The 52,889-nt window shown below is 34.3% G+C and overlaps 1 protein-coding gene across 1 annotated transcript; it reads left to right on the plus strand.

Annotated features, from left to right (window-relative positions):
• The first annotated feature begins 8,671 nt into the window (after positions 1-8,671).
• Positions 8,672-37,099, plus strand: LOC114075117. The gene is made up of 3 exons (XM_027913399.1): positions 8,672-8,826; positions 9,058-9,211; positions 35,409-37,099. Exon 3 carries the CDS (start codon positions 35,410-35,412, stop codon positions 36,844-36,846), a length of 1,437 nt encoding a protein of 478 aa, XP_027769200.1. The 5' UTR covers positions 8,672-8,826; positions 9,058-9,211; position 35,409; the 3' UTR covers positions 36,847-37,099.
• Positions 37,100-52,889: the final 15,790 nt, after the last annotated feature.

Below are 52,889 nucleotides of genomic sequence, written 5' to 3' on the forward strand. Positions count from 1 at the left end.
ATATATACGCCACAAACAATATTAAACTATGCGATTTTCTAACCTCCTTAGTAAAACCACCACAAAAAAATTTATATTGTATGAATTACAATAAAACGTCACAAAATGAATTATTTGTGGGATTTATAAAAACTTCCACAAATCATCCGCCACAAATTGAGCTTTATTTGTAGCCTGCTAATCCCATTATCCATGAGAGTCCTTCTAGTCCCATTATCCAAGAGGTGTCTGTTAATCCCATTGTCCAGGAGGGGCTGCTAATCTCATTATCAAGGAGGGTCATGCTAGTCCCATTATCTAGGAGGGTCATGCTAGTACCATTATCCAAGAGCGTCCAACTAGTCTCATTATCCAGGAGGGTCCAGGTAATCCCATTGTCCAAGAGGGTCCTGCTAATCCCAATATCTAGGAGGGTCCTACTAATCCCATTATCAAGGAAAAACCTGTTAATACCACTGTTCAGGAGGGTCCAGCTAGCCTCATTATCTAGAAGGCTATCCCATTATCTCATAGGTTCCGGCTAATCGCATTGTACATGAGGGTCATGCTAATTCCATTATCCAACAGGGTCCTGCTAGTCCCGTTATCAAGGAGGGACTTGCTAGTCCCATTTGTAAGACCCCCAAAATGAGTTAGGGTGTCTAGAGCCTCACATTTGCATATAAGCTTGTCAACATGTTAATTAAGTGTTTAAAAGAATTTATGATTGATTTGAGGTCATTCTTAAGTCAATCGTCCAAGAACGCATAAGATGTTCAAAAGTTAGCCCTTGAGACGTGCATGTGTGACTTGAGTGTGCCTAGTATGTTTGGATGTGTTGCGAGTGGTTGTTTTGGGTGAAACAGGTACAGAAGGTCCTTGACATGTTAGGGTGTGTATTTACGTTAGAACGTCTGATCACGACTCCCCAAAGGCCTCACAAGAATATCTCGAGAAGGACCCAAAGACTTCCAAGACACTGCCTTGGATGTGTCTACCAACTCTTGCACACGACGGTCAGTAGGCTGAACTACACCCGTCGATGGGAGGGCTTCTTTCAAGACTTAGCCTGGTGAACTCTCAAGCCTTTTGACAGGCCTCATACCCAAACAACAGCCAGCAGTACGGTCTGTCGTCAGACCTACTCGGTGTCGATGGGTCCGTTGATGCAACCTTTGTTGAGCTGTCAGGCTCACTGTTAAGTGAAGGGATGAATGGGAAATTCACCCCCACGTCACTAAATTACTATAGGCGGTTTATTTAAATATTTTTGGGTATATTAAGTTTGTTAAAAATATGAAAACCCCATTCTCAATTTCACAATTCAAAATTAGACTTCCCTCTCCCAAGATATCCTCTCTAGAAACCTCCATTGGAGATGAAGTCAAGAACAACTTGGATCTTGGATTCCCATTAATTATTAATTAAGACTTCCTATTTCTCTACTACAATAAGGTACGGTGATCCTTCATCTTTAGATATTCACTCATCTAGAGAGCTCCTTCAAAGCTTTTCAAAGAGAAATTGTGATCAAATTGTCTATTTTCCAATCTAGCCATGGGTTCTTTCTCGAAACTTTTACAGAAGCATGATTATGATATTTGATGATTATCTACTATTTTTCATGTTTCATTAAATCCAATTTCATGATGAACCCATGCCCCTTTCAAACTCTCGATTTAGCCTATGTGTTGGTTACTATTGTGTTGATGTTAGGAGAATTGTATTGTGATCCGGTTATGTTGAATTGATTGTTAGCTACTGACTATCATGTACATTGATTATGAATTAGATGTAATGGATCTAACTTGGATCAAGGCTTGAATATTAGGTAGTATTGACTTATGTTCTTCTATTTTATATAGATTGCTAATATAGTTTCAATGTGATCTCGATTCTATGGCTAATTGAAGTAGGATTTTGTTAGTTTATGATCTCTATAGCTACTACCTTATATTCATATTATTTATGAATTGTGTGTATTTATCATTAATGATGAAGCATGGGAGATTGGTAAGTGATCTATACCTCTTTACTCTGTATCGAATTGGTGATGTATTGTACATGTTAGTATCATGATATTGTTATAGTTTATGCATGTTCTCGTCCATGTTAATGTATATTTAGCTACTGCCCTATATGTGAATTGTTGATGAAAGAGATCAATGATGATCAAAGGTTGAGAAATTGGTAAGATTGCTTATCTTTACTTCCTTATAGTATGGTTAGTAGAATTGGCCTTTTATGACATTGTGTATTATGGTCCACTTATGGTGGAGATGTTTACTTTATTGCCATTATATATGTGATGTGATCATGTCCTTGAAGGCAATTGTATTATGAATGTGTGGTGGTGATGATCACCCAATGAGAAGTTTCATGCCTAGTTTCCTTTCAAGTTTCTCGCCTAGGTTGTATTACCAATATTATGAGTATGTGGATGTCGTTGTTAGGTATGGTCTATATGCAGACAATGATTAAGTATAAATTATAAATTACCCCTTACCTACATACCCCCTACATGAATGTGTGATTAGCTATGGTTAGGAGTCTTGAATTCAAGTCTTGAAGTTATATTGTCTCTTATGATATTCTGTGTTGTGTGGTCTATTCTTGAATGTGCATTGTGGTCCTAAGAGGGTGGCAACCTCAATGTGTTGTTGATAGCCATTAGGTGATCATGTTTACTAATGTACACACACTCACACTCCATGCATGCTGACAAGTATTATAAGTTCGTGGTGTCTAATGAAAGGGTAATCTCATATGCACTTGTGTCTACTACTATGCATGTAATGTATATGTCCATGAAGAATGATTATGTATCCCTTAACTAGGATGACTTGATAGGTGTACTAGTATGGGCAAGGGTATGGGACCTTGTCTATGCATTGCACATGTGTGCCTTGATAGGATAGTCCATAGGTTTAGTTTTCTATGTACATGAATATGATTCCATGATTATGTTAATGTATAAACATGTGTGGTCTTAATGTGTTATGTGAAAAACATTCTCACATATATGTATAAACATACATATGTATGATGATCTAGTCAATGGAGGGGCGTTTGGAAGGTGTTCCCAAAAGTACCCTAAACTAGATGGTGCTTTACATATGCTATGTCCATGTAAAAGGGTTTCTCACACGATTTAGGTTGATGAACTCTCATCTATGACCTATGATCTAAGCATATGAGGAGTCAATCTTCTAAATCCTAATTTTCTAGAGTAATGTTAATAAAGGATTTTCAATAAAGGGAACTTAGCTTAGCAGCGAGTGAACATAGATGAGGGGTGCCCCTTCCAAATGTGGGAAGGCTTGTTCACCATAGTCCTCACGAGGTGGATAACTACAATGACTCAATAGGATAAAGAGGGTTTTCATAAGTGGATAACTACAATGCCCCATTTGACATAAAGAGGGTTTCCACATATACCTCCAAGTTCCATAAACTATGGTTGCCCCATAGGATCAAGCAAGTGATATCACTTAGTATGCTAGCATGTTGTAATGTTCTACCTTATCTACGTAGAGTACCTTCCATTGTTTAAGGCTCTACAATACGAAATTCCATATTTAGCAACCATGGTCGTAGTGTCGGTTAAGGAAATAGTTTCCCTAAAGTAAAATGGACAATGGAACTAAAGTAAGGACACTAACTAGGATAACCTAATGGATGTTGCTTAGTGTAGGTGGGGGTATGGAACTTTACTAATGCATTGCACAATTAGCTCTTGAAGGAAGTTCTCCGAAGGTGTTCTAATGTATATGACTATGTTTATATTCCTTATGCATGACAATGCAGTGTAGTCTACGTGTTGTGATGAAATGCATGGTATGAGTCTATATGATGTTTTCTTATCCTATATGCATAATGTTGGTCTTAATGACTATATGATGAAGGTATTCCTGGGAATGAATGAATTTGTCTAAGCTTGTCTTGTTGATGCATGAAGTGAATGGTTAACGCTTGTGGTCTCATGATAGGTTTACTAAGTATTTGTAAGGTTATGGGGCTCCACATGTACATTGCACTAATAGACTTAGATTGGGATTGTGAGTAAGGTCTAATGATGTTCTATGTGAAGTTAAGTTACCATGTGTGCAATGTGACTATGGCTCACTGTAATAGTGTTAGGTTTCTTGACTTGAATGTTTCTTATGGTGTGCTATACTTCTATGATGGTATGTGTTTGGCTTATGTAGATTGTACGTATAAATACCTTGTGGCCTTAAGGTGATGCATTGCACCAAGTATCACTAGAGGGTTACTTGGGAGGTTAATGACTTAAAGAAAAGAAGTTCACTGTAAAGGATAGGAGTACACTGTAAACAGATTATGCTTACTGTAAAGGTGTTACTAAAATGCATTAAATGCAATGTATGGTTTTATGTAATGTTGTGACCATCAAATATATCTAAATTTAGTGTGTAAATTGTATAATTCTTAATTGTATCAAGTTTTATGAAATTTTCACAAAAAGGTATAGTGCATGGTTTCAAAGCAAAATGTCCCTTTTAAATGCATGTTTTTGCATGGTTGTCATACTTATTGCATTCTTGTACTAACACCATTCTTCTCTACCTTTTTACACAAAGTGTAGGTTATGGATGCTTAAAGGATGTCTTTAATCCTGAGGAGCTTGATATGGAATTCCCAAGCTCAAGGAAAAGGATCCTTAAGTCAAAGGATTTCCTAAGTATATCTTACTGAAAAGTTTAGTTATAAATGTACTTATGATTTATGTTGTAAGGGTCGTGTCCCTAATGTACTCTAATTATGTTGAGTCTAGGATGACAAAAAGAGACTAGAGTCTTTAACTATGTATTGTGATATTTTGTATATAATGAAAAGGATATTCTAGCATATGATATGCTAAGAAAGTTTAAAATTTTCTAATACATTTACCTATAAAATTACCATGAATGATAGCTATGGGCTTGTACAAGACTTCCAAGAGGTCAAGTACACCATATTACTTCTAGGGGATGCTTCCCGGTCGTGACACCATTATCAAGGAGGGTCTTGCTTATCCCATTATCTAGGAGGGTCCTGCTTATCTCATTATCTTGAAGGGTCCTACTAGTCCCATTATCAGGGAGGGTCCTGCTAATGAAATTATTCAGGAGGGTCCTGCTAATCCCATTATGCAGGAGAGTATTACTAGTCCCATTAAGAAAAAGTCCTGCTAGTCCCGTTATCTAGGAGGGTCCTGCTAGTCCCATTATCCAGAAGTGTCCTGCGAATCCCATTATCCATAAGGGACTTTATAGTCCCATTATACAAGAGGGTGTCACTAATCCTATTATCCAGGAGGCTCCTGCTAGTCACATTATCCAGGAGGCTCCTACTAGTCCCCTTATCAAAGAGGGTCTTTCTAATTCCATTATCCAGGAGGGTCCTGCTAATCCCATATCTAGGAGGGTCCTGCTAATCCCATATCTAGGAGGGTCCTGCTAATCTTATTATGAGGAGGGTTCTGCTAGTCTATGTCCCATTATGAGCAGGTTCTTGATAATCACATTATCAAGGAGGGTCCTGCTTGTCCTATTATCCAGGAGGATCCTATTAATCCCATTATCTAGGAAGGTCCTGCGACGCTTATTCTCATTGTTCAGCAGGGTCCTGCTTCCCATTGTCTTGGAGGGGCCTGCTATTCTAATTCCCATTGGTTAGGAGGATTCTTCTACACTAATTCAGATATTTCAAGAATATATTACTAAAAAGAATGATTTAAAATCACCACAACATTTTTATTTTTAGCCGTGTTTATATTAGATAATATTTCTATGTCTTGTTAGCATTAATAACAAATACCTATACTAAAAGAAAAATGCAAACGAAAATGTAATTAGGGTGTTTGTTCCCTATAAAAGAATGATGACAGAGTGTTTATTTCCTAGAAACTGTAGTGACTTTTTTTAATTTTTTTTTAACAAATAAATATATGCCCCAGTTTATTAATTGAGGAACTTTAAAACTCTTTTAAAAATTTAATTTTATTTGATTATTTTGAAAAACTGATCCATATTTGATCATTTGAGGATATAAGATTTTACTTTGTGAGACTGTTCCCACTATAGGACTGCTTACATGTCTTGTATAACAAGAATCGAGTGAAACGTAGTTTACAAAAATCAACAATTACTTTTCTTTTTCTTGAGTTTTTTTGGAAAGTAATTGGTTCATGGATGATAATGTTTTGACTTTAGTTTGTACAAACAATTAGTATGATGCATCTGAGTCACCTTCAACTACTTTCAAACAAATTTGAGATCAACTTTGAGTAATCATTATAATTTCAAACGCTATCTCAAACATACTTAAATATTTACTAAGTGAGTTCATCTTGCCTAAGTTAAGAAATAAATTTATTCATATCCTTATGTTTCAAGTGTTCTTACAACAAATAAAGTTATTTCTTGCACTATAGAATAGTTTAGATCGTACGATATTCTTGAAAGTCACACACGCTTAGAAAGATGTTCAATGCATGAGATCGAGATACCATATGCTTGACCATCATGTAAGAATCCACTAATGTGAGAACACGAAAAATTAGATCAAATAGAACTTGTCATTGGCTTGTAATGTTGGCTTAAAGAAAGGTAGAATATTATTTGGAATAAAGTGTTTATTTCCTCTTTAAAGATTGCACAATGCTCTCAATATTATCATTTTCACATATGACGTTTTTTTTAGTTCATCCTTATTTATTTTCTTCTTCTTTTTTCTCATTTCCTCTCCTTTTTGTTAGAGATTTTTTCAGGCTTGAAATGGCAGTTCTATGGGTAACATGTTGTTTGGTAGGCTTGAAAGGAACAATCAGATTAGAGAAAGCCTATAATCTTTTCTCAACTTAAATGTTGCTTAACATTTTGCCTCAAACAACATTCGGGCAAATTCTAGATCAACACAGTCATGTCATTGAATTATATATAAAATCTCACCACAAAATGCACATGAAGCATGAGTTCGAATTTGTTTTAGCCTTAAATTCATGAAAAATAAATTCTCAAGTATTACATAAAGATATCAAGAGATACCAAAAGAAGTCTATAGGTCACAACAAAATTGGTATGTCGTGCCAAATAGTTGAACACTTAATTATTATTTTTTTATGAACACTTCTAAATATGTTGGTACCGAACAAGTTAAATTATTTTCTAAATTAAAAAAATTTCTTTTTACCCCAGTTTGTGTGACATGGACTTTTTGTATTTTTTCCTTGGTTGGACCGAACCTCAAAATAAGATTACTTACGTATCTTGTCAAAGAAAAAATCACATTAAAGGTAGTTCAAAAAGATTATGAACACTACATTATATTTGATAAGAAATATCTTTTTAATATGCATCACCGAACCCGAGTACAATTGCCTATGTGACGACCCAAGTTGAGAATCAGGTGAGCATCGTTTGTTCATTTTTTTTGAAAAAAAAATTCTACTTCTGAGACTATTTTTCTTTAGGTCATTTTATTGTAAAAATGCAAAATTCAAATTACTTCAGATTTTAAAAAGAATTCATAGATCTATTAAAATTTTTAGGAAGATTTTTTTCAGTTTACTAATTTATCCTAAAGTAAGTCAATATTCAAATAATATTTATGTAGCAAATAGCACATAGACTCAAACAGTGTGTTGAGTTGCATTAAATTAAATGTTCATGATACAAATAAAGTGTATCCTACTAAGGATAATAATTATATGAGGCTTACTCAACTAGGTTTTAAAGTCCTTATGAATTTTGTGTCTAGAGTGGTTGTAAAACTAGCAGACAACTCGAGTTAGAGAGTAGAAAAGTATCGATAGCAGTACTTTCTGGCTTTGTGAATAGGTGATCCCTATCTTAATTATTTTTGACTAAAAATTCTTAACCATGGATCGAAGATCCAATGGCTATCTTGACAGAAGTGAGGTGCACTGTGCCCGAGAGAAAACAGTTTACATGTTGTACAAATAATATCAAAGCATTAAATAAATTAAAAATTAGCACATTAAGCCAACAAATCATATCCAAAAAAAATAATAATGTCATATACAAGTCAACATTTACAAGCTGAAAATCTAGTTATCCTCAACAGAGTCACCATCTGTCGCACCCCTATTTTTCCCTCAAAAGAAAAAGACTTTTTCCAATTAAAGTAACATTTTGGAAAAAGGATTATTATATATTCAGAGTCGCCACCTAGATTTAAGTTTGGTGTTCCAAGTCATCTTATTTAAATTCTTAATCAAAAGGAAGTTAGACTCTTTATTTTATGATCGGTGAAAATAAAAGTCTGAGAAAGGAATTTTGATGACCGAGATAAAGGTATTAGGCACCATTTGAATCACTTGGTTCTAGCACGATCGCGTTATTGACTTATATATGACTTGACTTAATTTTTTGGATACATTATGTTTATAAGCCTAACAATTTATTCATATCCGGCTTTTCTGATTTATTTTGTACCTATTTGAAAATATTTTATTTTATTAATCTATATCCATTCATAAAAAAATATGTATAAGCATATAAATTTGTTCAAACAAAAAAAACTAAAGTTAAAAGAAATGGAACGTCCCTAATTTTTCATATATTTATATTTTTATTGTGTTTAAAAAAAATTAAAGGTTGTCCCAGGGCCATCTTATTAAAAATCAAAAAGGTCTAAATTGAGAAAATCTCAATACGGAACCAGCAAAACAAATAGAAAAGAACAACAAAGTTTCAAGAAAGAACAAATATTGGTCCTTTATGAAAGTTGACCATACACCTCTGATGACCAAAGTTGGTGGAGCCAAAATAACTGCGATCTTCCTAAGATGACCTTTATCCAGACACATTGGAGTCACTCCAAGTAAGTGTTCTAGTCTTCATCTTCTTTTGCATCAAGTTTTGATAGATTTCACCTTAGACACCAAAAATTCTCATTGATGCTATGACATCACAACCATAGACGTCTTTTGACCTTGAGGCAACTGAAAACCAAGGATATGTCCCTTTACTTTTTCATGACCACCTATGTACGATAAAACATCGACCTGAATCTGTTGGAACTAAACTTTTTTTGATTTACTTTATTCAACAGGTTTAGCTTCAATTGGAACTTATACCACTGTTAGAACGAACGGTCCATCTCAAAGTTTGTCCAATGAAACAAATTAGGTGACACTACTACAACTAACCCGAGCCTCGATCAAAAAGATCTAATCTTTAAGAAACTGAGTAGAGGTATTTCACAGGTACGGTTGGTCTTTTTTTAACAACTGAAATTAGAAGAGTTTGTTAATTATTGAATCTTAGATCAGATATGTAGGATTTTGATGCCTCCTTATTCTCATATTTGGAATTTGTTGTTTATCCAACTTATGATGTGCTTGCCTTTTGTTGATATGTTTTGACAAGATGTAAAAATCAATTGTACCAGCAAAATCAAAAGCTAGGTTAGTGAAAAAATCTGCTAATAGATTCCCTTTTCTAAAGACATGTTCGGTCTTAATATCTCTTGCTCTCTTTAGATTCATAATATTTTTAACCTCCATATTAATGCACAAAGGGATCACCCATATCCCATCTAGTACATTTTTCATAATCAAGGAATCTGTTAACACCACTAGAGGAAGTAGATGATTGGATAGACAATATTGTAAACCTGCTTTGATACCTTTAGCCTCTGCGATTAAGTTACTCCCATCCTTTATCTTAGAAGCTTCTGCATATACCATATCACCATTTCCATTTCATATACAAAATGTTATAGAACTTGGTCCAGGATTTCCCCGAGAAGCTCCATCAGATTTGCATTTAAATGTACCAAATATAGGCTTTCTCTAGTATACTACCTTGCACATAATCCTAGGTGAATAACCATTCATACAGTCGATAAAATCTATCCATTGTTTGGGTATATTCTTCAGTTAAGGGTTCCTACTTCTAGTCATTAGGAAAATGTTCTTGTTTATCTCATGCATTACCTTAGCACTAGACAAACTACCTCCATGGGCTATGATATTCCTTCTTTTCCAGATTTGCCATAGAATAAAGGATGGAACAACTTTAATGATTTGATGAAGCTTGCTAATACATTGGAACTTCCAGCACATATTTAGTGTAAATCTCATTCTCAATGCCTGCTGCTGACGCAAAACATTGCCAAATATTTTTAGCAAATGGGAAGCTAAAGAACATACGTTCTATAGTTTCCTGAAATGGACCATCACAACATTTGCATTTAGATACCAATGTTATTTATACCCATTCTTGCCAACACCACATCTATCAGAATTTTCTTCTTCCAAACCCTCCATAGGAAGAAAGATATCTTGAAAGGGACTTCTTTAACCCATATATCATGATAATGTCCATGTTTGTCTTCTCTTTGTCTAAGAATCTCTCAAGCTATTTTAATAGAAACAATTCTAGTATTGCTTAGCATCCACAAGGCTTTGTCCCATTCATCTGTATCCTCTATGAATGAAATCTCCTTTTCGATCTAATTTACAATCTCAATAGGGAAAATCTGCTTAATTTTATCAAAATCCCATTCTCCATGATTCATCAATTTCTTCAAATCCATCATTGGTCTGTCGAATCCAGTAGTGAGTGGTAGAACATAATGTAGGGCACCTATTTTGGTCCAATTATGATACCAAATATTAGAGTGTCCACATTTAGGTTCCCACCATATTTCCTGATCTATGTATTCTCTATCTTCTACCATCTTTTTCCGTAGTTCAGAACCCCCTTTCCATTCGACCACCTGTGGGATACATCTTTTGCCATATTTATTCCACATGTAATTAGCCCAGAGTGATTTTCTAGTCCTGAAATTCCACCAGAGTTTAGCAAAAAATTCCTTGGATACATAAAAAAGATATCTAAAACCCAAACCTCCTTCTAACTTAGGTAAACGCATCTTAGTCCTAGAAACCCAATGTTTTTGTCTACCACCTTCTTTGTTGTTCCAGAAGAATCTGGTAAATAGCTTATGAAAATCATGTATAACACAAGTAGGGGGATTGACAGCTGAAAGCAGATATATAGGCATGCTCTGCAATACATTAGCTATTAGGACACTTTACCCACCAAATGAGAGCAATTTACCCTTCCATATATGCAACTTGTTCGTCACCTTTTTGATGATTTCATTGTAGTAATTCTTTCTCTTTCTAGCATGAAATATAGACAACCTAAATATGTTAGAGGGAACTGTCCTGTTGATAATCATGTACTGAGTTCCACCTTTTGACTAATCTCCTCAGACACTTTGTTGAATAAGTAGTAAGCACACTTATCTCTGTTCATTATTTGCCCCGATTAATACTCATATTCACCAAGAATATTCATGGTCATGTCTAAAAAGACTTTATCAGTAGATATAGACATAATTGTGTCATCAGCAAAAGCTGATGATTTAAATTTGAAATCCATTTTGACATTCCAAATCCCTTAAAATACTTATTATCAATTAATTTATTAAAAACCCTAAAGAGTACTTCTGTTGAAATGATAAATAGGGTTGGAGATAAAGGATCAGTCTGTTTGACGCATCAGGTACAGTGAAAGAAACTGTGTGCATGTCCATTTATAAGCACCGAGTACCAATTGTTTCCCAACAATCTCCAAGCTTTATCCACAAAATTGTTATCAAACCCCATCTTTTTAACACATTAGTGAGGAATATCCAAGAAACCTTGTCATAAGCCATAGCCATGTCTAATTTAGTCACTACATTAGCATGTTTTCCTCTTTTTCTAATGTCAATGATTATCTCCTAAGCCAACAACACATTCTCTATGAAGAAAATTTTCAAGTTTGTCATGCATCACTCTAGATATCACCTTATTTAGAAAATTTCTAAGGCTGATAGGTGTCATATCTGAGAATGTTTGCACTTGTTCTTTCTAAGGCAGCAACATCAAGTTGGTCTAAGTAATGGATTTAGGAAGAGTTTGGCCCCCATAAAACGAAGTAACCACATTAAGAATATCATCTCTAACTATATCCTAACATTTTTGATAAAAACATCTTGTGAACCCGTCCGGACCACACGAGTTATCCCCATTTAACTCAAACACGACCCTTTTCACTTCATCTGCAATAGGCATAGAATTTAACAAATTATTATCCTCTTGAGAAATAAGCATTGAAATATGTTGCAAAAGAGTCAGATCCTCTAATGTAACTTCCTCTGTGAATTGTGTCTGAAAGAAAGAAATAGCTTCATTTGCAATCAAATCACTTTCTTCAAGAAGTTCTCCATCCTCCTTATGGATTTTATTTATGGTCAGTCTTTTCCTTCTCTCTTTTACAACATTGTGAAAAAATCTGGCATTCTCATTACCCTTGTAAACCAATTTATACCTGCTTTTTGTCTCCAAAGCTCCTCTTCATAGTATAAGTACTACTTTAGTTTAGCCTGTACTATTTGTAGTATTACCCTATTTCCTGCTGTTGGAAATTCTTCAAAGAGATCTTCCTTAATTCTCATAATATCTTCCCTTATTAGCAATTGTTTTAAAATATCTCCAAAACATTCTTTTCTCCAAATAGATTGAGCAGTTTTAACTCTTTTAATCTTGTGTTTCAGACTTATAAAGATATCTAAATTCTAATTCCTAACAATTATTTTAGGTAGAAAATATATAGGTAACTTATTGTTAGGTCTTAGAATTTTTGGAGGATTGAGATTTTTTTGGACATAATTTTTGGCTTGTATTTTTAAATTAGATTTAAAATATGCCATAAAAATTTATGGGGTTTAGGACTAATTTTAGACAACGATTCATATATTGATTTATTTGCATGATACACTTTTTATATTTTTTTCATATTCTGTTTCTCTCTCTTAAATAAAATTATAATTAATTTTTTGTCACATTTTCTTTTTTAAATTTTCCCTTCTTTTTTTTTTTTCTGTAATACGATTTTCCTTTCTTTATCCCTTTTTTAAAAAATCTTTTTTATTATTATTTTTTGTATGTCTATTTCTTTTTTTATTATTAATTTTTTAATTTTCGTTTCATTTCTTTTTGTTTGTTTTTTGAACTCAAGTTTTCTCTCTTTCTTTTTCTAACAATTATATGTTATTATTTTAGTTAGCAACCAAAAGATCAAGACAACAGACATATTATAGCGTAAAATTAACTTAATATCTTCTTAAACACGATCAAACGAATAACTCATTTAAATTAGTAAGACACGAACATAAAAACTGTAATAATTAATTAAGGAAAAAGAGTGAGAAATGGACTCCTAAGCATGTAAGAAATACTCGCATGTCATATACCATATTCGGTATATTTTAGTACACAATATTAATAATATTAACAGTTTAAACACATATGAAATTTGAACAACTTCAATATATTGGAATGAATTCTTGCACAATCATGACATAAACCTAATAAAAAAATAAAATAAAATTAAGTGTTACCTCTTGTGAAAATAATTTCACGAGAAGATGGATTTAGAAACCACGAACTTGAAACCGTGAACAAAATCTCCAAGACCGCCTTCATTTTTTGTGGTGCATCTATTTCTGGTGAATTTAATGAGTATATTGCTGTGATTTTTTGTGTTTGTGTAGACACGTAAATTTTGACAAAACTTAAAAAAAATTACACCATTTTTAGAGCTTAAATATTTTATAAATCTAAACTAAATATTTTGACTTTTATCTTATTTTTAAAGTTATTTTTAAAGAGATTTAAAAACAACAAAAATTATTTTTAGGTAAAGTTTTCTTTTTAATTATTTTAAAAGAAATCAAAATTTATGACAAATATGTATTCTTTTAATTTAGATTTATTAAATAAGCTAGTGTTTCTTAATTATATTTCTAGACATGCTATTTGACTTTTTCTTATATATTATTATTTCAAACTAATTAGTTAACATTATTATAATTTTTAATTTATTAACAACAAACAGAAAATAATAATTCAAAGAAATTAACCTACCCATTACCCCACCCCCACTTCACCATTTCTCTCCACTCACCTCACTTTCTCACACTCCCACACACACTCAGTAACGTATACTACTCCAAAACACTACAAACATACAGGCAGCACACACACACGAGGGAGAGGAAGAAGAACATCAGCCAAACAAAAAGCAAAAAAAATTAGAAAAAGAAAAAGGAAAAAACACAAACGCACACATGCGGAAGCATACAAAAAAAGGTTTCATTTTTCTTACTTCCAACATTACAATAACACATACATATATTTCCCAATAATACACATACACGATCAACAACACCATTGACACAAAAATAAAAGATTCGTTGTTGTTCTAGTCGAAGCTCGGTTAAAGATTTCGCGTCGTTCAATTTTTTCTTATCTCTTTAATTTAATCATGAAGTTTGATGTAATTTTATGATTCTTTCTTATATATATAATTTTGTTTCATTCATAATTTGATCGAAATAAATTTAATTTGGAATTCAATATATTTGTTGTTATTTATTATTGTACAATTTAGATGATTTGAATTAGTTCCTACTTAATGTCACATAAAATTTCATTGAATATGAAAAATTAATTAATGATTTAAAGTTAGTACATTGAGTTTTTAAAAAAATGTTAGTTGTGATTTCTTAAACTGAAAAGATCATAACATTTTTCTTATCTTGATTTAGATAATAGTGATATAATAGATATAGTTAGGCTAAAAATAAATAAAAAACAAAATAAATTATTTTTATTTTATGTTATCACACAAAAATGAAATTTGTTTTGACAATTTGTTATTGTTTTGTTATAGTAAAAAATGTATGCTTAATTTGGACATTAACTTTAAGAGTAATAAATATATAAAATATTAACACATAAAATAAAAGATATAGAAATAATGCCACAATTATATATTGTAGCCTCAATATTTAGATTTGTTATACATTATTTAGTTTTATGTGTGAAGGAAAAATATTTGTTTAATGATTAGATGAGTTCCAAACATATTAATAAATATTTGTTTCGATTAAGAATGCAGTTACGCAACTTTTTTGAGACATTGAAATTAAGGATGCTGTAACGCACCTTGTTTAGAAATATATAAATAACTTTTATTAACTTAAAGTAGCATTTATAGACAACGATTAGGTGAAATGCGAAGAATACAATTATATCTCTAAAGTTTAAACGTCAAGATCGAGAATGCAGTTATGCATCTGGTGTAAGACTAATAAAAATTCAACAATAAAAATATGAGTGAAACTGTAGAATATATAAAATATATCCAAAAATAAAAATAGTTAAAAGAAGTACAAGTTAATGAAAGCGACAGCGCTAGAACAATGGGACTTGAGGGATGCCTAATATCTTCACTCGGTCAACAGAATTCCTTACTTGAAGTTTTGGTTCGCAGGACAAATAAAAGAGTAATTTCCTTTTGTTTAAGGATCGAAATAAAAGGTGACTAGGAACACTACAACTCAATTCCAAGTGGCAACTTCGAAAAGTAAAAATAATCCCTAAATCAATAAGGTCACTTAAATTGGACTAACGAGAATGTGAGCTTTCATATATTGACTTTTACTTGATTTTATTATTTAATTTTATTTGTTAAATGGTTTTGATGATCGAATGTATTATTTGTTGATTTTTTATTGCTTTATATATTTATATTGTCGAACTTCATTATTTTATTTTTCTCTGACACACACCTTATGAGTCTTTGACTACACTTACACACGTTCACAGGAATGCAATTATGCATCCTATTTTCCCTTGAGATAAAATTGGAGTGTATTAACACCTAGTGAAGGATTTTTAGTAACACATGTTAGGTGGGATTGGATCAACAATGAAGTTAGAAAAGTGCGGCTACCGATAAGTTGCCCCTCCTTGGCTCGAGTTGTCCACTCGAGTAAGCCAGTCTAGATACTTATCTTCTTCATGTTTGAATCTAATAGTTGGGACATAGACATGATTATTCTTCAAGGACTCCCCTTATTTGTAATATTTGTCTTTGACTTAGTGGGACTCAACACAGCTAGAGAGGAAAGACATAATAAAATTATTTTAGAATCTCTTAATCTCGTAAAAAGAAGAATTCCTAAAAAAATATAATAAATTATATCTAGATAAAATCACAAGAAATATAAAATAAAACAAAATTCATTTCGAAATTTTACACCATTTTAAACAAAAAAAATATTATTACATTTTCAATAAATTATAAGTTTTTAAAAAAATCAACTGATCGATCTGAATGAACTACGCATACCTAATTTTCACCCCAATGAGATACGTAGGTACCCTCTTTGGGTTCGGTGATCTTTAAAAAAAATATTTTTAAACATTAAAAAAAAAAGTAAGAAAGCTTTCTAAAGAAAAATAAAGAATTTCATTTAAAAGAATTAAACAAAAAAACACAAAAAAAACCTAGTTATTAAGTTTTAAAAAAAATGCAAAGATCTTATTCATGCTCCCAAAGCATGTTATATATTTGATCAATGCATTATCAAATCATTTTTATGAAAAAATAATAAATAAATTAATAATTAAGAAATGTCTAACACTAGTAAACTTTATTATTTATGCACATAGTTAAATTAAGGTGGTTGATTTGTAGTTAAACTAGCATCTCATCCCTACAATACAAGGTCAAAAGGGAAAAAGAAAATAGTTCAGAAAGACGGAAATGATTCGGACAATGATGAGATCTGGAACTAGATGACCTCCCAAGAAAGAGAGTTAGGGTCTAAATATGTATTATGAATATATATATGAAGTTAAGTTTCTAGCATATGATGTGCTATGAAAAGTTTAAAATTTTTCGCTAAATTTACTATGTTAATGCGATGAATGATAACTATGGGGTTGTATAAGACCTACGAGAGGTCAAGTAAGCCATGCATTTTCTAGGGGGTGCTTCCCGGATGTGACAATAGGTGTACTCAAAGGGCGCACCGTAGAAATTCCAGCTACGTTGGATGCATCAGCATAGGGGCCAAATCTGGGGGGATAAATCGGATCATTTGTTGATAATTGGATAGGAGGTGACATATTTGTATTTAGATAGTTACGAATTGAAGACGGTGGAGCTTGTCCCCTCATCCAAGCTTCGCACATCTCTTCCATTTGTTGTTTTAATACTCTTACCTCTTCTGTTGACTCTTTTTCTTGGGAGGTCATCTAGTTTCGGACCTCATCATTGTCTGAGTAATTTCCGTCTTTCTGAACTATTTTTTTCCCCTTTGACCTTGTATTGTAGGGATGAGATGCCAGTTTAACCACAAACCAACCAACTTAATTTAACTATGTGCATGAATAATAATGTTTACTAGCGTTAGACATTTCTTAATTATTAATTTATTATTATTTTTTTCATAAAATAATTTTATAATGCAGTGATCAAATCTATAACATGCTTTGAGAGCATGAATAAGATCATTGCTTTTTTTTCTTTCTAAAACTTAATAACTATGTTTTTTCCTTTCCTTGAGCTTGCGAATCATCTATAAAACTCTTCACCATTCAAAACATCCTTTAAGCATCCATAACTTACACTTTGTTTAAAAAGTAGAGAAGAATGAGATTAGTACAAGAATGCACCAAGTATGACAACTATGCAAAAACATGAATTTAAAAGGGACATTTTCTTGAAATCATACTTCATACCTTTTTGAGTAAATCTTCATAAATCCCTTATTCAATAGCAGTTACATCATTCACATACTTGATAAAAACATATTCAAAGGCCAAACATTTCATAAATCACCTATAGAATTTATTGCTTTTTTAAGGCACATTATAGTAAGCTCTTTTCCCTTAACAGTGAACCATCTTCTCTTTTGTTCATTAACTTCCCAAGTAACCCTTTGGTGATACTTAGTGCAATGCATCACCTTAAGGCCACAAGTAAACATACACATAACCTACCTAAGCCAACACATATCATCATATAAGTAAAATCTATCAAAGATACATTTAGGTCTAGACTACATTGGCTTTACAGTAAGCTACTTCAAAATGTATATATTTTTACTTCTTTTCACATCTATCATTATAAGACCTTGTTCATGACCCCAATATTTGTCTACTAGTGCGATGAACATATGGAGCCCCATAACACAATACATTCTTAGTAAACCCTTCATGAGACCACAAACCTTAACATTCAATTCATACATCAACAAGTAAGTGAAGGCAACTTCATTCATGTCAATACAAGACCTTCATCATATAGTCATTTAGACCAACATAGTACATATAAGGATAAGATCACATCATATAGATTCATACAATGCACATCATCATAACAAGTAACCCGATACTACAAAGTCATGCAAATGGACATAAACATGATTATACATCTTAGGTCACCTTCCTAGGATTTCCTAAGGAGCTACTTGTGCAATGTCTATATGGGTTCATTACTTCCACCTATACTAAGTAATCTCCCTTAAGTCCTCATAGTTAGGATCATATTCATTTAATTCCATTGTCCATTTTACTTTAGGGAAACTATAGCCTTAACCGACACTAAGACCATGGGTGCTAAAGATGAAATTTGGTGTTGTAGAGACTTAACCAATGGAAGGTGTCCTTACCTAGCCAAGGTAGAACATTAACACATGCTAGCGTACTACGTGATATCACATTGCTAGATCCTATGTGGCAAGCATAGTTATGGAACTTAAAGGTACATGTGAAAACTCTCTTTATGCCAAGATGGGGCATCATGGTTATTAACTTATGGAAACCCTATTTATGCCTATTGAGACATTGTGGTTATCCACCCCATGAGATTTATGGTGACCTACTTTCCCACATTGGGAAGGGACACACACTCATATTCAAGTTCATCGGTGCTAAGCTAAGTTCCCTTTATTGAAAAGCCTTCATTAACATTTATTTATAAAACATAGGCTTAGAAGATTCATCCCCTCATATTCTTAGCGCATAGGTCATAGATGAAAGTTTATCAACCTAAATCATATGAGAATATCCTTTCACATGGACATAGCATATGTATTAGCGCTATCTAGTTTAGGATACACTTGAGAACACCTTTCAAGGCTCCTCTACTGACTAGATCATCATTCATGTGTGTGTGTGTGTATGAATATATGTGAGCAAACCGTTCACATAAAATTTTAAGTTACACATGTTCATACATCATATTCATACATATAGAAACCACTATCCTATCAAGGTACACATGTGCAATGCATAGGCAAAGTCCCATACCCTTGCCCATACTAGTACACCTATCAAGTAATCCTAGCTAAGGAAACACATATCTTACTTCCATAAACATCATCTTTACATGCATAGTAGTAGACACTAGTGAATATGAGAATTACCTTTCATTTAAAGACCCTGACCTATACTACTTGTAACATGCATGTAAAGTGAGAGTGTGTGTACATTGATCAACATAATCACATAATGGATATCAACAACACATTGAGCATCCACCAACCTAGAACATAATACTCTATCAAGCATAAACCACACAACACACAATAGCATAGGAGATAAGTCAACTTCATATTAGAGTTAAGACTCCTAACTTGTGCTTTTCATGCGTTCACATAGGGTACCTAGTTAAGGGATTATTAACCATTTTAACTCATTAATGGCATAATCTAAACTTTACCCTGAAATAAATATACACATGCTTATACAATAGTCATGCAACCTAAATCACAACTAGAATAGGAAAGTAGACATAAGTTTCACATAGTGTAATCATCATAACCACACACTCATATACTTATCAACTTGCCTTCAAGGCCAGGTCAACACATATATATAATAAAAATAAAGTAAACTCCGCCACCATAAGTTGATCATACCACACAATGTCATTCAAGGCTTCATCAACATTACTATAAAGAAGTAGAGAAGTAGAAAAGTAAGGCAATTCTTACCAATCCTTTAGTCTTTGGTCATTATTGACCATCACTACTCTTTCATCAATAATTCAAGTATAGGACAGTATGTAAAACATAATAATGATATACAAAGTCATGCATAAGCGACTACAAGGCCATGCTACAAACTAGTAGAACATATCATTTACATGCTAGAATGTAGAAAGACATAGACCATAAACTAATTTCACTTACATGGAGTATAGATCATATTTCATCAATAATATCAATCGAAGTTAGTATATAATAATACACTTAGTCATAACGAAATCATGCTTAAAACACTTCAAGATCGAGCTTCCAAAGGCATTATGCTTATTAATTCACTAGAATATAGAGGAATTAGCCAACACTATTGATTCTCTAAGGCCTTGATTATCAATCATATTTTGACAGTGATGTACATGTTAGGCAGTAGCTAATTAGATCATTACTCAAAGAAATCATGCTTCACTTAATCTAAAAATATGGATCACATCACATACATAGTATTATAAATCGATAGATTAGAAGAACTAAATCAATTCATGCCAATCATTATTTACTTTGATCATACGATATTAATATCCATAATCAAATCATTATTTAACCTAATAGTATCTACAAGCAACCTAACATAATCCAAGGTCTTACAACAATCGACATACAACCAACCTTATAGTGAATACATAGATCATATACTAGTCATGTTGAATTCTTCATACGTTGATCCTCATGGATCCTTCATCATCAATTCACCATTAATTCACGTAAATTACAGTAGATATAGACAATTCAACGTAAGAAAATCACAATTCTACCATTAATAAGCCATGATCCAAAAACCCATGCAAGGACTAAATCGATTTAAAAAAGGGCGTGGGTTCATCATGCAACTGGAGTAAAATCACCTTCAAACCAATATATTAACATCAATTCATCATAATTTGACCATTTAAAATGTCTTTAGAAAGAACCCATGGATAGATTGAAGAAGAACAATTTTGATCATAATCTTTCTTTGAAAACATTGATAAGAACTCTCCAAGTGAAAAGTTACTTGGAGATGAAGGATCACCATACCTTTGTCTAGTTTATAATCTCTAAAAATTGATGATTCATCCATGGAAATCCAAGCTCCAAGATGTTCTTGAGCTTCACCAACAATGGTGGTTTCTAGGGAGAATATTTTTGGAGGGAAATGTTCAATTTTGTGGGAAAGGATTTGGAATTGGTTTTTCACGTGTTTGATGACTTATATACACCCAAAAGTATCTAAATAAACCTATTAGAGTCAGATTAGGACGTGGGGTGAATTCTCTGTACACCCCTTAAATAAAACAGTCACAATGCAGTACCTATAGGCCATCATCGACGGACCCATCAACTTGCCATTGGTCAATCGACTAGCCGTCCTTTTGCTTCCTTCGATTGGTCCTTAGCCAAATTTTGGGTTGGTACCTGCCCAAGATAATTTTCCATCTACAATACCTCACCAACAGGCCGTTGGTTGACCAACTGACCGTCGTTTGGTCCATCGATTGACACTACCAAGGCAGTGTCTCGACCATCCTTGGGTCTTTCTTGTGGGGCCTTTTGTGGGTCTCTTTAGAAATCGTACCTGGATATTTCCAACGTAGATATAAATTAAGTTGTAGACTTTCCACATAAGTTTCACCCAAAACAAACACCTTCAACTCGTCCAAATAGTCTAGGCCCCATCAAGACATATACATTGAGCATCTTAAGGGCTATTTTTCAAACACCTTTGACGTTCTTGGTCGTTTGACCTCCAAACTTCTAGAAACTCCATATACCATCTTTAAACATCATTATAACTCATTTTAAGACTTCATAAGATCATGACATACAATATATAAACACGCATGTACAAATGAGACACATAGGTGACTAGTCGTCGAACGATTTGATCTTCCCTTGACGTTCGACTTCCAAATCACCTCAAACTTTACACACTGCGTCTAAACCATATTGTAAGTCATTTTAGGACCGTATAACTTTAATACAAACATTTTAGGATCTAGACACCCTAACTCATTTTGATGTCTTACAATATCCCCCACTTGTGAACATTCATCCTCGAATGACACTTAGGGATCTTAAATCACAAGAAGGACTTCAATGCATCATAGAGCAGTTCATAACATTTATAACATCGTCAAATCATTTTAGAACTCAATGCACGCAAGAAAGCAAAACCATTACTCACTCACTCTTTAATGCATCAAACATGTAGGCTCTTATCATGTTCATACGAGGAACATCCTTCTCCTTGTCATAACATGGTCATTACACTTCAATTCATTAAGAGGTCATTTTGCAACTATTCTTTAAGTCACACTTAGGAAGATTTCAGCAACAATCAAGAAGCAATTTATTCAAAGCACAAAGACTTGAGTTAATATAATCAACAAAGATCTTCATTAGCTAGACCTAGTCCCATGAAGGCCATACTCAACCATACCATGCGTAGTAGTGTCCATGGAGGAATTCTCTTCTCCTTAACACACTTACATGTATCATGAGTTCACACCTTATCAAAGTACAAGGTCAATTCCTTTTAAAATGAGAAATTCTCAATTTTCAATCCAAGACATGAGCATGTTTTCTTCCTAGTGAAGTCAAAATGGTAAGTCACACCAAGTACATCCCAACAATTAGGAAGTAATTTGACAAAATTTCAATTTCTAACATAGTACTCACCTTCACAGTAAGCATCATTTGAGAAGAATAACACAAATCATAGGGACACACAAATCATAAGAATGATAGAAATATTAATTTCTTGCTGTTTATTAACAGGGTAATGACTGCTAATTTTTCTAAGCAGTAAATAAAACATGATTTTTTTAAAATCATTGGGGCATTTTTATACTCAAAGTTTTCTTGGATTTTATAGTTTATTTTAACAGGGTAATGACTGCCAATTTATCTAAGCAGTAAATAAAACATGATTTTTTAAAATCATTAGGGCATTTTTATACTCAAAGTTTTCTTGGATTTTATACATTTTCATTTCATATATGTATAAAATTATATTATTATACTTAAGACCAGTATTTAAATAAACTTTTTCCATTTCGGAAATTGATTTTTTCATATGATGCATTGCTATCTTATGCTTCCATGCTCTTCTTCTTACACTATGTAAATGTGATTGTATAGACTTCATTTTATATGTATGTATTCAATTAGCTTGATATGATTATGCAAAGCATTATGTAAAACATAATATGTTTTAATCCCTACAGGTACTAAGTAATTTCTTTTAATGTTTAATCAAGATAACAACATATAACATGTCTACAAGATTATAAAATTTAATCAAGATAACAACATATAACATGTCTACAAGATTATAAAATATGTAATAAAAGATAGTTTTTTATACCTTACTTCCTCTTGTTGATAAATATTTTTATCAATGCCGCAACATTTCTCATTTCCGGCTATGAATAGTATTTTTCGCCTTTACACCTCGGCTACTTTCGAACTATTCCTCCTTCAGGCTGGAAATCGCAACTTCCATTTTGAACTATTTATTAAGTTTGAAGAAAATAGATATATAAACTGACTTTTATTTCATATATAATAATCTTACTTACATACTATAAGTATATATCTTAATACTACATTAATAGAAACACTTTTCCCTAACGGGAGAAGTTACTTACTCACTCATAATTTTAACTCATAAAATATTCTTAACCTTTCTTACTCTAAGACTCTCTAACACTCCACACTCGACTCTGCCTATACATATGAAACTCCACTCCTTATATAGATATCCGGAGGGGTCTATTTACAATCAACTTTTATTTAAAGGACTTCCTTTAAATATTACATTTTTATCTATTGGCTCTTTCGAGTCAAAAGATTCCTTGCTGATAACTTTGCTTTATGTCACATGTGCTGCTTTCTGTCACTGGCCGACAGGATATGTTTTTTCTTTTATAAAGAAAATCATCTTCTTTTTCTTTATGTCCTTTTCTTCTTTTGTTATCGTAAGTGCTTACGTTTTGTGTATGATTACGTAAGTGCTTACGTTCTTCATATTCTTCATCGATCTTCTCCTTCATCGATCATGGTTGTGTTCTAGCATCTTGCATGCTAATTTCCAAGTCTCCTCTGTTGCTCCTAATCTGTGGAGCTCAATATCCAGGATTCTTTCTTTGAGTATTTCTGATTTTGATCTTCCTTTGGTGATAAGAACCCAATCAGTGTCTTGATCTATCACCCTGAAATCATCTTTGTAAAATCTATTTAGAATAGCATATAAGGCTTTTATCCCTAATGCTCTTCTAGTTTGTATCCATTTCTTGTTAAGATAAGGAAGTTTTTTGTCTACTCCCGTAGCCTTAACATTAAAATCTTTTATTTTTTCAACAGAAATGTAGTTGAGTGTTGGATAGTATGCTTGCGAATCTTGGCACTCCATTGAAATGCTGTAGAATCTGCAATATACTCCTCCATCGCCTTGGCTGAAATCTTTGATTGCTTTGAACAATCTTGTTGGTAGTTGAGATATTTCTTTCAGATCTGGACCTGTATATACTCGATCCAAATATCCGAACTCGAACAATTGAGCTGTAAAGCTCGGTATTCCATGTGGGAATATAGATATTCTAGGAAACAAGCTAGTTGTCCCTAAAACTCCATATGTTTCTCCACTTTGTTCTGGTAGATTGTAAATGTATCTAGTGAAATTTAGATACTCTTCCTCTTTCGGATGTTGTTTTCCCTGCACAGAAGAAAATTTTTTTGCTCCAGATGATACTGGGTTAGTCTTATTTTCTGGTTTCCCAGATATTATTTTTTCAGCCTTGACTGATGATGAGCTTGAAGCTTCATTTGCGCGGCTTTTTTCATCTTTTGAAGATGAAGTTGGCATATCCGTGCATACCCTTGAGATGTTTTTGGCACTAGGTGCTAGTGGGACATCTCCTGCCACTTTGTTGAGATTAATACTCTCTTTCAGATTTGAATTCTGTATTGGACGCGAATCCAAACGTTCGCAGAGAATTAGAAATTCTCTCATATTATCAGCTTGATCTGTGCTGAGTTGGTTTATTTCGAATTGCAACATTCGAGATTGTTCAGATAATTTTGAGAGTTCATCTCTTATCTTGAATAGTTTTTGTCCCTTCTCATCGATGGACTCATCTATCTTTTTCATTTTTTCATATATCCTGGTTACCAGGATCTTTATCTGATTGTCCATATTGGACATTTCTTGATAGGAAATCTGCAAGAAAATTGTCATTTCCTTTTATATATTCAATTGAGAAAGTATAAAACGATAGTAATACTTGCCATCTATGGAGTCTTCTGTATTGAGGTTCAGAAGGCAATCTATTGTTTATTAGACCTGCAACTTGTGTATTATCAGTTCTAATAATAAATTTTTTTGGTAAGAGAAATGTAGAAAATTTTCTAATTCCCTTAACAATCGCTAATAATTCTTTTTCGTTAGTCGAATATCTTGTTTCTGCATCGTTGAATGTACCGCTCGTGTACCTGCAGATTTCATTTAGATCTGTTTGCAAGATTGCTCCCCAATGATAATCTGATGCATCTGTTTGTAGAATTAGATTATCACTTTCATCTGGTAGTCTTAACTTGGGTAATTTTGCACATTCATCTTTTAAGTTTTTTATACACTTAGTGTGTTCTTCCGTCCAACCAAGTCTGTTGGTTTTTCTTATTAACTTTTGAAGTATATTTCTTTTCTTTGCTAAATCTTGTATAAATTCTCCTGCATAATTCAAACATCCCAGAAATCTTTGGATTTCTTGTTTAGTTGTTAGTTTATTAGGGAATTCTATGATCTTTTTAGCAATGTGTGATTGGAGTTCAATTCCATTTTTTGAAATAATCATTCCTAAGAATTCTATTTCGTTTTTATTTATTTCTGCCTTTTTTTGACTTAGAATTATTCCATTTTTTAAACATTTTTCTGATAATTTTTTCAAATGTTTTAAATGATCTTCATATGTCTTTGAACATATTAATATATCATCAATATATACTATTAAATAGTTATCTTCTGAGAAGATTTTATCCATTCTTCTTTGGAATATTTGTGGTGCGTTTTTTAATCCAAAAGGCATTACTAACCACTCGTAATGTCCATTAGGAGTACTAAATGCAGTTAATTTAACTGAATTTTCTTCTAATTTTATTTGCCAAAATCCACTTTTACAGTCAAATTTTGAAAAATATGTTTTTCCTTTTGCAAGGTTAATTAAATTGTTTTTATTCGGAATAAAATATCCATCAAATAAACAATTTTTATTTAATACTTTATAGTTTATTACCATTCGTGCTTTTCCTCTTTTTAATTCAGCGTGATTTCTTACCATAAATGCTGGACTACTATGAGGACTTTTACTCATTCTTATGAGTTTTAAATTGAATACGGAAGAAATACCATTTAATTAAATTGTTCTTATTCCGAATAAAAACAATTTAATTAACCTTGCAAAAGGAAAAACATAATTTTCAAAATTTGACTGTAAAAGTGGATTTTGGCAAATAAAATTAGAAGAAAATTCAGTTAAATTAACTGCATTTAGTACTCCTAATGGACATTACGAGTGGTTAGAAATGCCTTTTGGATTAGAAAACGCACCACAAATATTCCAAAGAAGAATGGATAAAATCTTCTCAGAAGATAACTATTTAATAGTATATATTGATGATATATTAATATGTTCAAAGACATATGAAGATCATTTAAAACATTTGAAAAAATTTTCAGAAAAATGTTTAAAAAATGGAATAATTCTAAGTCAAAAAAAGGCAGAAATAAATAAAAACGAAATAGAATTCTTAGGAATGAATATTTCAAAAAATGGAATTGAACTCCAATCACACATTGCTAAAAAAATCATAGAATTCCCTGATAAACTAACAACAAAACAAGAAATCCAAAGATTTCTGGGATGTTTGAATTATGCAGGAGAATTTATACAAGATTTAGCAAAGAAAAGAAATATACTTCAAAAGTTAATAAGAAAAACTAACAGACTTGGTTGGATGGAAGAACACACTAATTGTATAAAAAACTTAAAAGAAGAATGTGCAAAACTACCCAAGTTAAGACTACCAGATGAAAGTGATAATCTAATTCTACAAACAGATGCATCAGATTATCATTGGGGAGCAATCTTGCAAACAGATTTAAATGAAATCTGCAGGTACACGAGCGGTACATTCAACATGCAGAAACAAGATATTCGACTAACGAAAAAGAATTATTAGCGATTGTTAAGGGAATTAGAAAATTTTCTACATTTCTCTTACAAAAAAATTTATTATTAGAACTGATAATACACAAGTTGCAGGTCTAATAAACAATAGATTGCCTTCTGAACCTCAATACAGAAGACTCCATAGATGGCAAGTATTACTATCGTTTTATACTTTCTCAATTGAATATATAAAAGGAAATGACAATTTTCTTGCAGATTTCCTATCAAAAAATGTCACAATCAGATAAAGATCCTGGTAACCAGGATATATGAAAAAATGAAAAAGATAGATGAGTCCATCGATGAGAAGGGACAAAAACTATTCAAGATAAGAGATGAACTCTCAAAATTATCTGAACAATCTCGAATGTTGCAATTCGAAATAAACCAACTCAGCACAGATCAAGCTGATAATATGAGAGAATTTCTAATTCTCTGCGAACGTTTGGATTCGCGTCCAATACAGAATTCAAATCTGAAAGAGAGTATTAATCTCAACAAAGTGGCAGGAGATGTCCCACTAGCACCTAGTGCCAAAAACATCTCAAGGGTATGCACGGATATGCCAACTTCATCTTCAAAAGATGAAAAAAGCCGCGCAAATGAAGCTTCAAGCTCATCATCAGTCAAGGCTGAAAAAATAATCTCTGGAAAACCAGAAAATAAGACTATCCCAGTATCATCTGGAGCAAAAAAAATTTCTTCTGTGCAGGGAAAACAACATCCGAAAAAGGAAGAGTATCTGAATTTCACTAGATACATTTACAATCTACCAGAACAAAGTGGAGAAACATATGGAGTTTTAGGGACAACTAGCTTGTTTCCTAGAATATCTATATTCCCAAATGGAATACAGAGCTTTACAGCTCAATTGTTCGAGTTCGGATATTTGGATCGAGTATATACAGGTCCAGATCTGAAAGAAATATCTCAACTACCAACAAGATTGTTCAAAGCAATCAAAGATTTCAGCCAAGGCGATGGAGGAGTATATTGCAGATTCTACAGCATTTCAATGGAGTGCCAAGATTCGCAAGCATACTATCCAACACTCAACTACATTTCTGTTGAAAAAATAAAAGATTTTAATGTTAAGGCTACGGGAGTAGACAAAAAACTTCCTTATCTTAACAAGAAATGGATACAAACTAGAAGAGCATTAGGGATAAAAGCCTTATATGCTATTCTAAATAGATTTTACAAAGATGATTTCAGGGTGATAGATCAAGACACTGATTGGGTTCTTATCACCAAAGGAAGATCAAAATCAGAAATACTCAAAGAAAGAATCCTGGATATTGAGCTCCACAGATTAGGAGCAACAGAGGAGACTTGGAAATTAGCATGCAAGATGATAGAACACAACCATGATCGATGAAGGAGAAGATCGATGAAGAATATGAAGAACGTAAGCACTTACGTAATCATACACAAAACGTAAGCACTTACGATAACAAAAGAAGAAAAGGACATAAAGAAAAAGAAGATGCTTTTCTTTATAAAAGAAAAATCATATCCTGTCGGCCAGTGACAGAATGCAGCACACGTGACATAAAGCAAAGTTATCAGCAAGGAATCTTTTGACTCGAAAGAGCCAATAGATAAAAATGTAATATTTAAAGGAAGTCCTTTAAATAAAAGTTGATTGTAAATAGACCCCTCCGGATATCTATATAAGGAGTGGAGTTTCATATGTATAGGCAGAGTCGAGTGTGGAGTGTTAGAGAGTCTTAGAGTAAGAAAGGTTAAGACTATTTTATGAGTTAAAATTATGAGTGAGTAAGTAACTTCTCCCGTTAGGGAAAAATGTTTCTATTAATGTAGTATTAAGATATATTCTTATAGTATGCAAGTAAGATTATTATATATGAAATAAAAGTCAGTTTATATATCTATTTTCTTCAAACTTAATAAATAGTTCAAAGTGGAAGTTGCGACTTCCAGCCTGAAAGAGGAATAGTTCGAAAGTAGCCGAAGGTGTAAAGGCGAAAAATACTATTCATAGCCGGAAAGGAGAAATGTTGCGGCATTGATAAAACTATTTATCAACAAGAGGAAGTAAGGTATAAAAAACTATCTTTTATTACATATTTTATAATCTTGTAGGCATGTTATATGTTGTTATCTTGATTAAACATTAAAATAAATTACTTAGTACCTGTAGGGATTAAAACATATTATGTTTTACATAATGCTTTGCATAATCATATCAAGCTAATTGAATACATACGTATAAAATGAAGTCTATACAATCACATTTACATAGTGTAAGAAGAAGAGCATGGATGCATAAGATAGCAATGCATCATATGAAAAAATCAATTTCCGAAATGGAAAAAGTTTATTTAAATACTGGTCTTAAGTATAATAATATAATTTTATACATATATGAAAATGTATAAAATCCAAGAAAACTTTAAGTATAAAAATGCCCTAATGATTTTAGAAAATCATGTTTTATTTACTGCTTAGATAAATTAGCAGTCATTACCCTGTTAATAAACAGCAATAAATTATGGTGCAGATTGATTTATGATTATGGTTGGTTTGACAAATTGTCTACAAAGCAGGTGGTTAAAACTACTGAGCAATCTCTTGCTCTAAGTTCTGATGAACAGGTTGTTCAACTGTTGAACAAAAGAGATATTGTTGTTTTCAAATCTAGATATAACTGAATGCATATTGGTATGGTGCAGATTGCTTTTAAACCTTTAACTCTTAAAGGGTTACCTGAAACATTCTTAGCAGCTCTACGAGATGCTAGAAATTTAGATTTCAGACAATCTCTTATGGGTTCGATTGAATCTACTGTGGCATATGGACCAGTTTATTTCAATACGCAGCCCAATCTGCAATTATCTTTGACTGAGAGAAATATTCTTGATGCTCTTACATTAAATGTTAAGACCCATGGTTATAATTATGTGGTTGGTTCTGAGCTTATTTGTTTATCTTATAGAATTTATTATAAATTGTTAACTACTTTAAATTCTAGATGTAAATTATATGATTCGTCTAATGAGACAATTCTTGTTGAAACTAATTTTATTAAATCTAAAATTACGACTAGAAGGCCTATTAAATGGGATGAAATTAATTTTCCTGGTAAATGGATTTTAAATGATGCTGTGTCTCAAAGACAGGTTGCTGAAGAAGTCACTAATAGTGACTATTCTCATATTACTCAAAACCCTGATGGTAAGGTTTGTATTGAGTTTGCTGATAATTCTTCTGTTTATAATTCTCCTGTTTATAGTAGGAGATCTTTCTCTGGTTACAAAAGGTTACCAGATATCCAGTATATTTCTCCAATAAGTCATGAAGGTCCTAGTTATGGAGCAGCAAGGCGAAGACCTTTGTCTCTTCACACTTTAAGTGATACTATGAGTGAAGGATTGGTTGAAAGGGTAAGGATAGACCCTAAAACAAATATTGTTCAAGCAACAGATAGGTTGTCAGATTTGGATCCAACTCAGTCAGAAATGGATTTCAGTGTTGATAAATCAACAGATCTCAATGATGTTTAATTATGATTAATCGACTCATTGATTTTAGTCCAGGATCCCTGGCTCGAAAACATATTCAAAAAGAATTTTATAATAAAAAATGGAACCAATTTAGAACTTGGTTTTTTGAAATTTATAGTGAAAATGATTTAAACAATATTTCTCAAGAATTTTATGAAGTCTGTATTCTACATAACAAAATTATTTATTTTGTTCCATGGTTTATAACCACATATTTACCTTTATATATTAATGTTATTGAAAGGACTTTTAAAGAAAGTGATGGCACTATTACTAAAGACATCTACCCTCCTCAAGCTCCTTTTATTTTACCAAATAATACTGGTTAACTTTTTCAGCTTTTCAAAAGTTTATTCAAACAGATGTTGCCCAGATTATTGTTCAAGAGGTGAATAACCTTATTTCTCAAAATAATTATTTAAGTCTTTATGTTAAAGTTCTTCGAGAACATATTAGTTCTTTAGACAAAAAATTAGATGATTTAATTATTTTGGTCAAAGAATTTCAAAAATATCCAAAAGAAGATAAAGCTTCTACTTCAAAAACTACTTCAAAAACTCCTTTAGATGTTCCTACACATCTTCAGCGTCCTATTGATACTTCTGGTTTTAAAGTTAAATCTTTTCATTCACTAGAAGATCTTCTTGATAAAAAATTGTGTGGTTTAGGTTCAAAACCTATTACAAATGATTTTCCTGAGTCGAATATTAATAATAATGAGAATCAGCTCCTTGTTATCCAAGACCCGAACCAAGATGTTTCGGAAGTAAACGCCAGAAGATTTAAAACTGGTTACAATCAAAAGCAAAGGATTATAGGAAAAGGGGGTTATGCAACTCTCCCTTCCATGATGACTTACTATTATCCTCGACCTACTCCTCAAGATGTGCTAGTTGAAGAAAGAGATTGGAATCAAACTAACACATCCTACAGTGGTAATGAGGTTTATGAATGGAATCTGGATGCCCTAACAGAAAGGCAGGTTTCCATTATGGTACATCGTATGTTGATGTATTCATCAATTTGTCGTCATACGAATCAAAATAATGATCATGCTATATGTAAAATGATTATAGCAGGTTTTACAGGTCAACTTCGAGGATGGTGGGATAATTTCCTAACACCTGAAGAAAAGCATGCAATAATGAATGCATACAAAGAAGAAGTTAAAAGAGAATTAGTTACTGGTGAAGGTGGAAAACCAGTAGAAAAGATTACAACCCAAAGGGTTGAAGATGCAGTTTATACACTTGTTCTTACTATTTTGGAACATTTTATTGGAAGATTTTCCAACCAAAATGAGACTATTCGAACTTTACTAAATGGACTTAAATGTAACCATTTAGGACAGTTTCGATGGTATAAGGATACTTTCATGAGTAGAGTTATGGATCTACCTGAAAGTAAATCAAGCTATGGGAAGAATAGATTTATTGATGGTCTTCCTTCATTATTCTCTGAAAGAGTTAAAAAGGTCTTAAGAGGAGACAGACCAGAAATCCCTTATTATACATTAACTTATGGAAAGTTAATAGGGATTTGTACTCAGGAAGGATTAAATCTTTGCAATGAGCTTAAGCTGGCTCAACAAATAAAAAGGACTCAAATGTCTGAAAGATCTCAATTGGGAGATTTCTGTACACAGTTTGGTATAGAAGGACCGTCTAGTTCTAAACCGAAGACAAGTCAAGCAGAAGAAAGACATCATAAAAGACGTTATCGTTCAAAACGATATAAAGAAAAGAAAGAGGAAAAGAAGGCTCATAGGAAGGCAACAAGGTTTGCCAGAAATTTCTCTAAAAGGGATCTGAAAAACATTAAATGTTGTAAGTGTGGACGATTTGGTCATCTTGCAACAAATTGCAAGGAGGATAAGTTTAAAGTTTTGGAGATTGATGAACCAACTCAAGACAAACTCTATGAGTTACTTTATGAATCAGATTCAGATTCTAATTCCTCTGGTAATTCTTCAGGTTATAGTACTGATAACAATGTTGATATTATTACTAATAAATGTGCTAATTGTCCAGGTGATAGTTGTTCTTGTGGACAAGATGAATTTTATAGATTACAATCGCAGATGAATGATTCTTATCTTGATAAATTACATCAAAGTTTTGAAGAATTAACTTTTAAAATGATTTCTTCAGAAAATATTATTGAACTTTTAAAAGATGTTTCAGATGAAAATCTTAGAAACAAGATTTTAGAAATGGCTTCTTCAAAACCATCCTCTTCAAAAAATTTTGAAAAACCAAAGAAGAATGAAGAAAAAACTTTTGAAAATTTCAATTATAATGCTAGTCCTTATTCTCTTCAAGAAGTTTTTTCCAGGCTTGAAAAGAAAGGAACAAGTGTTGTAAGAGATAAGAGATACTTCTTTGGATGATTTAAAACATGAGGTTGAAAACCTTAAAAAAGAAATTAAATCTCTAAAACAAAATCAGTTAATTAACAATCATCGTATTTCCCAATTAGAAAATAATATTTCTGAATATGATATTTCTATTTCTGAAAAAGGGAAAGATGTTTTGGATGATGAGATAAATGAATCTCCTACTACCAAATTTCTGGGGATGATGCAAATTGTTACCGCTCATCGTTGGTATATAAATTGTACCATTCTAATTAATAATTATTTTAAAATTTCAAGTATCGCTATGATTGATAGTGGTGCGGATGTCAGTTGTATTCAGGAAGGATTAATTCCTTCAAGGTATTTTGAAAAAACTACTCATGTTGTTAAATCTGCATCAGATCATGCTTTAGACATAAAATATAAATTGTCTAATACTTGCATTTGCCAGAGTAAAGTTTGCATTCCTCACTTTTTCTTCCTGGTTAAAAATCAATTATATCCGCCAATTATACTTGGCACTCATTTTATAAATGCTATTTATCCCTTTTCAAAATTAAATGCAAAAGGTTTTACAGCAAATTATAATGGTAATACCATTAATTTTGAGTTAATAACTGAACCAGTCAGTAGAGATATAACTCTTTGATTCATTTAAAACAAAAGCATATTGAGTCTTTACAAATGGAAATTTATAGTCTGAATATTTCAGAATCTTTACAATCTCCTAAAATCCAAGAGAAATAAAATTGATTTCTGGAAAAATAACATCTGATATTTGTGCAGACCATCCAAATGCTTTTTGGGACAGGAAAAAGCATATTGTGACTTTACCATATGAAGATTCTTTTGATGAATCAAATATTCCTACAGAATCTCGCCCCTGTCAAATGAATTCAGAATTAGTTGATTTCTGCAAAAAAGAAATTGATAATTTATTACAAATGGGCCTGATAAAACCCTCTAAATTTTTATGGTCTTGTACTGCATTTTATGTTAATAAAGCTGCAGAACAAGAAAGAGGTGTTCCCAGGTTAGTAATAAATTACAAACCTTTGAACAAAGTTTTAAAATAGATTAGGTATCCTATTCCTAATAAGAAAGATCTTCTATCCAGATTATATGATGCCAATATATTTTCAAAATTTGATTCAAAATCAGGATATTGGTAGATTCAAATTTTTAAAGAACATACTTATAAAACTGCATTTAATGTTCCTTTCGGTCAATACGAATGGAATGTTATGCCTTTTGGTTTGAAGAACGCACCTTCTGAATTTCAAAAAATTATGAATGATATTTTTAATCCTTATATGGATTTTATTATTGTTTATATAGACGATATTCTTGTTTATTCTAAAACATTAGAATCTCATATAAAGCATCTTGATATTTTCAAGAACATTGTTATTCAAAATGGTTTGGTTATATCTAAAACTAAAATGAGTCTTTTCCAAACAGATGTAAGATTTTTGGGTCACCAAATATGCCAAGGGAGAATTACTCCAATTCAGAGATCCATAGATTTTGCATCAAAATTTCCTGATGAAATAATTGATAAAACTATGCTTCAAAGATTTTTGGGCAGTTTAAATTATATTTCTCCTTTTTATAAAAATTTATCTAAAGATCTTGCTCTTTTAACTGACAGGTTGAAGAAAGGTAGAATGTTACCTTGGAATGATGATCTTACTAATTTGGTTAAATTCATTAAGCAAAGGGTTAAATATTTACCCTGTCTTACTCTTGCTAATCCAAATTGGATTAAGATTATTGAAACTGATGCGTCAAATATTGGCTATGGTGGAATTTTAAAGCAAGTTAATCCCCAGGACAAAACTGAATATCTTGTTCGATTTCATTCAGGCAAATGGTCTGAATCTCAGCGCAAATATGCGACTGTTGCGCATGAAATGCTTTGTATTGTTAAATGCGTTTTAAAATTTCAGGATGATTTATATAATCAGAAATTTATTATTAGAACTGATGCCCAATCAGTCAAATATATGTTTGATAAAGACTTTAAGCATGATATTTCGAAGTTAATGTTTGCCAGCTGGCAAGCACAATTAGCTCCTTTCGACTTCGAGATCCATTATAAAAGGGGAACTGATAATTCTCTTCCTGATTTCCTATCAAGAGAATTCTTGAATTAATTAATTTCTTTGTATATAATGTCCTCTTATCAGTTTTTCCTTGGAGAAAAAACTCTTACTACTATTCTAAAGATTTTACCTTTAGATAAAGACTTAAAAGAAAGGATCTTAGACATAATTTTTGACGATCTTTCTATGGATTTTTTTATATTAGGGTCTAGATATTCTGACCTCTCCCTAGCTGATAATGACTGGGAACTTGATATTGAGGGATATTTCTCAGATTTGTACTAATCTGTTTATTTTATCTTTACAGTATGTCAGGCAATGACCCTCCGCCATGGTCACATATACGTGGTCGTGGAGGAAGAAGTCGAGGAAGGGGAAGATCATCCTCTTCACAATCTACAAGGTCGTCATACGACTCCTCTTTCCCAATTATACAACATGAAAACAAAACCTTGATTAAATCAAAGGTTGGAGAAGCTTCTTCATCAGCTTCATCTTCAATAAATCTTAAGGATATTCCTAAAGATAGTTCATTATATGAACAGATTCAAGCATATTTACAGACAAAAGAGCAAAGTTATACTTATGCTTCTTTAGCCAAAGAAACTGAACCAGCCAGTATTCCGGAAGAAACGGCAAAAAAAGAAATTATATTTCTTTTAGAGAACTCTGATATTCAGAGAAGTAATGAACCTTGGAATATACTCCAAAGGTATCTTACAAAGGGACTATACTTCCCTGGCGAGGCTTATAAATCTCGGACCTATTATGAATCTATTCTGAGTTATACTGGAAGTGCAGAATTTCAACACTTCTCCGATTTTGATAAGAGTGTTTATAACTTCTCCAAAATCACAATTAAGCAGATTATATCAGCTGATGATTGGGGAATTTCCACTTTACAGGAAAGGCAAGTTTCTGTGAACGGTGTAAATATGAATTTTACATATTGGAATTATATCCAAGCCTTTCACAAAGTCTTTTATTATAATAACAGCAAATTAAAGCACACTTGGTTTATAAAAATATTTGCTAAAGTTTTTGCAAAAAATTTACCAAATTGGTTTTTAAATTGGTGGTCTATGCATGGACCAACAGTAAAAATTTTGCCTGATAATTTTCTTATTTTATACAAGGAATGGGCGAAAGTCTCCCCGTTTATAACAAATCTATTTTTACAAGATCATGTCTCATGTATTGAGAAAATTGATCAAATGTACTTTTTTATAGAATTTTCTATTTCATGGATCCATAAATGGACTCCGGAGGTGGGTTATACCCCTATTGAAAATATCCCCTGTTTATATAGAAAATATTTTACAAATTTTTGGGATAAATTAAACCGTAAAGATCCAGCAACAGGTCAATTATATGGACAAGAACTACTGGACCAAGTCACCAGCACTATAAAGATTTATCAAGACTTCCCTCAAAAGGATATCTCTGCCGGAAGTTCAATGAAAAATATCGCCAGAAGAATTTCCATTCAAGATGGAAATAAGGAAGAAATGATAAACAACTACCTGGCCGAAATTAAAAAGAACTTATTAACAAATATAGCAGTGTTTGACAAATCAGACACTTCTATGAGAAGTGGACAAAGTGATACAGCTGATGGGCAATCGGTAGATCAAAATATGGAGCTATCAGAAGGACAATTACAAAAAGTGGAAGATTTCCTGGCGTCCATGAAGGAGAAAGATAGCACAATAAAGAAAAATCTGAAAGGAAAAGATAAGATTTAAAATCGTATCAAAAATTTTATCTTCACAGAATTCAAGATTCGAAATCTTATCAGAAATCTTATCTTGAATAAAAATAGTGTTTAAAACAGTATGTAGGGCCCATATGAGGACCCCACTTTGTTTTTTTTTTCCTATATAAGAAGCCTCATTCAGAGGCATAAGAAATGTTTCAGAATATAAGTTTTAGTTTCTCTCTCTTCTCTCTCTTGTAAAAATTCTTTTGTGAACAATAATATAATCGCTTTGGTTTGAAGATTTGTTTCCAAGGTACTTTATTTATTTCCTATATTACCATCTTTTGTGATTTCCGCCTATATGGCCGACTAAGATAATTTTTATATCTATGCTAGCTTCATAATCTCTGTATGATGTTCTTGTCTAATATCTGGATCTAATCAAGTTATAATGAATTCTTATTATAGTTCTTAAATCTTTTATCACAAGTTTTGTCTTGGTTTTAAGATGGTGGTAAGTCTGATATTAATGATAGCGAGCATGTGGTATTGTAAGTCCCCGTTAAAGATGACGAAAGGGGCAGCCTGAACCCTTGTTAGAACTGCTATCCATTAATTTCAAGGCAAGCCCCATACTTGAGTAAAAGTTTACCATATAGCCGAAACTTAGGATAAAACTGTTGACATAACTATAATACGTTTCAAAGTATAACTTGGTCATGTGCAAAGCTAGATCTGGATGGCCGCGCGGACTACCGCCAGCCCCTAGATCCTGTTATGGTAATAATAATAATAATAATAATAATAATAATAATAATAATTACTATTATTATTTTATACAATAGAGTCGATTTCAAAAGTTGTAAGTCTTAACCATGTTACCATATTATCTTTGAGTCCTTATGACAATCCTTTCTTTGTAATCCTATCAAAAAGCCACGTTACAATCCAAATAAAGACCTTCGGATCAATTTTTAACAATGACAAGTCAAGCAAGCTTTCTATGTTGATTATCATATAAGAAAAACTAATGTCCGTCATATGAGGAGTGAAAAATGGGGAATCTTATCGATGAAGATCCTTCAAAGCACTATAAGACATCAATTGTGTTGAGAGAAAGTGAAAAAGGAGAGTCTTATTGGCGAAAAACCCTCAGGGCACTATAAGACGATGATGAGTGAGAGATATACAAAATGAGTGAGGTGGTTGGTGAAAAACATTTTGAGGCACCACAAGTCGAATGTGAGGCATGAATCTATTACAAGATTGGATTATAAAAGCATGACTTCAAAAGGATGAAAGTTTGAAAATAAAGTTTAGATGGATTGGATAGATCAAGTCATTTAATCTCACGTGCATCTCATGATCATTAGAATTGAAAATCACTCTCAAATGAGTCTCTTTTTATTTTCTTAATTTTTTCCTCAAAAGGACTAAATTCTTTTTCTTTCTTTTTTCTTATTTTGTACAACGGAATTCGTTTTGTGTTCTTCCTTTAGTTAGTTTTCATTAAAGCATGCATAAAATGATCTCAAAATTGCTATATTTCTTCAACTGCTCAAAACAAAGTGTGGTAAGCACATCAAATGTGACATGATTCATGAAATAGTGACATTGATATACCGTGGTTTCACTGTATTTTTAATGCTTTTTCCTTAAGTTTAGTGTGTGTCCAAAAGCCTTTTTGTAGTGATTTTTATGTAAGTTTCTCTTTATTTGCAGGAAATCTGTCTAAAGATGAACGTGGAAGTTTTTTAGCAAGAAATGCAGAAAAGTTACCACCTACGGAGCTTGTGACGGCCCGTCGAGCTTGTGACGGTCCGTAGGTGGCATCTTAGTGAAGCTGCTGAAGGAAGATGGGGAAGTCTGACCTAAGTGTGGGATTACGAAGTTCATGACGGAACGTCATAGCCACGACGGTCCGTCCTACTGGTTCGTCATGATGATCAGAGAAGTAGTCCAGTACCGAAATTCCAAGAAGTTTAAGTGTTATGGAACAGAGACCCTCGACGGACCGTCATGCCTGTGACGGTCCGTCATACCTGTTCGTCGAGGTTAATGAGGAAAGTAGTAGAAGGATTTGTAAAGAATAGGATGACGGAGGCCATGACGGCCCGTCGTGACCACGACGGCCCGTCACGAGGTTGGTCGACCCAGCCACGTTTTGACAGATTTTCAGCAAATAGAGTTCTTTTTTTATTAGGTTTTTTTTATAAATAGTTTGAAAAATCTCGTTTTTGGGGTTAGACTCTCTTATGGTTAGACTTTCTTATGTTAGACTCTCTTATGTAGATTCTCTTATGTTAGACTCGTTGTTAGTAGACTTTGTGATTGTTATAATTTTGGAGAATCTTTAGTCTTCGATTAATTTCAGTAATTGATCTACTTTTTCTTGAATTGATTGTTGGTGCGTTTGTTTATTAATCAAGTCAACTTCTGGATTTTATTCTTTTTCATTGAAGTAAGTGCACGAATTCTTATATTACATATATGAGTATTGTGATTATGACTATGGGTAACTAAACTCCATAACTAGGGTTGTGGGAACCATGGGTGAATAATAAGGTAAAATCTAACTAAAATAACAATTCTAGAATAGTGTCTTGCATGTCTTGATAATTCTTTCATTTAGAAGTCTTTTTAACGGATAGACAACGTTAGAACTCGCCTTAATGCTACTTGCCGGACCAAGGTGCGGAGTAAAATTTTCTAGATGCCGGACCAAGGATTTAGAAATACATAACTTATCACTTTGCATGCAAGATACTGGGAAATAATTGTTATAGTTAGAATTATCAAGTTATGAACATGTGGGGAACACTTAAACCCTAGTTACTTTTATTAATTGATTAAACTCCAAGGTTTGATTCTGTTAGTTGGTTACATTAATTTAGGTAGTTATCTTTATTAATTTAGAAATAAAAACCCCCTTTTATTGTCTTTTGTTTTTTAAGGAAATAATTGACTAAATAATAGTAATAATAGATTGAAGTTAAGTATGAACTATTTTCCTCATGGAAATGATCCCAACCTCATTAGTTTGGTTCTTTACTTAATACGACCACTTTACTTCTTATTTGAGAAGTAAGTTTGAGCATATCAAATTTTGGCGCCGCTGCCGGGGAAAGTAGCTTTTAGATTAAGTTAAATTTATTACTAATGTTTAGTCAATATTTTCTTGATTTTAATTTGTCTATTGTTTTTTATTATTGCAAAACTATTTTCCTTGTATGCGAAATACACGTAGAAGAAGAGAACCCTTGTTTCCCTACGATCACGAATTAGAGAGTACACTGTGCAATATGAATCAAAACATGGGTATTAATGATGATGATCCAAACTAGAACATCCAAGCTCCGGTTGATGTTCATAGTCAGTTATTACCCGATGATCCTGGTGAAAATCAACAAAGGGGAAAAATCTCGCTCCATGTCCTCAAGAATACTACAGAGGCTATGACAATATAGCAGACTCCGATGGGCCACTTGTCTTGCCCCCTCTTCCACCAGGCCACACCTTTGTGGTAATTAGTAGCCTGATGCAAATGTTCACTGCCAGAGGTTTTTTTCAGGGCTACCTTCTAAGGATCCACATGCCCATATAACTAAGGTAAGGGCAGTGTGTAAAAGCTGTGTAGGGAGGCCTGATTTGGATTTGGATGTAATACGGTTAAGAGTATTTCCTCTCTCACTGACGGGAGAGGCTGCTATTTGGTTAACTGAGCTTCCTTATAACTCAATTTTCACTTGGAACCAACTAAGGGACATTTTCTTAGCACGCTACTACCCGGTCTCCAAGAAACTAAACCACAAAGATAGAGTGAACAACTTTGTAGCACTACCACGAGAGTCAGTTAGTAGTTCTTGGGATAGATTAACCTCATTTTTTAGAAGCGTCCCTAATCACCGCATAGATGATGAGTCACTGAAGGAATACTTCTATTGGGGACAGGATGATAATAATAAAGCGGTGTTGGATACTATAGCGGGTGATTCTTATGGGGAGTGTCCTTATGCCGAGATTGTCAAAAAGTTAGAGAAAATATCCTAGAACAATAAAGCTTGGATTACTAGGATGTCAGATACTGGGAGAAATACCGTCGCAGTGCAATCCACTCACAACCCAGCCACAGATAAGATTCGTGAAGAGATGGCTCAGATGAGAACTGAGCTTGGGTTGGTATTGAAACATATCACTGGGGGTGCAGAAAAGATCAATGCAGTTAACTACTTGTCTAAACCACCACCACTAAATGATGAATGCTATTATGAGAAGAATTCCTATGTTGTAAATGAACAGACGGGGGGTTTCCGACTGAGTGCCCAAGGCTCAAATCAGGAGAATTGGCGCCAAGGTCAAGGAAACGAAGGTCGGATCTATGGTAAATATAACCGTGAGGGTCATTATCTCTGAGATGGAAACTAAAACCGTGACAAAAAGTTCAACAGGGGTAACTATGGTAACAGAAATGATAGGAATGGGCCCTATGTCCCTCCTCAAAATCGTGAAGTTACTCCTAGGGCTGGTGGAAATAGTATGGCGGGAGTTGAGGATATGTTGCACAAAATGATGAGGAGGTTTGGTGCTAGTGATGAGCACATTAAATAGTTAAGGAGTGATTTAGCGGGTATTGGGCAGAAAGTTGATACACATGCAATATTGATTAAGCAGATTGAGTTGCGAATGGCCCAATTATTTGCGACTGTGAACACACGGAAACCGGGCACTCTTCCTAGCAACACTGTCCAAAATCTAAAAAATGATGGATGTTGTATGGCAATCACTACTTGCGGTGGTAAGCAAATAATTGACCCACCTATGCCTTCTACTGAGAAAAAAGTGACAAAAGATAATGATAAAGTGGTCGAGGTTAATGGTGAAGTAGAAGATAACACTGGAAAAGATGTTGAAGTGCCTACAAAGGTAATTCCCATGCCTAGACCACCACCACCCTTTCCTCAAAGATTAGTGAAAAAGACCAAGGATGGTAAATATCGGTGTTTAATAACAATGTTGAAGAATCTTTCTATCAATTTCCCTTTGGTAGAAGCTCTAGAAATAATGCCCGGTTATGCCAAATTTATAAAAGATCTAGTTACAAATAAAATATCGGTCACTTTCGAGGATGATGATAGAATGCAGCATTATAGTGCTATTGCTACAAGATCTCTCGTACAAAAGAGAGAAGATCCGGGTGTGTTCACTATTGCTTGTACAGTCGGGTCATTACATTTTGCGAAAGCATTATGTGATCTGGGGGCAAACATAAATCTCATGCCCCTCTCGATTTACAAGAAGTTGGCTTTGGGTGACCCAAAGCCCACTGCGATGCAGCTACTGATGGCTGATCGAACAACGAGAAGGCCTATAGAGATACTCCATGATGTGCTAGTAAAAGTGGAGTTGTTCATATTTCCGGTAGATTTTGTTATTCTTGATTGTGAAGTCGATTTTGAAGTGCCTATTATTCTTGGGAGGTCATTCCTTGCTACGGGTAGAGCCTTAGTTGATACGGAAAAGGGGCAGATGAAATTTTGGTTGAACAATGAAGAAGTGACCTTCAACATTAGTAGGTCCATGAGGCAGGTGGTGAGATCCAATTGGTTTTCTGCTATATCCTACAAAGAAAAGATGAAGAAGCACCATGACCTAAAAAATTGAAAAATGAGAGTTTATGGTTGGGGATTTGGTGCTTTTATACAATTCTAGGTTGCATTGGTTTCCGGGCAAGCTCAAGTCCAAATGGACTGGCCCTTACTTGATTACCCAACTAATTCCTCATGGAGGAGTTGAGTTAGAAACCAAGGAGGGTGTGCGGTTTAAGGTGAATGGACAACGAATAAAACTCTATTTTGGGCATGATAAATCGGCGAATGAAATGATCGAGGCACACCATCTTGATGAAGGATAAGTGATCAAGTGTCCTTAGTCGTGCCGCGACGTTAAATTAGGCGCTGGTTAGGAGGCAACCCAATACTTATAGTTCTTCTTTCTAGTAATGGTAGCATTTTATATTAATGAGTTTTAAATTTGCAGGCACATCACTAAGAAATTCTGCAGAAAATTACTCTGCAACAATCACTAATGGACACATCGACGGACAGTCACGCATGCGACGGACCGTCATGCATGCGACGGACCGTCGCATGTATCCGTCATGCCAGATACGTCTTTCAGTTAGTTTCAAAACTAGGGCACACGTGACGGAACCCATGATGGACCGTCGCATCTGCGACGAACCATCATCGGGGACTCGTTGCGTTATTTATGAGCGTACCCCACCCGACCCGGTTGGAGGTAATTTAAAAAATTGGGAACCTTTAAAAACCCCACCCCTTCATTTCACCCATTTCCTTCCCTCTTTCTCCCATTTCCCTCCCTTTTCAACTTCCAACTTCCTACCTCTCTTTTCTATCAACTGATCACTTCCCCAATTCCCCAAATTCCCAAAATCTACCCTCTACTAGTTGGAGTCTACTGCTGTGGTTCTGTTCTTGCTAACCAAGTGCCTCACTTGCTTGTCTTTCTCAAATTCTCAGGTATGTGTCTCTGATCTCTACCCATTTACATTGAATTTTTTTTTTTAAATCGTATTAGCCTTTTTCATTTTGGTGGGTCTTCATTCTTTGATCCAATTTTGTCTGACCTAGGTTAAGAATCCTTAAATTGCATTGTTAAAACTCTAGAAATAGGTGCTTTAGCAGTGCTAGTTTGCTAGGTATTTGGGTTAGACACATGTAGGTTAACACTAAAAATTCCATTTGAGTCATAGGGGATGATTGTGGCATCCCCAGTTCTGTCACTGAATGACAGCACGAGACCCCGATGACGGACCATCGTACCCACGACGGACCGTCATAGGGTCTGTTCGAACATCCCACTGTTCGTTTTCTCTAAGTATCCACCAACGGATACATGCGACATACCGTCGTGGGAACGAAGGTCCGTCCTGCACAACCGTTCTAATTGTCAGAGACCCTTTTTCTAAGGGTCTGCTACTTTTTCTAAGTGTCCTCTGATGGACATCAACGACTGACCGTCATACCCTCGATGGTTCGTCCTGCACAAGCGTCGTGATGGTCAGAGACCCTTTTCCTAAGGGTCTCCTACTTTTTATAAGTGTCCTCTGACGGACATGTACGACGGACCGTCATACCCTCGATTGTCCGTCCTGGACAACCGTCGTGACGGTCAGAGACCCATCTCCTTAGGGTCTCCATACTTTTTCTATGTGTCCTCTGACGGAAATTTATGACGGACCGTCGTTACCACGATGGTCCGTCCTGAACAACAGTCATGGTTATCAGATACCCTTGTCCTAAGGGTCTCATACTTTTTCTAAGTGTCCTCTGACGAACATCTATGACGGACCGTCATACCCTCGACGGTCCGTCCTACACAACCATCGTGACGGTCAGAGACTCCTCTCCTAAGGGTCTCCATATTTTTTTTATTTTTTTAAGTACCCCACGACGGACATCGACGACGGACCATCATTGTCACGATTGTCCGTCCTGCTTATCCGTCATACTTATCATAAATTTTCTTTCAGGGGTCTCCACATCAACATAGTTGAAGTAAGACATGATGGACCCCATGACGGTCCGTCGTACTCACGACGAGACGTCACTTGGTTCATCGTGTTTCACTATTACTGCAGAAAAGTCATTACAGCTTAGTTCTTATATTTATTTTGTTTCATTTTTTCTCGTCTTGTTTTCTCTTCTCGTACTAATATTGATTCTTTATAGGTATTATCTCTTATGGCACAGAACCATGATCGAGTTTACGCACGTGGGTGTTCAAAGTCTGTCGCCCCGTCTGCCCGCCTGGTCATAGGCTTTGATGATGAGCATGACCCAGAGTACGTACCCCCAGGCACTGCCACTCTATCACGAGCTACACGTGCTACCATAGCTACACCCAAAAAAGGTGTCGTTTGGCGTAGTCATTGCCTCCTAGTCTCATGAGGAGCGCACATTGACCAGCACACCTTCTGGTTCAGCTACACATGAAGAAGTAGCATCTGGCTCCTTAGGAGTTTCGTGGTCGGAGGAAGCCTCCGGGTCCGCAGAAGTCCCTGCACCCGCCACAGGTGCACAGTCTGCCTCGTCTGATGAGGGCGACAGTTCTCATTACCCTTCCGGCTCACTGACTCATGCTCTCACCCCGGTTGCCGACCAGCCCAACCGGTGGTGTGTCGATGGGCAATATCAAGTTTATTCAGACGCCAAGTTTCTGAATGACAAAGGATTCATGACACGGACCCTTACACTTGAGAGGCGGGTCCTTAAGGGAAGTCTCCCTACCATGCCAGAGATCCACAATCTCTTCACCAAACACCGACTAGAGTGGACAGCTCGTGCTGTGGCCGCTATAGTGAGGAGATGGTCCGAGAGTTCTATGCCTCTTACATGGCTACTCTCAGGTCACAGATAGATAGGCGGGCTGCCCTCGCCAAACAGGCCCCACTTGAGCATGTCCGAGTAGGTGGCATTCAGGTCGATATCTCCCTGCCCGCCATCCACTGGTATCTATACGGCGAGGATGTTGATGCCAACAGGACCCCTCTCACCGCCGAGTTTGACTACCGGTGGAAAATTGTAAAAGATGGTCAATTCTTGTGTGAGCCATCCTGAGAGAAACCACCAAGAGGTGGATGGCCCTGCCCTTTTCTGTTGATGGAGAGGGTGACGACTGGGTAACGAAGCCGAAAGGAGCCATCAAGAAGGCTAACTTGACCTTCACAGCTAAGTTCTTATGGTTGATTGTCTGCCACTTCCCCAACGGCCGATGATAATATAGTCACATGGGATCGTTCAGTTCTGATGGCCGTGATGATAGCCGGGTTTGAGGTGGACTTCGCTTGGCTTCTACAGGCGGTCATGCATGAGAGGACTTTCAAGGTCACAACTACTTACCCTTTTCCGTGCATGATATTTTCCTTATGCAGGTCCGCAAGTGTGCCCATCTGGCACATTAATCATCTCAAGACTCCGCTGGGCACTGTTGATATCGGCCTCATCAGGGATAAGGCCAATGAGTTAGCTCCACGTCGAGGACCCCGTCCAGAGTTTCCTCCACTTGGTGAAAATCTGGCTGATACTGTAGCACATGCTCGCACGGCTACACAGGCTGCTCTGAAACCACTGACACTACCCCGATCGAGTCTATCCTGGGTAGTAGCACTGCCCCGAGCTCCTCTCGCTCAGCTCCTTTCCCCGCTCTGGTCCCGTTTTCTAGGGTTCAGAAACTAGAGGCACAAATGGCTACACTTCTGCGTCACATCCAGCCTTGGATGCAGAGGTCTATTACTGAGGCAGAAGAGCGCTTGGAGCGTAAAATGGTCCAGCACACAGAGAGGATGATCGCTAAGGTTCATCAGCGCTTGGACGCTTTTGAGTTGCGGGTGCTAGCCTGGCCAGCCCCTCAGGTGGACGTGTCGACCCTTCAAGCTGCAGTCGAGAGTCTGCTAGAGGATATTGATATGATCCTAGTTGCTAGGGTGCCTGAGTCTGAGGCCCCTTCTGCAGAGCTTGATGAGGGCACAGTGATGGCGACCTTATTCGCCACTTCTGAGATTCCACCACCTCCCCCTCGAGAGCATGCCAAGAGGCGCAAAGGCCGAGAGGAGGATGAGGCTAGAGCACGGAAGAAGGAGTTTCGTGAGATGGAGGCTGCGATGAGAGCCTCACATGCTGATGAGGAGGCGCGTCGGATCAAGGTTGTAGAGTCAGCTGCTGGGGCATCTAGCTCCAGAGATGTGGCAATAGGGGGAGGCATTGCTGATAGTGCTGTTGCTGATGAGGAAACTACTGAGGGTGTCCATATTACAGAGGTAGTAGGTTCTGGGGAACTGGACCCACCAGCTTGCTAATCGTCGGTGCTTTGCGTCAAAGGTTTTGTTCACCCGCCACTCTCGTATCTAAATTTTTTTATGCATTAGGGACAATTGCATGTCTTTTTGATGGGGGGGGGGGGTAAATGGAAAGTGAGTTCTAGGGTGAAGTCTGAGTAGCCCAATTCACTATCCTCTTTTGGGGTTTTCTTGCCAGTGTTCTTTTTCCCCAAGAGACTGATTATTTTTATTGTTGTAGTTTAACTCTGAAGCATGATGGCTAAAATGATATCCTGATGAAATGAAAATGATGCATGACTAGGCATAGTAATTGATAAATGTATGTCTCTAAGCATGACATAGAGATACACCACTGCATGACTCTAAGTCTAAAATTCGAACTAGGTGTCTGATAATCTGGTAGAGTAATGAGATGTCAAGTAAGTGTGGGAAATATTTGAATAGTCCACTATTTGTACTGAGCTAGAACTTGCATGGTTAGTCCTGCTAAAAGTAAGTTGTAACAAACAATTAGGAAAGGATCATAGGCCCTTGTTCAATATAGCAAATTTTTAGCCTATATAAAAAAAAAACAAATGAAATTAATCCCTCTTTGATCCAAATGATTTGAGCTTAAGATAGACCTTTCTTTTTCATCCCAACTGATCTTTTCTGGGAATAATGTGTTGGCTATTGTCCCTCATTGGACATGTGCACCTCAGCTTATGCCAAAAGCATAAGTGAGGGTGGCTAATGCAATAAACAACCTTTTCATGGCCCTGACCCAACTATGGGTATTGTGTACTTTGACTCATGGCAAAGCCATGAGTTGAGGGTTGCTGTTATGAGGAATGCTCTGAAAAATGGGGTTGAAAGAACAAAGAAAGAGAAAGAACAAAAGTAAAGTGACTCAAGAACCGGTTGAAAGAAAAGTGAAATAAAAAAATAAAAAAATAAAAAAAAAATATAATAAATACAAGCAATAAAAGAAGATAGTCACTTACAGAAATGAAGAAAGAAGGGAAATAGCAAGGTGAAACAATATGAGAAATTGGGCCAAATAAAATGATAAAAAGTGGTATATTTAGCCGATATGTCAAGGAGGGCAAAATTCACTTAAGTATACCTAAATATACCCTACCTAACCCTGAGCCTATGTTACAAGCTAAAAAGGTCCTATCGTGATCCTAAGAGTTGTATGGCGAACTTAAAGCAGTGAAAATAAGGGCAAGCTTATGGCAATATGTATGAATGAGTTCTGAATTTGTTCTGAGAGTGAGTGTTGAAAAGTAATCCTTATACTCAAACTGAAATCATTGTGTGAAAAATGAGGATGTTATTTTGAAGTGAGGACACTAGTTGCAATACCGGAAATATTAGCACCTCCGTGAGATATTGAAGAGGATAGTTTTTAGTGCGTGGTGATCTGTGTCATGGTCTGATTCCACATAATTCAAGCCTAATAGTAATAATATGCATAAACATGATGAAACTGATTAGGATTGATAGCCAAATGATTGTGAAAGCTAAAACATGGATACTATTGTACAAAGATTTTGTAGTGAGTCATAGTGCGTCGCTTGAAGACAAACAACGAATTAAAGTTGAGGGTGTTGATATACCCTGATTTCACGGTATTTTTAATGCTTCTTCCTTAAGTTTAGTGTGTGTCCAAAAGTCTTTTTGTATTAATTTTTATGTAATCTTCTCTTTATTTGCAGGAAATCTGTCTACAGATGAACGCAAAAGTTTTTGAGCAAGAAATGCAGAAAAGTTACCACCTACGGAGATTGTCATGGTCCGTCGATCTTGTGACGGTCCGTAAGTGGCATCGTAGTGAAGCTGCAGAAGGAAGATGGGGAAGTCTAACCTAAGTGTGGGATTACGAAGTTCATGACGGACCGTCATAGCCATGACGGTCCGTTCTGCTGGTTCGTCGTGATGATCAGAGAAATAGTCCCAATACCCAAATTCCAAGAAGTTTAAGTGTTATGGAATGGAGACCCTCGACAGACCGTCGTGCCTATGATGGTCCGTCATACATGTTCGTCGAGGGTAATGAAGAAAGCAACAGAAGGATCTGTAAAATATAGGATGACGGAGGCCATGACGGCCCGTCGTGACCACAACAGCCCGTCACGAGGTCCATCGATCCAGTCGCGTTTTGACAAATTTTCAGCAAATAGAGTCCTTCTTTTATTAGGTTTTTATTTTTTATAAATAGTTTCAAAAATCTCGTTTTTGGGGTTAGACTCTCTTATGGTTAGACTCTCTTATGTTAAATTCTCCTATGTTAGACTCGTTGTTAGTAGACTTTGTGATTGTTATAATTTTGGAGAATCTTTAGTCTTCGATTAATTTCAGTAATTGAACTACTTTTTCTTGAATTGATTGTTGGTGCGTTTGTTGATTAATAAAATGAACTTCTCGATTTTGTTCTTTCTCATTGAAGTAAGTGCATTAATTCTTATATTACATATATGAATATTGTGATTATGATTATGGGTAACTAAACTCCATAACTAGGGTTGTGGGAACCATGGGTGAATAATAAGGTAAAATCTAACTAAAATAACAATTCTAGAATAGTGTCTTGCATGTCTTGATAATTCTTTCGTTTAGAAGTCTTTTTAGCGGATGGCCAACGTTAGAACTCACCTTAATGCTACTTGCCGGCCCAAGGAGGTAGATAATAGGAAAAGAATTATCAACATAGATTTAGTGTTTACTATCTAATAGGCTAGTATTGATTGGTACGAGGTAATAACTTAGTCAAACATCGAATATAATGCTTAATATGAGGTAAAGGTAAGGGTTAGTATAGCAACACACGTAGCCGGACCAAGGTGTGGAGTGAAATTTTCTAGATGCCGGACCAAGGATTTAGAAATACATAACTTATCACTTTGCATGCAAGATACTAGGAAAGAATTGTTATAGTTAGAATTATCAAGTTATGAACCTGTGGGGAACACTTAAACCCTAGTTACTTTTATTAATTGATTAAACTCCAAGGTTTGATTCTGTTAGTTGGTTAATTTAATTTAGTTAGTTATCTTTATTAATTTAGAAACAAAAACCCCCCCTTTTATTGTCTTTTGTTTTCTAAGGAAATAATTGACTAAATAATAGTAATAATAGATTGAAGTTAAGTGTGAACTATTTTTCTCATGGGAACTATCCCAACCTCATTAGTTGGGTTCTTTACTTGATACGAGTGCTTTACTTCTTATTTGAGAAGTAAGTTTTAGCGTATTAGACATGCATAGTAACTTGACAACAATTGACAAAGTTTGAGAATTTATTTGAATACAAGATTCAATGATTGTTTGAATATGGAAACAATATGACAAATTTGAAGTTGAAAGTTCTAAACAACTAGAGATGTATTTTAAGATTATCAAGGTGAGCTGATTAGCGGATGTAAACATTCTATCTCAAGCTGAAATTAGTTTCAAACATTCCAGCGACAGGAAAAATTATCATCAAAGCCGATGCCACAAATCAACCGCCATTAAAAAATAAAAAATAAAAAATTCAAGACTTTTGTAAACATTATTGCAAAAAACAAATAATAATAATTAATTATATATATTTTTTCTCCTTGACAAACATTTCCTAGTCTAAGACATATATTTGTCATTTTCTCCTAGAATTTACACTTTCTAGTTAGAGACCATTATTAGTATTAGTATTTTATTATTTTTTGTCCTAGAATAAAAATCTATATAGTTTGAGGCAATTATTTTTCTTTTTTATCTTTTAAGATAAACTTTTTATTATAAAAAAATAATAACAAAACTAAAAATAAAAAATTTAAATGTTATGATAATTCTATTGGATGATTCAAAGTGGTAGGACCCTCATAAACAATGAGAATTAGTGTAGCAGGACCCTCATAATCAATGGGAATTAGCGTAGCAGGTGCCTCCAAAACAATGGAAGTAGATTAGCAAGACCCTCCTAAGCAGTGGGAATTAAAGTAGCAGGACCCTTCTAAACAATGGAAACTAGATTAGCAGGACCCTTCTAAACAATGGAAATTAGAGTAGCAGGCCCCTCCTAAACAATGGGAATTAGTGTAGCAGGTTCCTCCTAAACAATGAGAATTAGCATAGAAAGACCCTCCTAGACAATGGGAATTAGTGTAGCAGGACCCTTCGAAACAATTTGAAGTAGATTAGCAGGACCCCCCTAAACAATGGAAATTAGCGTAGCAGGACCCTCCTAAAAAATGGGAAGTAGATTAGCAAGATCCTCCTAAACAATGAGAATTAGCGTAGCATGACCCTCCTAAACAATGGGAAATAGCGTAGCAGGACCCTCCTGAATAATGTGATGTAGTATCAACTAGACCCTCCTTGACAATGGTTAGCAGGACCCTCTTATATAATGGAATTCTATCACTTTCTCCTAGGATAAGCACTTCCTAGTATGACCTTCATTTTTCATTTTTCTCCTAGAATAAACATTTCCTAGTCAGAGACATGTTTAATTTCTCCTAGGATAACACTTCCTAGTCTGAGTTTATATTTTTGTTTTCATTTACTAATAACCCATACAATTTTTCAGTGGAAACTAGGGCAAAAATTTTGTTTATTGCTTTTGTTTTTGATGGTTTTCAAGTTTCCTCAAGCGAAACATGGATTTAAAATTCAAGAGTAAAGTTTCTAACTCTTTTTCAGAATGATCAATCCCATGATGGTCAGAATCAACTTCTTCAATGCATGTCGCAGCCTGACTTCCTCATTTCTTTCACTGATCAGCTTCCGGTCAAGAAAACATGAATACATTTAAGAGCATCTTCAAATTGTCATTTTGAAGAGTGTCACAAAAACTCACTCTAAGACATTCCTTTTTGTTTGTTTGTTTGAACTCAAGCTTTCTCTCTTTCTTTTCGTAACAATTATATGTTATTATTTTAGTTAGCACCCAAAAGATCAAGACAACACACATATTATAGCGTAAATTTAACTTAATATCTTCTTAAACACGATCAAACAAAGAATTCAATCAAATTAATAAGACACAAAAATAAAAAGTTTGATAATTAATTAAGGGAAAAGAGTGAGAAATGGACTCCTAATCATGCAAGAAATACTCACATGTCATATAGCATGTTCGGTATATTTTAGTAAACAACATTAATAATATTAACAGATTAAGCACTAAAATCTGAACAACTTCAATGTATTGGAATTAATTCTTGCACAATCATGACATAAAACTCATAAAAAAATAAAACTAAATTAAGTATTAACTCTTGTGAAAATTATTTCACGTAAAGAAGAATTTAGAAACCACGAACTTGAAACCGCTAAAAAAAGGCCACCTTTATTTTTGTGGTGCATCTATTTCTTGTGAATTTAATGAGTCTATTGCTGTAATTTTGTGTGTGTATCTGTGTGTACACACGTAATTTTTTACCAAATCTAAAAAAATTTAAACCATTTTTAGAGCTTAAATTTTTTATAAATCTAAGCTAAATATTTTGACTTTTATCTTATTTTTATAAGTTTATTTTTTAAGAGATTTGAAAACAACAAAAATCATTTTTAGGTAAAGTTGTAGTTTTAATTATTTCAAAACAAATCAAAATTTATGGAAAATATGTATTCTTTTAATTTAGATTTTATAACTAAGCTACTGTTTTAATCATATTTTTAGACAAGCTATTTGACTTTTTCTTATATTTAATTATTTCAAACTAATTAGTTGACATTATTATAATTTTTATTTATTAACAACAAACAAAAAATAATAATTCAAAGAATGTAACCTATCTATTACCCTATCCCTACTTCACCATTTTTCTCCACTCACCTCACTTTCTCCCACTCCCCACACAAACTCAGTAACATATACTACTCCAAAACACTACACACATAAAGGCAGCACACAAACACGAGGGAGAGGAAGAAGAACATCAGCCAAACAAAAAGCAAAAAAAAAGGTACAAAAAGAAAAAGGAAAAAACACACACGCATGCAGAAGCATACAAAAAGAAAAGGTTTCATTTTTCTTTCTTCCAACATTACAATAACACATAGCTATACTTCCCAAAAATACATATACACCATCACCAACACCATTCACACAAAAATAAAAGGTTAGTGGATGTTCTAATTGAAGTTCGGTTAAAGATTTTGCGGTATTCAATTTTTCCTTATCTCTTTAATTTAATCATGGAATTTGATGTAATTTTATGATATTTTATTTATATATATATATATATATATATATATATATAT

Source organism: Solanum pennellii, chromosome 12 (genome assembly GCF_001406875.1).
Source record: "Solanum pennellii chromosome 12, SPENNV200".
NCBI lineage: Eukaryota > Viridiplantae > Streptophyta > Magnoliopsida > Solanales > Solanaceae > Solanum > Solanum pennellii.

Bases quoted from the DNA above. Each gene is read 5' to 3' on its own strand.
- LOC114075117 (XM_027913399.1), top strand. From the start codon at position 35,410: ATGTCAGGCAATGACCCTCCGCCATGGTCACATATACGTGGTCGTGGA.